This window comes from Mobula hypostoma, chromosome 8 (assembly GCF_963921235.1).
Source record: "Mobula hypostoma chromosome 8, sMobHyp1.1, whole genome shotgun sequence".
Classification (NCBI taxonomy): domain Eukaryota; kingdom Metazoa; phylum Chordata; class Chondrichthyes; order Myliobatiformes; family Myliobatidae; genus Mobula; species Mobula hypostoma.
This window is the reverse complement of record NC_086104.1, coordinates 4787190-4859278: the sequence shown is the minus strand read 5'-3', so window position 1 is coordinate 4859278 and position 72089 is coordinate 4787190. Positions and strand designations below refer to the sequence as shown.

Here is a 72089-nt window from a genome sequence, read left to right as displayed (position 1 = left end):
AAAGTTAGCATCACTCCGTCGTGCAGAGTCACAAAGTAAAAAGAGAAAGAAGAGAGAGAAGGCAAGAACGTCATTCTTTGAGAACTCTTCACAACTTCACAAAGAAATTGTTTGAACAAAGTAAAAGCGGGCAGCTTAGCATCTCTCAACAAGAACTTGAGGATCACCTGGCAAGCACTTACTCTAACAAATAGCGGGAGACTCCTTTGCTCGACATTTCAGTGCTTGTGAAGTTTACCGAGCCAGGAGTGAAGTTCAATCTGTCAGAACCCAAATTGGTAGAAGTCGAACGGTTCATCAGAAAGGCAAAGCCAGGACCTAATGGAGTGCCGTATAAGGTGATCAAGAAGTGTGAAGAGCTGAGGGAATACTTGTAGAGATTGTTAAAGGCAGTGTGGAGACAAGGTTTTGTTCTTTTGTCATGGAGTGAGGCTGAAGGTGTATATATCTGGAAGGAAGAGAATTCTACTACATTGAATCAGTTCCGACCATACTCCATATTTCACTCCTGAAAGTAAAGGGGAAGATTATGTTTGGCATTCTGGCAGAAAGAATATCTTCATTTGTGATAGAGAATAGATTGGTAAATACATCTGTGCAGAAGGCAGGAATACCAGGCTTCCCGGGATGCCTTGAACATTCCAGTATGATATGGCATACCATCCTGGAGTTGGAAAGGTTGAGCAGAAATCTGGCTGTAGTTTGGCTTGATCTTGCAAATGCATATGGTTCTGTTCCCCATGTCCTGATTGAGTTCGCGATGAAATTCCTATGGATTCCTGCTAAGGGAAGGAACTTTGTTATGCAGTACTACAACAATTTCTGGATGAGGTTTTCCATTCAACCGTTTACAACTAGGTGGCAGAGCTTGGATGCTGGAATCCCAATGGGATGTACGATTTCACCCATCCTTTTTGGGGTAGCCATGGAGGTCATTGTGAGGGCTGCAGAATCAGGGGGACCAGGTGTCACACTTGATGGCAGAGAGGAGTTACCACCAATACGAGCGTTCACGCACGATCTCACCTTTTTGGGTCCTAGCACGGAGGCAGTGGAAAATGTACCTTCTAGACTCGAGGAGCTAATGGATTGGGGAAGAATGGAGTTCGAGACTAAGAAGTCAACGAGCCTTGTTCTTAGGAGAGGAAATCTGGTTGACTTTCATTTCACCCTTTGTGGAGAGGAGATTCCATCCATTCTGAACCAACCAGTTAAGAGCCTGATGAGATGGCACACAGAGGAGCTGAGAGACTCCAAGAGGGTTCAAGAGACAGGAGAACAGATCAGCAGAGGTCTGATGTCTGTCGACAAGTGTGGCTTGCCTGGCAAGTTGAAGTTGTGGTGCTTGCAGTACGGACTGATGCCACGGATGATGCGGCTACTAACTGTCTATGAAGTGGCAATGTCCCATGCTGAAGCAATGTAATGGAGGATCAACACATATCTGAAGAAGTGGCTTGGAGTACCGAGCAGCCTCACCAATGTTGCAATCCACAGTAGCCAGACAAAGCTTACCATCCCAGTGGAATCCCTTGTTGAAGAGGTCAAGGTAGCCAAGGTAAGATCATTCTTGATGCTTCGAGACTCAAAAGACCCTGTCATCAAGAACACCCAGCCGGATGTGAGATCAGGCAGTAAGTGGTCAGCCTGTGTAGCAGTTGATGAGGCAAAGTCTAGATTGAAGCACAAGGAGACGGTTGGGGCTATCCAGCTAGGCCGCCAGGGACTTGGATGGACAACCACAAGTGGTGGTCATCTTCTACAGGTAAGGAGTGCCGTGAGCTTGTAACACCAGGAATACGAGAGGTAGAAAAGGAGAAGAGGTTAGCTAAAACAGCTAAAGCTATTACTTTGGAAAACTAAAGGTATTAATTCTTTTTTGGATTTATTTAAAGAAGATAGATTGATGTCTTTTGAACAATTAATTAATGAATTGATTGATAAATATTCTCTTTCATCACACTTTCTGCAATACCTTCAAGTTAAACATTTTTTACAAAAAATATTGAAGTAATTTTCCTTATATATTGGAGGCTGCCCTGTTAGATTCTATTATTAGTATGAATCCTTCGATCAAGGGTTCTGTTGGAAGAATCTATAATTTATTATTACAATGAGATAAGCGTCCTTTATCTAAGATTAAACAAGATTGGGAAAAGGAACTCAATTTGACTTTTATGACGGAGGATTGGATGCGGATTTTGAAGTTGGTTAACTCTTCTTCAATTTGTGCTGGCCATTCATTGATTCAATCTAAAATTGTACATCATTATCATTTGACGAAGGAGAGACTTTCTAAAATATTTTCTAATGTTGATATTTATTGTGATAGATGTAAAACTGAGATAGCGACACTGACACATATGTTTTGGTCTTGTTCTATATTGGAACAGTTCTGGAAGTCAGTTTTTTCAGCAATTTCTAAAGCACTTAAAATTAATCTGCAACCTAATAAATTAACCGTGCTTTTTGGAATAATTCCTCAAAATATTCGTGGTATTTCTGTGTCTGACCAACATTGCATTTGTTACATTGATAGCCAAGAGGGCAATTTTGTTGAAGTGGAAGGATACATCAGCTCCCACTTTGTCACAATGGTTCTCTCAAGTGATGCTATTTCTTAGTTTGGAGAAAATTAGAAGTCGAACCTTTGAACCTTTATTTGATTTCGAGAAAAGATGGGGCTCATTTGCTCATTATTATCATTTGAGCTAATTGACATTTTTTTCCCACGATCTGACTGTAAATTTTTTGCTATATTTTCTTTTCTTCCAGGCGGTTTGATGTTTATCTTTAGAAGCTTTTTGTATGACACATGACTCCGGGGTTGTACACCTAATGGGTTTTTTTTTCTCATTTTTTCTGCTTAGTAGTTTTTTTTTGTTATCACAATTTTTTTTTCAATCTTTAAGATCATGTCTGGGACTGGATCCTCGACTTCCTGGTGGACAGATGGTGACTAGTAATGAGGAGCAGCAACATCTTGGCCACAATTCTTACTACTGGTGCCCAACAAGGTAGCATCCTCACCCTCCTACTCTACGCCCAGTACATTTACAACTTGAGTGTTCGTATTCCACTCTACCCCCACCTACAAGTTTGCAGATCATTCTAATGTAGTGAGTGTTCGTCAAATAACAATAAGTTGGCGTACAGGAGGGAGATAGAGAGCTTAGTGACATGTTGTCATGACAACAACATTTCTCTCAATGTCAGTGAAACAAAGTTTACCAGTCGAAGAACCCAAGCAATCACATTTATGCAGCTAAGGACCCAAAGATCCCTCTGTATATCAGTGCTGTCAATCTTCAGGCCATGCCACACAGGACTTGTGCTGATGTTTTCTGACAGTATGGGCTGGATCACAACACTATGCTTTGTGTAGGGCTGTGTACGGGGTTTCTTCTTTGTATGTTAAATTTAAAATGACTTCTTTGTTATGTTAATCTTTTAAACTGCTGCGTATGTGGATTAAAATGGCTTCTATGTTATGTTAAATGCTGAGAAAGTCTCTAGCTGGAAACTTGCTTGGGTTAATACAGACAGCAGGGTGCTGTTAACCAATGGGTGGTCATGTTATTATTTCTTGGGGTGATAACGCTGTCTCATATGACTGAGAACGAAGGGCTTTTGGCGGGGAGTCGGAGAAGAGACGGGGAGGACGACGGAAGTGCGGGAAGGCACCGGTCAATCACTCCGGGTGGTCCCGAGCCGTGAGTCGACAGGGTCGAGGTGGTCGCGAAGAACTTCATGAGCTCTAACTTGCGCACGAAGAACTTGAACTTCGATAGGTCTGGAGCCTTTTTCCATTCCTTCTTTTTCTGTATCGAATTTATATTAATGTCAGAGACTTAGTAATATCTATAAAGTGTACTTGGTAAAACGTACTATGTGTGCTGGCTGATGATTGATGTTTGGAACTGATTTCGGTGGCAGTGGTACAGCAACCGACACAACCGGAGGCGTCAAGGCGGGCACTGGGCGGGATTTCGCCGAGATATATACGAGCCAATATAGCTGAGCGTTACATCGTGGGGTCTACCGTCCGGGATTTGGATTTTCGGTAAAGCTGTATTAGTCGCCACGTTAAGTAGTGCGAAGATGGATCGAGATAAGATTGTAAGCTGGTGTGAATTGGAGGAAGTACCGATGAATCATGCGTGTGTGCTAAGTGGGGTGGATTTCCGCATTTCGGGAGATGTACTAGAGCGAGGATTGAGTTTGATTAAAGGTGTCGGGCAGGTAGAACTGGTAGCTAGAAGGTGCGGTAAGGAAGTGGAAATCAGCTGGGTGTTGGTTCGGACGAGTGCTGACGTCATGACGTTGGAACTGCCAGCGACAGGTAGCGTCCAGGGGGAGGCGGGGCCATGGGTCTCCACACCCCCGCGGAGGAAGAAAGTGAGGAGACACCGGAGGAGGAGCTAGATGAGACCCCAGGGGAGGTGCCAGCAGCCAGTGGTGGAAGGTTAGAGTGGGACGGCTTGGCCAGGCTTTGGGCCGAAAAAGGGGCTCGGGCCACCGGGGACGGTCTTCGGCGATTCAAGAGGAGGTAGCTGGTTTGAGAACAGTGAAATCCAGGGGTTCCCGGGGGGGGGGGGAGGGACCTGCCGCTTGAGGGGATGGTCAGGGAGAGTAGCCCCTTTAAGGGACTGCCCGCACCGTGGGCTGGGAGTGGGGGGCGTCCCGGGAGGAGAGGGGCGGCGGGTAGCGTGTGCTATAACTGTGGGAAAGAGGGGCATTTCCGGCGGGAATGTGAGTGGCCGGGGGTGTGCTACAGCTGTGGGGAAGCGGGTCACTTTCGGAGGGTTTGTGAGAGACAAGATACCCCGCGGAGGGAGAGCCCCCGGGCCACTAAGAAGGGAGAGGTGTCGGGAAACTTAGCAGAGGCTCAGTGAGGGAACGGACAGGAGTCTCAGGAGGAACACGATTCCAGAAATCAGCTATGGAACCCCGAATGTACAAGCCCTTATTCCGGATGGACTGGTGGGACCCCGTTCCAGCGTGTCCCTGCGGATAGAGGGAATCTTTGCAAGAGCCATCCTTGACACAGGATCCCAGGTTACCTTACTGTACCGGTCGTTCTACAACGAATATCTGAAGCATTTGCCAGTAAGGCCGTTTAATGCAATGGAGATTTGGGGCATGAGTGATGATGATAGGTACTTGTCAGTGAGATTGCAATTCTCGGAGGGCGAAGTGGGAGTGTCGGAAGACCTTGAAACGCTTGTGTTGGTCTGTCCGGACCCGGTGGAAACCGGTGGCGCTGCACTGCTGGTGGGCACTAACTCCCCTCTCGTGCAACGGCTCCTGGAATCCTGTAAGGAGAAGGCGGGGGAGAACTTTCTGGAGACCCTCACGGTACACCCAGTGTTCCGAGCGGTATACGAAGGAGTGGGTGACCCCCAGGGGCTGGATCCTGAGTGCAAACGAAGGACGTTGTGGTGTACTCAGGCGAGGCCTAAGGTGATACGGCCAGGGGAGGTGGCATCAGTGATGGGGACCCCCAGATTCCCCGGAGTACCGGCGGGCGAGGCCCTGCTCGTAGACACCCCAGAAGATCTTGAAGGAGAGTCCCGCTTCCCGGCTGGGCCACTGGTGAGACCTGAATTGCAGAGGCCCTCAGCTGTACAGGCACGCCGGATGGGGGTGATGGTAAGGAACATAACGGAGCGGGAGATCACCTTTAAGCGCGGGATACCCCTCGCGCACTTGTTCCCAGTGACGGTGATGTCCAGCGCCCCCGTGAAGCCCACTGGAGGAAAACTATTGGAGAACGCGGGGCGGCTGACCAAGGAGGCCTTTAATTTTAAAGACTCCCTTGTACCGCCGGAGTATAAGAGAAGGCTGGTGGAGAAGATGCTGAAACTAGGGGATGTCTTTTCTCAGGGCGAGTTTGATGTGGGATGTTCCTAGAGCACTCGGCACACTATTCGGGTGACAAATGACAGCCCGTTTAGAGAAAGGTCGAGGCGGCTGGCCCCAGCCGATGTGGAAGATGTGCGGCAGCATTTGCGGCAGTTGAAGGATGCAGGGATTATCGGGGAGTCCCGGAGCCCCTATGCGTCCCCCATAGTGGTGGCTAGGAAGAAAAATGGGAAGGTACGCATGTGCGTGGACTACAGGACCCTGAACCGCCACACTGTTCCCGACCAATATACGGTCCCGAGGGTGGAAGATGCCTTGGCCTGTCTGAGTGGTGCACAGTGGTTCAGTGTATTGGATTTGCGGAGTGGGTATTACCAGATTCCGATGAATGTGACCGATAAGGAGAAGACGGCCTTTAGCTGCCCCCTGGTATTTTTCCAGTTCGAACGAACGCCCCAAGGCATATCGGGGGCCCCAGCCACATTCCAGCGGCTCCTGGAGAGGACAGTGGGGGACATGAACCTGCTGGAGGTATTGGTGTACCTGGACGACCTGGTAGTGTTTGGATCTACGATGGAGGAACATGAGGAGCGGCTGCTGAAGGTGCTGAGTCGGCTGAAGGAGGAAGGGTTAAAACTTTCCCCGGATAAATGTTAGTTCTGTAAGACGTTGGTCAGGTATGTCGGACACATAATCTAGCCAAATGGAGTGGCCACTGATCCGGCTAAGATAGCCGCAGTGACCACCCGGCTGAGACCCCAGAAGGTGAGCGCCTTACGCTCGTTTTGGGGGTTCTGTGGGTACTACCGGCGATTCGTGAACGGATATGCGAAAATGAGTCATCCATTGAACCAGCTGTTGTGTAGTTATCCACCTGTGGGGAAGAAAAAGCAGGGAGACCGAGGGCTGGAGGTAGGAGGATACTTGAACACGGGGGAGCCTTTTGGACCGAGGTGAGATGCTCAATGTGAGGAGGCGTTCCAATCTCTAATAAGGGCGCTGACATAGGTGTTGGCTTTTGCTGATCCCCGGAAGCCGTACGTGCTACAGACTGATGCCAGTCCCGAGGGTCTGGGGGCTGTTCTGTACCAGGAACAGGGCAATGGATTGAGGCCAGTGGCGTTTGTCAGCCGAAGCTTGTCGCCATCTGATAGAAACTATCCCACTCACAAGCTGGAGTTCTTGGCGTTGAAATGGGCGGTCGTGGACAAGTTGAGCGACAATCTATACGGGGCCAAGTTTGAGGTGAGATCTGACAACAACCCTTTCACTTATATCCTGACCTCGGCAAAGCTGGACGCTACTGGGCATCGGTGGTTAGCGGCCTTGTCTGTCTATGAGTTCAGCCTGAAGTACCGGCCGGGCAATCGGAACTACGATGCAGATGCTCTATCTCGTCGGGCGCATGACGAGTCGGGCACGACTGAGGAGTGGGAGAGTGTCCCTGCCCCGGCAGTGAAGGCCATGTGTCAATTTGCGAGTGACGTGGAAGCGGGAGCCCCGATGGGGCCGGATCGGGCAGTGGATCAATTGGGGGCTGATGATGATGCGCTACCTACTGTTTACTGTAATTTGACTGCTCTGAGGAGCAGGCAGCTGCCGGAGTTAAGCCCCCAGGATGTGGGGGCGGCTCAGTGGGATGACCCGAGCAAGGGCACTATCTGATACGCGGTTAGACAGGGGGATATGGCTCAGGTTCAGAAGGCGAAGCACGCTTCCGTGCCCCTGCTACTGAAAGAGTGGCCTCGGTTGAAGCTGAAGAACCAAGTCTTGTACCGGGTCACGTCGCCCCCGGAACACCCCCGGAGCTGGCAGCTGGTCATGCCTGAGAAACATCGGAACACCATGCTCCAAGCACTACATGATGATTCCGGGCACATGGGGGTAGAAAAGACCTATGGATTACTCAAGGACCGGTTTTACTGGCTCCGGATGAGGGGGGAGGTTGAAGAATATTGTAAGACCTGCAGTCTTTGCATCAGGAGGAAGACCTTGCCTGCGCAGGCGGCTCCTCTGTCCCACTTGCAGAGTGCGGGACCCATGGACCTGGTATGTATGGATTTCCTGTCTATTGAGCCAGACACCAGCAATACCGCCAATGTCTTAGACATCACGGATCACTACACTAGATACGCGCAGGCTTTTCCTACTAAGGACCAGAAAGCGACTGCAGTGGCGAAGGTGTTATGGGAGAAGTACAGTACTTTGTTCATTATGGCCTCCCCCCTATAAGGTGATCAGGGACAAGACTTTGAGAAATCCAGGACGACCCCCTATCGCCCGCAGGGTGATCCTCAGCCCGAGAGGTTTAACCGGACCCTGCTGGATATGCTCGGCACTTTGGAGATCGGACAGAAGAGTAAGTGGAGTCAGCACATCGCCCATTTGGTTCACTGTTACAATTGTACTCGCAATGACGCTCGGGGTACTCGCCCTATTATTTGATGTTCGGTCGGGAAGCGAGGTTGTCCATTGACCTGTGTTTTGGGACTGAAGCGGGGGAAATACCTTCGAAGCTATATCTGAAATATGTGCCCGATATGAGGAGAGAGTTGAAAAGGGCGTACGAGTTGCCTGAGGCGGCGGTAGCCAAGCTGAATCAGCGGAATAAGAAGAGATATGATCAGAAAGTAAAGTTCGTCCAGCTATTGCCGGGAGACCGAGTCCTTATCCGGAATTTAGGACTACCGGGTAAGCACAAGTTGGCGGACTGTTGGGCAGCCACCCCCTATGTGGTGGAGAGTCAGATGCCGAATCTCCCGGTTTACCGGGTGAGACCCGAGGACGGGCAGGGGCCTGTCAAGGTACTCCATCGGAACCACCTGTTGCCTCTGGGTCGAGAGGTGAAGATGGACCCAGAGCCCGAATGGGAGTTTACGCCTAGTACGAGGACTATGAGAGGGCGCGGGGCGCGGGAAGAGCCCGCTGCGAAGGAGACGGGGCCGGTCCCCAACCCGGAAAGGGATACTTCATCGGAAGATGATGATTCGGACGTGTGGTACCTGTTTCCGTTCGCTGATTTCCCGGTGCCAGGAGAAGAGGCTCCTGACCCTTCCCTCACTGAGTTAGGGGAGAGGAGGGAGGGTGTTGCACAGCCGCCTGTAATACAGCCGGCATTGGGGGAAGAGAGGGTGGAACCAGAACCCGAGGCAGAGGGCTCACAGGTGCCGAGGGGTCCCGATGATGGTGATGGGGAGGGTCCGACAGGTAGGCCTGGGGTGTCACCTGCGGTTTCTGAACCGGAAGCGTCAGCAGAGAAAGTACAGAGGTCTCGGAGAAGTAGGCAGCTCCCCCCCCCCCCCCCCCACCGGGGATGACCTATACAGCGCCGGGAGAACAGGGTGTGATCTCTACTGCCCTGGGAAGTTATGTCACTGCTTTATGCACCTGGGTTAGGTTTTGTGTTTTACAAGGAGCAATGGTGAACTCTGTTAATGTCATGAAGGCATGACTTTCATTTGGTGGGGGGAGAGTCTACGGGGTTTCTTCTTTGTATGTTAAATTTTAAATGGCTTCTATGTTATGTTAAATGCTGAGAAATTCTCTAGCTAGGCATTTGCTTGGGTTAATACAGATCGCAGGGTGCTATTAGCCAATGGATGTCCATGTTATTATTTCTTGGGGTGGTTAATGCTGTCTCATATGACTGGGAACGGGGGTTTTTGACGGGGAGTCGGAGGAGAGACGGGGAGGACGGCGGACGTGCGGAAGGACTCAGGTCCATCACTCTGGGTGGTCCCGAGCCGCGCGTCGACGGGGTCCGGGTGGTCCAGAAGAACTTCCTGAGCTCCAACTTATACACAAAGAACTCTGATAAATCTGGCGCCTTTTTCCATTCCTTTTTCTGTATCGAATTCATTTTAATTTCATAGAATTAGTAATATCTATAAAGTGTACTTGCTAAAACGTATTGTGTGTGCTGGCTGATGATTGATGTTTGGAACTGATCTGGGGGGCAGTGGTACGGCAACCGACCCAACTGGAGGCGTCCAGGCGGGCGGTTGGAGGGATTTCCCCGAGATATATGCGAGCCAATATAGCAGAGCTTTACAGCTGTAGTTATTAAGTTTTGTATGTTTTGTTTCTTTGATCTGTGTACTGTACGTGTGTATGGTTTACGACAATAAACTTAAACCCGAACGGGTTGCATACGTTAGAATGCTGTTCTTGGACTACAGTTCAGTATTCAACACCATAATTCCCTCCGGACTTGACAGGAATCTCAAACACCTCGGCCTACACCCCACCTTCGGCCGCTGGATCCTAGACTTCCTATCGGATCGCCAACAGATGGTAAGGATGGATTCCCTCTCCTCTGCCCCTCTGACTGTCAACACAGGTGCCCCCCAGGGTTGAATTCTGAATCCCCTTCTCTACTCCCTTTACAGCCACAGGTGTTTGGGGTTGTGTGGAATCCAAGATCAGCCATGATGGAATAGTGGAGCAGACTCAATGGGCTGAATTGCCTAACTCTGCTCCTATGTCTTATGGTCTTAAGGGACTTATTTGAGCTGGTGTTCTGTAATTACTGGTGTTCTGCAGGGATCGGCGCTGGGGCCTCTTTTGTTTATGATATATACAAATGACCAGGATGATAATATGGATGGGTGGGTAAGTCAATTTACGGATGATACCGAGATTGGTGGCGGTCTGGATTGTGTAGAAGACTGGCAAAGAGTGCAGTACGATATAGATCAGTTGCAGATATGGGTGGAGGAATGGCAGATGGAGTTCAAATGGCAAGGGTAAGATATTAGTGCTGTCACTGAGTTTAACAATCAGTCATGATGTTTCTGAATGATGGTCCAGAAGCAAGAGACTGAGTGTCTTTCTCCAGGTTCTGCAGCCTGTGTCTGGATATTGAATACATCTTGTTATTGCTGGTAGGCAATGCCGCGTTTGCCCAGAAGATGTGAATGGGAATGAGTGTCCGTGGTTAGTTCAACATCCGACCTTCTGAAGGAAGGAAGGACTTTGATGAATCAGTGATGAAGTTTACACTGTGAACGCTGACCCGAGGAACACTGGAGTGTTGTCCCGAGAATATCGTTACTGCAATTGGTCAACCCCAGTTGTGTTGGGAATTCAGAGCTTTTATCTCATTGGTTAAGGACTGTGCCCTTGCTGTTTCATTAATGTGTGGTTCACAGACAATCTCTGTGGCAACTGTTTGAGGTTGGTGCTTCACTGGCCCAGGTTGGTCAAATACCTCGACTGTAATTGAGTGTGATGGACACACTGGGCTGTGATGATCTGGCTCAACTCTAATGATGAATAACTGACACTCCAACCCTGAGTTTATATGTTGTGCAGGGTAATATTTCTGCTGCTGATGGTCCACCGTGTCTTGTGGAGGCTCCAGTTCTGTTTGGATTTCCCTGATACTAGACAGATTTACAGCTACTGGATTGGAGAGGATGAGGTTCATCAATCCTTCAGCAGAATGATTGAATCCTTCCAGAAAATGAGATCCCCCCACCGTGAGTGTCCGTTGTGTGTATTGTGATATCCAGCAGAGTGAGGGACCTCATTACTGATTAAAGGCTCTGTACAATAGCAGTAACGTTCAGAACATCCAGCCCTCACTGAGTCAATGAGTACCAAGTGAGGAGTACAGTTAGGGTAAACGCAAGCCACCTTATTTCCCTGAAGTTGGGTGGAACCCGTACTAGAGGTAATACGGTTAAATGTGGAAGTAATGGATTTAGATTTGCTTTCAACATTTAAGAGTGATTTGGATATGTACATGGATGGGAGAGCATGGTTGGCTATGTTCTCGGTACTGGTCGATGTGGCCAGACAGAATAACGACTTCAGCAAGGACTAGATGTGCCGAAGAGCCTGTTTTTATGCTCTGCTACTCTTTGTATCTATGACTGTATGACTATGTATTGTATTTTGGGTCAGTAATCCTGCCACCAGCTGTTCAGTAAAACCCCTGTGTTGTTTTACCTGCCCTCTCTCCCCGATACACTGAGTCACCTGGTTGCACTGGAGACCGGGATTCGTGAAGGTGAATGGAATTCATCGCTGTTCACAAAGAATGAGCACTGACCGAGAGGCAGTTGCTTGCTTCTGTCAGATCTTTTAATCACAATTCAAAAGTACATTGGAATAGTACAGAAGAAGAAAACAAACATTAAGCTGGACTATGATGAAATGTGTGTGCACACTACTTGTCAGATTTAGCTACTGCATCGATACTTAGACTCAGTAACACGGGAGACTGAGTTTAAATTCCAGCAGGGCTGAGGAAATTAAATTCATTGAGCTGAACGATTCGACATTGAAGCTGGGAACACTGACATGAATCCATACCTTGCTGGACATGGCACTGAATAGGGGGAAGGAGGTAATCATTGCCATCCTGCTGTTGCTGGAACTGGTCATTGGTAGGTGGACCACGAGAACCTTCAGTTCTGATGAAGTGTCACTGTCCGAAACATCAACTGTTTATTCTTTTCCATCGATGTTGCCTGGCCTGTTGAGTTCCTCCAGCATTTTGTGTGTGTTGCTTTGGATTTTCAGCATATGCAGAGTTTCTCGTGTTTGTGACATTAAACATCTACACGAGGATGACTGAATCTAAATTAAATTGTGAGGCATTCTGATGCAAAATGCTGCAGATGCTGGAAATCTGAAATAAACCAGGAAGAGGTGGGTGGTTCACTGGGTCAGGCAGTGAAAATGGAGAAACAACTCCCGGAAATGATGGTAACAGAGATCGCCCTTGTTATAGGGGTAACGGGAAACACTTGGACTCAAGCGGTGCAAGGATTAACAGGAGTCCTCATGGATTGTTTATTCCCCTCCGCTGATGCTGCCTGACCTGCTGAGTTCCTGCTGTGTGTTGCCCATGATTTCAAGGATCTGCAGAATCTCTTGTCCAGATGGGGATGGGGTGCCAGAAAGACATTGATTTCGGGTGATAGATATCAGGATGATTTGGCAATCCCTCCGGGATAGAGTAAGAGGGGCGCGCTGACAACAGCCCTCAGTTACCTATGCCTTCAGAGGAAGCGGCTGCCTTGGTATTTTTCAGGACAATTTTAGCTGTCTCCACCATTGCATCCAGCGAATTGTTCAGCATCATGAGAGTCACGGCAAAGGATGATGTTGCCCCAAAGACAGAGCCCAGAATGGGGACAAAGTGAAGGAAGAGCTCGGCAGTTGTCAGTGTCAGTGCCACGGTGCTTGCCTGGATCAACAGCAGGACCTGCTCACGTGTGATCTCTCCGAACACCCAGTTGTGCTCTGTACCTCTCCGCAGATCCGCGACACTGGTCCCCACCCTTTGGGCCAGTCTGCGGAGGGATGCCTCATCCAGACCAAGGTTCTTCCGCATGAACACGATACCGGAGATAATGAGCGTCAGGTCACAGGCAAGAGACAAACCCGGAATGGGAACTGCACCGATACCCCCCGATACGGCGGACAACATCTGGATGAATGGCCGCAGAGCCTTATGTTTTCGCTCTATAGCAGCTTCACATGTGTTGGGGAGTGCTGTGATGAACAGATTCTTCTGTGTCTCCGAGAGATTGGATACCACAGCCTCCCTTAATTCAGGAAAATCAAACTCATTAAGGTTACGTGCAGAATAGAGAAAAACGGTAGGTTTCTCTATCCCTGCTGCCTGCAGTGAGGAGACGCAATATTCTCTCGTTTTCCGATACATATTCTCCTGGTTGTAACCCCTTTTGTGGCTTTCTGCCCTGATAGTATCGTCGATCTTAGAGCGCACCAGGTAGAAAGGTTTGCCCGCCTTCTTCAGTGCTTCAGCCAGTAACTTGTCATTCTCCGTGAACCGAGAATCAGTGACAATGATGCCCAAATCATACTCGGAAAAGTTGGTTTTCTTCATGAACTTTTTCATCGGAAACTTTGGTGTATGGAACCCGGGGAAGTCATAGTACTGAACATTAGGAAGGGTGGGGTGGGCGTAAGGTGTTATTTCCATGGTGGTCTCTGTGCTGCCAGTTGGGGCAGCCCCTTCCTCATTCTCATCCAAGTCAAGCAGAGCATTGATCAGGGTCGATTTGCCTGAACCACCTTCACCCATCACCGCAATCCGGATCTGTACATTTTTGAACTGCTTGGATTTTCTCTCGATGGCCAATTGAAAACCCTTCTGTCCTTCACGTTTATAGGCAGACACCAGGTCCTTCACATCCTTGGCGTTGTAATACAGGTTGGATAGAACACCGGCCATTTCCCACTGAAAGAAAAAAACATGTTTATTAGGTTGGAGAATGAAGTCGTCAGGAGATCTCAAGGGATCCATTGTGAACGAGCCGAATGAATATAAAATCAGCTTGATGGTATATGTAAGAGGGTGGTTGCTTTTCTAATTAGAGGGCGGCAACCACTGGTGACTAAGAGGTCTCCTGCTTCTTGTAATTATATTAATGATTTGCATGAGAATATAATCAATTTGTGGAAGATAACAATGCTGGTGGTATAGCAGACAGTGGAGAAAGTTGTCTGAGATTACGACAAGATCCACATCACTTGGGAAGTTTGGCCAAAGAGCAGCAGATGGAATTTAACGGACGTGGGCAAAATGAGTAATTTCGGAAACACAAGAAGTGCGGGGAAAATACATTATCAACATTTCCCTGAAAATGGTGCCACAGGTAGACAGGGCAGTGACATCGAAATTTGAAGCAACACAAACAAAATGCTGAAGCAAGTTAGCAGGCCAGGCAGCATCTATATAAAATATAAAACAGTTGATGTTGCCGGCCAAGACTCTTCAAGAGAAGTCAGAGTAAGAAGGTCGGAAGAGAGGAAGAAGAACAAGATGGTAGGTGATAGGTGAAACGGGGAGAGGGGAAGAAGTGCAGTAAAGAGCTTGGAAATTGATTGATGAAAGAGATTAAGGGCCAGGGGGAGGTGATGGGCAGGTAAGTGAGAGAGGGAAATGGAAATGGGGTTAGTGGGGGGGGGGCAATTACCAGAAGTTCAAGAAATTAATGTTTATGCCCTCAGGTTGGAGGCTACCCAGATGGAATATAAAGTGTTGCTCCTTCAACCTGAATGTGGCTCATCACAACATTAGAGGAGGCCATGGACTGATATGTCGGAATGGGAATAGGAAGTAGATTTGAAATGGGTACTTTCAATTCTGTTTTCAATTTCACCCATCTTTGAGGATGTAACAAAACACATAGATGAAGGTAGAGCAGTGGGTGTAGTGTATATAGATTTTAGTAAGGTATTTGGTAAGGCTCCCCATGTGATGCTTATTCAGAAAGTAAGGAGGCATGGGATCCAAGGTCACCTTGCTTTGTGGATCCAGAATTGGCTTGCCCACAGAGGCAAAGGGTGGTTGTAGATTTTTAGTATTCTGCATGGAGGTTGGTGACCAGTGGTGTTTGGCAGGGATCTGTTCTGGGACCCCTCCTCTTTGTGATTTTTATAAGTGACCTGGATGATGAAGTAGAAGGGGGGGTTAGTAAGTTTGCTGGTATCCTGAATGCCAAGTGACTGAATCTTTCTGACCAAACTCCCATGAGAGGTCTTGGTGAAGGTCTTACTAGAGTCCATTTAGACTACATCCTTCATCAACTTTCCTGGTAGCCTCTTTGAAAAAAAATCTATAAGCTTTATTGGATGTGACCTACGACACGATAAGGGATCCAGACCATCTCTAAACAGTCTCTGTCTATCTAATGCCTGTCAGATGGAGGAGAAATGCACAGCCAATGCAGAATATACCTGTGGCCGATCCCCTCAATAATAATTATATAACTTTAGATACTGTTTGAACGGGATAACCTAATGGGCGGAGCAACAGTGACCAGATCTCTGGCACTGAGCTGATGCTGTGGCTCAGAACAGCAGAGAGATGAAGAGGACTACTGTGTTGACAGAGATTCCTTAGTGAGAGGAACAGAAATGAGGTTCTGTGGTCATGATAGAGACACCCGGATAGTAAATTGCCTCCCTGATGCCAGGATTATGGATGTCTTGGATCGTGCCCATGGCATTCTCAAGGGTGAGGGTGAGTAGTCTTGATATATATATATATAGGCACTAAAGAAATAGGTAGACAAAGAGAGAAGGTCCTGAAGAGAGATTTTAAAGAACTAGGTAGAAAGCGGAGAAACAGTAATCTATGGGTTGCAATCTGTGCCATGTGCCAGTGAGGGTAAGAAGAGGATGAGTTAGCTGCTGAAAGCATGGCTGAGGAACTGGTGCAGGAGGCAGGGGTTCAGATTTATGGATTATTGAGATCTCTTCAAGAAAGGTATTACCTGTATAAAAGGGACAGTTTATACCTGAACCTGGAGGTTCCATATCCTTGCAGACAGGTTGGCTGGAATTGTTTGGGTGGGTTTAAATTAGTTTGGCAGGGTGATGCGAATTGTAGTGATGTTGAAGAGGTAATTGGTTTACAAACAGAGGCAATGTGTAGTGAGACTCCTCGCAAGAAGATGCTGATGACAGCAGAAAATTGCAGTTAACAGGATGGGTTGCAACCTAAAAGGCGGACAAAATCGAAAATGGTGACTTCAGGACAAAAGGCGTTATATTGGAATGTGTGCAGTATACGGAATAAGGTCAATGAACTTGCAACACAGTTGTGGATTGGCAAGTATGATGTTGCAGGTATCACTGAATCATTAATGTGGTCGTCCAGTTCTTATTCCTCAGTTGCACCCATATGAGCTCAGCAGATGAGTCCTGTCTGTCCGGTCTGAGGACAGGGGGACATTGTCATCAAGCTGCCAATCAAATTGCTCAAAGGAAATTCTAACCCTCGGTTCTTGTACCGCATTGCTCCACATATTATTTTATTTATCTGACACAGACAGCAGCAGCTCACCCAGAATGAAATCGGTTCCTTTGTCATTGCAGATTGGATAACAGGGAAGTTCATGTAACTGGCAAAAGTGTTCCATGTGCTGCTTCCAGCTCCAGGAACACAAGACCATAAGACCATAAGACAAAGGAGCAGAAGTAGGCCATTCGGCCCATCGAGTCTGCTCCGCCATTTTATCATGAGCTGATCCATTTTCTCCTATTTAGTCCCACTCCCCTGCCTTCTCACCATAACCTTTGATGCCCTGGCTACTCAGATACCTATCAATCTCTGCCTTAAACACACCCAATGACTTGGCCTCCACTGCTGCCTGTGGCAACAAATTCCATAGATTCACCACCCTCTGACTAAAAAAATTTCTTCGCATTTCTGTTCTGAAAGGGCGCCCTTCAGTCCTTAAGTCATGCTCTCTCGTACTAGACTCCCCCATCATGGGAAACAACTTTGCCACATCCACTCTGTACATGCCTTTTAACATTCGAAATGTTTCTATGAGGTCTCCCCTCATTCTTCTAAACTCCAAGGAATACAGTCCAAGAGCGGACAAACGTTCATCATGTGTTAACCCTCTCATTCCCGGAATCATTCTAGTGAATCTTCTCTGTACCCTCTCCAACGTCAGCACATCCTTTCTTAAATAAGGAGACCAAAACTGCCTACAGTACTCCAAGTGAGGTCTCACCAGCACCTTATAGAGCCTCAACATCACATCCCTGCTCCTATACTTTATTCCTCTAGAAATGAATGCTAACATTGCATTCGCCTTCTTCACTACCGACTCAACCTGGAGGTTAACTTTAAGGGTATCCTGTATGAGGACTCCCAAGTCCCGTTGCATCTCAGAACTTTGAATTCTTTCCCCATTTAAATAATGGTCTGCCCGTTTACTTTTTCTGCCAAAGTGCATAACCATACACTTTCCAACATTGTATTTCATTTGCCACTTCTCTGCTCATTCTTCCAATCTATCCAAGACTCTCTGCAGACTCTCCGTTTCCTCAGCACTACCGGCACCTCCACCTATCTTCGTATCGTCAGCAAACTTAGCCACAAAGCCATCTATTCCATAATCCAAATCATTGATGTACAATGTAAAAAGAAGCGGCCACAACACTGATCCCTGCGGAACACCACTGGTAACCGGCAGCCAACCAGAATAGGATCCCTTTATTCCCACTCTCTGTTTCCTGCCAATCAGCCAACGCTCTATCCATGTATGTAACTTTCCCGTAATTCCATGGGCTCTTATCTTGTTAAGTAGCCTCGTGTGGCACCTTGTCAAAGGCCTTCTGAAAATCCAAATATACAACATCCATTGCATCTCCCTTGTCTAGCCTACTGGTAATTTCCTCAAAAAATTGTAATACGTTTGTCAGGCAGGATTTTCCTTTAAGGAATCCATGCTGAGTTCTGCCTATCTTGTCATATGCCTCCAGGTACTCTGTAACCTGATCCTTGACAATTGACTCCAACAACTTCCCAACCACCGACGTAAGCTAACAGGTCTATAATTTCCTTTTTGCTTCCTTACCCCCTTCTTAAATAGCGGAGTGACATTTGCAATCTTCCAGTCCTCTGGAACCATGCCAGAATCTATCGACTTTTGAAAGATCATCGCTAATGCCTCTGCAATCTCCACAGCTACTTCCTTCAGAACAGGAGGGTGCATTCCATCTGGTACAGGAGATTTATCTACCTTTAGCCTATTCAGCTTCCTGAGTACTTTCTCTGTCGTAATTGTGACTGCGCACACTTCTGCTCCGTGCCACCATTGAGTGTCCGGTATACTGCTGTCTTCCTCAGTGAAGACTGATGCAAAATACTTGTTCAGTTCCTCTGCCATCTCCTCATCTCCCATTACAATTTCTCCAGCATCATTTTCTATCGGTCCTGTATCTACTCTCACCTGTCTTACTCTTTATATACTTGAAAAAGTTTTTAGTATCCTCTTCGATATTATTTGCTAGCTTCCTTTCATAGTTAATCTTTTCTCTCTTAATGACCTTCTTGGTTTCCTTTTGTAAGGTTTTAAAAACTTCCCAATCCTCTCTCTTCCCACTAATTTTTGCTTCCTTGTATGCCCTCTCTTTTGCCTTAACTTTGGCTTTGACTTCTCTTGTCAACCCCGGTTGCATCCTTTTTCCACTCGAAAATTTCTTCTTTTTTGGAATATACCTGTCTTGCACCTTCCTCACTTCTCGCATAAACTCCAGCCACTGCTGCTCTGCTGTCTTTCCCGCCAGTGTCTCTTTCCAGTCAACTTTGGCCAGTTCCTCTCTCATGCCACTGTAATTTCCTTTACTCCACTGAAATACCGACACATCAGATTTCGGCTTCTCTTTTTCTAATTTCACAGTGAACTCAATCATGTTATGATTGGTGACACCATTGGTAACACCAGAGTGCTGGCACTGAGCAAAATGAAACTGGTTCAGGGAGACAGATCACAGGGGTCAAGAACAGAACAGGGAAGGGAGAGGTCCACAATGAATGACTCACTGTGAGGGATCGCTTTAGTTTACAGGGTTGATCTCGATGCAGAAGGAGAGACCCACAGCAAAGATCACAGCACAGAGAGAAGAGACCACCGGCAGGTGTGCAGATGCCAGAACTAGGAAGATTATATAGTTTAATATTTGGCCAAGGAGTTGGTGTAGGAGGAGGATAGAAGCAGTATCATAGGAAGGGCGGACAACAGTGCTGCAGATGAAGTAGGTGGTTTACAAGCAGAGGCAATTTGTAGTCAGGAGAGTCTGTTATTAGGGCAAAATTGCAGTCAATGGCATTAGTTGCAACATAAAAGGAGGACAAAAGCAAAAAGGGTGTTGTATTTGAATGCCTGCAGTGTATGGAATAAAGTAGATGAACTTGCAGTACAGATGCAGATTGGCAGGTATGATGTTGTAGGCATTACTGAATCATGACTGAAAGAACATTATAACTGGGAGCTTAATGTCCAAGGATACATATTGTATCGAATGGATAGGCAGGAAGGCAGAGGGAGCAACGGTACTCTGTTGGTAAAAAATTAAATCAATTCATTAAAAGAGGTGACATCGAGTCAGAAGTTGTTGAATCATTGTGAACAGAGCTAAGGAACTGCAAGGATAAAAAGACCATGATGGAAGTTATATACAGACAGCCAGACAGTAGTAAGGATGAGGTCTACAAATTACAATGGGAGATAGAAAATGTATGTCAAAAGGGCAATGTCACAATAATCATGAAGTATTTCAATATGCAGGTGGATTGGGAAATCAGATGGGGCTGGATGACAGGGGAGGGGATTTCTAGAGTGCCTACGAGATAGTTTTTTAGAGGATCAGATCATCTGGATTGGGTGTCATGCAATGAGCCAGAATCGATTACAGACCCAAAGGTAAAATATCCCTTCGGGGCAAGTGATCATAATATGATCAAATTCACCCTGAAATTTCAAAAGGAATAGCTAAAGTCAGATGTATTAGTATTTCAGTGGAATAAAGGAAATTGCAGAGGCATGAGAGAGCTAATGACCAGAATTGATCGGGAAAGAACATTGGCAGGAATGATTGCAGAGCAGCAGTGAATGAAATTTCTGGAAGCAATTCAAAAGGCACAGGACACATACATCTTAAAGAGGAAGAAATAGAGGAAAGATGACACAACCGTGGCAAACAAGGGAAGTCAAACTCAACATAAAAGCCAAAGAGGGGGCATATAATAGAGCAAAAACTGGTGGGAAGTTAGTGGATTGGGAAGCTTTTCAAAACCAACAGAAGGCAACTAAAAAGTCATTTAGAAGATAAAGATGGAATATGAAAGTAAGTTAGCCAAAAAAAAAGAGTATCCCGAAAGTTTCTTCAGATACATAAAGTGTAAAAGGGAGGTGAGAGCGGATATCTGACTGCTGGAAAGTGATAACATAGTAATGGGGTGTGGCAACAAAATGGCAGATGAACTGAATGTGTGTGAAGCTATCATAACTAGAGAGAAAGTTCTTGGGAAACTGAAAGATCTGAAGGTAGATAAGTCCCCTGGACCATATGGTGTACGGTACACAGTTATGAAAGACGTGGCTGGAGATATCATGGCGGCATTAGAAATGAGCTTTCAAGAATCACGAGATTCTGGAATGGTTCCAGAAGTCTGGAAAGTTGTAATGTCACCCCTCTCTTCAAGATGGGAGAGAGGCACAAAAAGGAAACTACGGGCATGTTAGTCTGACCTCAGTGGTTGGGAAGCTGTCGGATTTAATTATTTAGGATGACATCTCAGGGTTCTTGGAGGCACATGATAAAATAGGCCATAGTCAGCATCATTTTGTCAAGGAAATATCTTGCCAGACAAATCTGTTGAAATTCTTTGATGAAATACTGTAACAAGCAGGATCCGCAAAGGAGAATTGGTTGATGTTATGTACCTGGAATTCTCTTTCTTTCTTTATTAATCTTTTTATTGATTTAAAAGGAGCATAATTACAATCAAGAAGAGAATTACCTCAAATATATATATCAGTAACAATATAAAATGAGATTAAGACAAACATTGACAAAATCATAGATATTGTTACACTAGTGTACGGGGTTTCGTCTTTGTTATGTTAAATTTAAAATGGCTTCTTTTTTGTGTTAATCTTCTAAACTGCTGCGTATGTGGATTAAAATGGCTTCTATGTTATGTTAAATGCTGAGAAAGTCTCTAGCTAGAAACTTGCTTGGGTTAATACAGACAGCAGAGGTACTACTAGTCAATGGGTGTCCATGTTATTCTTTCTTGGGGTGATAATGCTGTCTCATATGACTGGGAAACAGGGGCTTTTGGTGGGCAGTCGGAGGAGAGACGGGGAGGACGACGGACGTGCGGGAAGAATCAGGTCCATCAATCTGGACGGTCCCGAGCCACACGTCGACGGGGTCAGGGCGGTCCTGAAGAAATTCTTGAACTCCAACGTGTGCACGAAAACCTTGAACTTTGATAAGTTTGGCACCTTTTTCATTCCCTTTTTCTGTATTGAACTTATATTAATTTCACAGACTTATTAATATATGTAAAGCGTACTTGGTAAAACGTACTGTGTGTGCTGGCTGATGATTGATGTTTGAAACTGATTTGGGTGGTAGTGGTACAGCAACCCATACAACCGGCAGCCGGACGGGATTTCCCCTAGATATATACAAACCAATATGGCTGAGCGTTACACTAAAAAATGAAAATAGCAATTCTCCTTTTATCAGTTTATAAAGAGAAAAGAAAAAAACATTAAGTTTTAAATGAGGAGAGAAAAAACCCCACTACACTGTATATATATATATAAAAAAAGGAACTGGGCAATCCATTTTGAGGATACAACCAAAAAGTAAGAAAGAAAGAAAGACTTTCTGATCCAATATAAAACTTCAAAAAAAATTGAAAGAGTAATAAATCAAATTAAATGAAAATATTGGATAAAAAGTCGCCAGATTTGCTCAAATTTAAAGGATGTATCAAATGTCCGACTTCTCATTTTCTCTAAACTTAAACAGGACATAATGGAGGAGAGCCAATAAAAGACAGTAGGTGGATTAGAATCCTTCCACTTCAATAAAATGGCTCTCCTAGCCAGTAAGGTTGAAGAAGCTGTCATACATTGAGTGGAAACAGGTGTATTTCCTGCTTCTGATGGGATAATCCCAAAAATTTGTGTAAGCAAATTAGGTTGTAAATCCAGATCCAAAACTTTTGACAGTATTTTAAAAACATCTCTCCAAAAGTTATCTAGCTTTATACAAGGCCAATACATATATGTTAAAGTGGCCAGCTTAGTATTACATCTGTCAGAAATAGGATTGATATTGGAGAAAATACGCGTTAGTGCATCGGGCCCATATGTCCATGGATAAACTATCTTGAACTGTATCAATGAATGACGGGCACAAATAGATGAGTTATTAATCAAATGAAAAATTTTACTCCAGTGATTATCTGAAAATGACTCTTGAAATTCCAATTCCCAAGCACGTTTAATTTTATCATTGGATATCATTCGTGAATTCAATAACAGTTTATAGATTATAGCTATCAACCCTTTTTGAAATAGTTTAAACTGAAAGGGAGCATCTGTGTTATTAGGTGGATAAGCAGAAGGGTAAATTGGTAACAAACCACGTAAGAAAATCCTAGATTGTAAGTATCTAAATAATTGTACATTAGATAAATCAAACTTATCCACTAACTGAGAAAAAGACATTAAACAGTCCTCTAAAAACAAATCTGAAAAAGTCATTCTTCCCTTGGTTTTCCAAATTAAAAAGGCCTTATCCAAAATTGATAGTTTAAAAAAACAATTGAGATGGATATTACTAGAAAAAATAAAATTATTTATCTCAAAAAATCTACGAAACTGAAACCAAATTCTTAATGTATGTTTAATAATGGGATTAAAATCTTGTCTACTAATCTTAGAAAACAAAAAGGGAACAGAAGCTCCCAGTAAAGAGGCCAAAGAGAATCCTTTCACCGACTTTACCTCCAAATCCAACCATGAAGGACATTCATGTATATCTGAACAGTGAATCCAAAAAAGTAATATATCGAATATTAATTGCCCAATAGTGCATTCTAAAGTTAGGCAAAGCCATACCACCATCCTTTTTTTTTAATTTCTGCGATAAGGGTTTACTCAATCTAGGATTTTTATTGTTCCAAATACAAGATAAAATTATAGAATCTATTCTGTCAAAGAACTTTTTAGGAACAAAGGAAGGAACTGCCTGAAATATATATAAAAATTTCGGTAAAATTATCATTTGAATAGCATTAATTCGACTTACTAATATAACGTCATCGGTTTGGATTTTAAGAAGGCTTTTGACAAGGTGCCACACACGAGGCTGCTTAACAAGTCATGAGACCATGGTATTACAAGAAAGATTCTAGCATTGATTGGCAGGAGGCAAAGAGTGGGAATAAAGGGTGCCTTTTCTGGCTGGCTGCCAGTGATCAGTGGTGTTCCACAGGCATCTGTGTTGGGATTGATACTTTTCACATTATATGTCAATGATGTAGATGACAGAATTGATTGTTTAGTTGGAAAGTTTGCAGACAATATGAAAATGTGCAGAGTGACAGTAAGTTTTGAGGAAGTAGAGAATCTGCAGAAGGAATAATACGGATTAGGAGAATGGGCAAAAAAGTCACAGATGGGATATAATGTTGGGAAATGTTTGGTCATGCACTTTGGCGGAGGAAAAATGCAGAGAAAATCAAAAAACTGAGTCACAAACAGAGTTGGGAGTCCTTGTGTAGGATTGCCATAAGGTTAATATGCAGGTTGAGTCTGTGGTGAGGAAGGCAATGCAATGTTAGCAATCTTTTCAAGAGGACAGCCTCAGGAAATGTCTTCAGCCGCATGTTCCTTGTATGATAGCCCTTTCATCCCTAGAATCATCAATCCTTGTCAACCACATCTGGACCCACTCCAATGCCAGCATATCTCTTCTAACATGAGTGGCCCAAAACTGTTCACAATACTCAAGGTGAGGCCTCACCAGTACTGATCTACTTCATCCAGTCATCCCCACTCCCCTGCTTTCACCCCATACCCTTTGATGCCCTGGCTAATCAAGAACCTATTTATCTCAGCCTTAAACACATCCAGTGATTTGGCCTCCACAGCCGCTCATGACAACAAATTCCACAGATTTACCACCTTCTGACTAAAGTAATTTCTCTGCATTTCAATTCTAAAAGGACGACCTTCAATTCTGAAGCAGTGCCCTCTTGTCATAGATTCCCATACTATGGGAAATAACTTTGCCATCTCTAATCTGCTTAGGCCTTTCAACATTTGGAAAGTTTCTCTGAGATACTCCCACATTCTCCTGAACTCCAGTGAGTACAGCCCAAGAGCTGCCAGAGGTTCCGCAAATGGTAACCCTCTCATTCCTGAAATCATACTCGTGAATCTTCTATGAACCCTCTGCAATGTCAGAATATCCTTTCTAAAATAAGGAGCCCAAAACTGCACACAATACTCCAAGTGTGCTCTCATGAGTGCCTTATAGTGCCTCAAAATCACATCCCGGCTCTTATATTCTACACCTCTAGAAATGAATGCCAACATTGCATTCGCCGTCTTCACAAGCAACTCACCCTGCAGGATAACCTTTAGTGTATCTTGCACAAGGATTCCCAAGTCTCTTTCCATCTCTGCATTTTGAATTCTCTCCCCATCTAGATAATAGTCTGCCCATTTATTTCTTCCACCAATGTGCAGGAGCATACATTTTCCAACATCTTATTTCATTTGCCACTTCTGTGCCCATTCCCTTGAACTATCTAAGTCTCTACAGCTTCTCTGTTTCCTCAACACTACCCGCTCCTCCACCTATCTTGGCATCATCGGCAAATTTAGCCACAAATCCATTAGTACCGTTGTCCAAATCATTTATATACATCGTAAATAGTAACGGTCCCAACACCGACTCCTGTGGAACTCCACTGGCAACCAGCAGCCAGTCAGAATAGGATCCCTTTATTCCCACTCTCTGTTTTCTGCCAACCAGTCAATGCTCCACCCACGCTAGTAACCCCCCTGTAATTCCATGGGCTCTTATCTTGCTAACCTCATGTGTGGCACCTTGTCAAAGGCTTTCTGAAAATCCAAGTACACCATGTCTACTGCATCTCCTTTGTCTACCCTGCTTGTAGTTTTCTCAAAGAATTGTGGTAGATTTGTCAGGCCGGATCTTCCTTTTAGGAAACCATGCTGGCTTTGGCCTATCGTGTCATATGCCTCTAGGTATGCCATAATCTCATCGCTAACAATCGATTCCCAACCACTGATGTCAGGCTAACAGGTCTATAGTTTCCCTTCTGCTGCTCCCACCTTTCTTAAATAGCGGAGTAACATTTGCAATTTTCCAGACATCCAGTACAATGCCAGAATCTATTGATTCTTGAAGGATCATCATTAACACCTCCGCAATCTCCCCAGCTACTTCCTTCAGAACCCAGGGTGCATTCCATCAGGTCCAGGTGATTTATCCATCCTCAGATCATTAAGCTTCCTGAGCACCTTCTCAGTCATAACTTTCACTGCATAAACCCCACTTCCGTGACACTCTTGAATGTCCATTATACTGTAGACGTCTTCCGCTTTGAAGACTGATGCAAAATACGCATTCAGATCCTCTGCTATGTCGGCACCTTTCATTACAATATCTCCAGCGTCATTTAGTATTGATCCAATATCTACCCTCGACTCTCTTTTACCCTTTATATACTTAAAAAAGCTTTTAGTATCTTCTCTGATATTAGTCGCCAGCTTCCTCTCACAATCCATCTTTTCCTTCCAAATGACTTTCTTAGTTTCCTTCTGCAAGTTCTGAAAAGCTCCCCGATCTTCTATCTTCCCACTAGATCTGGCTTCCTTGTATGCCCTCTCTTTTGCTTTTGAGTGCTAACGTTGAATCACCACTGACTCAACCTGCAAGTTAATCTTTAGGGTGTTCAGCACAAGGAATCCCAAGTCCCTCTGCATCTCAGATTCCTGAATTTTCTTCCCGTTTAGAAAGTAGTTTGCACATTTATTTCTACTACCAATGTGCATGATCATGCATTTTCCAACATTATATTTCATTTGCCACTTTCTTGCCCATTTATGTTTAAATCCTTCTGCATCCTTCTCAGTATCATGTGCAACCTTGGCAACAAATACATCTATTCCATCATCTAAATCATTTATATACAGCATAAAAAGAAGTGGTCCCAACACCGACCCCCTGTGGAACACCACTAGTTACTGGCAGCCAATCAGAAAAGGAAGCTTTTATTCCCACATGCTGCCTCTTACCAATCAGCCAGTGCTCTAACCATGTTCGTAACTTTCCTGTAATATAATGGGCTCTTAACTTGGTAAGCAGCCTCATGTGTGGCACCTTGATAAGGCCTTCTGAAAGTCCAAATATACAACATCAACTGCATTCCTGTTATCTATCCTACTTGTAATCTCCTCAAAGAATTCCAACAGGATCATCAGACAGGATTTTCCCTGAAGGAAACAATGCTGACTTTGTACTTGTCACCACCACGGATTTGGCAGCGCAGTAGATATGGCAATTGCGCTTGTGAATGTGCACGTGTCAGCAAATTATTCTTTCATTGTGATAGTATTTTACTCCATACTTGTCATCCTAGTGCTTGTCGAGATTTGGATGCAGCCTGAGAAATTGGACTATTGAATCAACTGACTCTGAAGACAAGTGATATTCATTTTATTTTCAGTTGTTCTTATCAGCTGCAGTGCAGGCTTCGTTTAGCATTCGAGAGTTTTAGTTAACGGCCCTGTTGGCCTAACCTTTATTGTTTTTTGTTCCCCTTTAACACTGTTCATATTAAAGTCTGTGAACTATCGACCCGCTTCAGTGTCTGTCACTCCTCACTTGGGCCAGATGCGAACCTGGTGACAGCAAGTCTCGAACACTCAACGATGGACCCAGCAGAGAGAGAACAGCTGATCCACTGCTACAAGTTCACCTGGAGACGAGCCAGGGCTTCTCTGCTGTGAGCCCAGAAACAACATTCCCAGCAGGATGATCGGCTCCGTCGACAGGCAAGGCCATTCAAGCCAGAAACGGAGGTCTGGTTGGCATCAAGCGATCTTCCCCTGGAAGTTAAGAGCCAGAAATTGGCAGCGCACTACGTGGGACCGTTTGCAGTGGAAAAGGCTGTCAACTAGGTGTCCAAAAGATTGCATCTACCAGCATCACTGAAGATCCACCCAGTCTTCCACTTTTCCCAGCTCAAGCCGGTTACTAACTCCCCCCTGGTCCCAGTCACCCCACCTCCCCCTCCTCCCCTGCCTGATAGATGGCTCCCTTGTCTATACTGTGCAGCAACATCTGGCATCTTGCCGGGTACATGGTAAGGTCCAGTACCTTGTGGACTGGGAGGGGTATGGCCCAGAAGAACGTACTTGGATCCCGGCAAGTGACATCTTCAACAAGTTGTTGATCTGGGACTTCCAGCGGACACAGGTCTGTGGCACCTCAGGGGCTGTGCCCGAGGAGGGGGGCCCTGTCACAACCACGGATTCGGCAGCGCAGTAGATATGGCAAGTGCGCTTGTGAATATACACATGTCAGCTAATTATTATTTCATTGTGATAGTATTTAACTCCATACTTGTTGTCGTAGTGATTGTTGCGATTTGGACACAGCATAGAAACGCTTGGCTGCCTGTTTGCATTCAACTTGTTGACTGTCGAGTCAACTGACTCTGAAGACTAGTGGGATTTGTTTAATATTTAGTTGTTTGTTTCAGCCCAGGTGTAGGCTTCACTCTTGTAAATCTCCTCTCCACCCTTTCTATGGCTTCCACATCCTTCCTGTAGTGAGGCGACCAGAACTGAGCACAGTACTCCAAGTGTGGTCTGACCAATCTGCAACGTTGCCTCTCGGCTCCTAACTTCAATTCCACAATTGATGAAGGCCAATACACCGTATGCCTTCATAACCACAGAAACAACCTTTTTATCATCACCAAACTTACTAACGCATCCCTCCACTTCCTCATTCAGGTCATTTATAAAAATCACGAAGAGTAAGGCACCTAGAACAGAACCCTGAGGCATTCCACTGGTGATCGACTTCCATGCAGAATCTGACCCAACCATAACCATTCTTTGCCTTGCAAGCCAGTTCTGGATGCACAAAGCAATGCCCCCTTGGATCCCATGCATCCTTACTTTCTCAATTGTTGTTCATCCATCAACGTCGATGAGGACATTGACACCATTATGATGGTGTCGAGACTAGCGCATGATTTGGATTTAAGTGAGGGAGAGTTGCGCAGCGTCAGCCTCACTCTCTCTTCCCAATTCCCATCTGGATCCAGTGGCACGTCAAAAGTCGAGACAGCTGGAGATGGGACTAGGCGCAGTGGATAACCAGGGCAACCTCTGTGTCTTGTCGTCCTCTACATGTTCTATGACACTTGCAGAGACCGCCTTCTTGACCGTTAGACCTTCCATAGGTCTCGTCCGCTCAATCCGCCAGAGTCTGTCCTCACATGCTGGGATAGACAACTCCCTATCTCACTGAGGGTTTGAGACCCATCAGCTACCATCACCTGGTTTTGCCGGCTTGTCGAACCCATTGCCCGGGGTGTGGCCACTGTCACATGCAAATAGTTGCAGGGAGCCACAGGTGAGAGCTGAGTGCCAGGTGGGGACCAAAGGTGGACTAACCGCCTTGAAAAGGACGCGACATGTTCCCCCACCAGATGTGCTACCCCTCCCTGACACCCGACTTTCTCAATAAGCCTTGCATGGGGTACTTTATCAAAGGCCTTGCTAAAATCTGTATACACTACATTTACTGCTCTTCCTTCATCAATGTGTTTAGTCACATCCTCAAAAAATTCAATCAGGCTCATAAGGCATGACCTGCCCTTGACAAAGCCATGCTGTCTACTCCTAATCATATTATACCTCTTCGAATGTTCATAAATCCTACCCCTCAGGATTTTCTCCATCAATTTACCAACCACTGAGCTTAGACTCACTGGTCTATAATTTCCTAGGCTATCTCTACTCCTTTTCTTGAATAAAGGAACAACATCCACAACCCTCCGATACTCCGGAACCTCTCCCGTCCCCATTGATGATTCAAAGATCATCACCAGAGGCTCAGCAATCTCCTCCCTCCCCTCCCACAGTAGCCTGGGGTATATCTCATACGGTCCTGGCGTCTTATCACTATCTTCACAACTTGTGAACCTTTAGGTCTTTCAGCTTTTTGAGCACCTTCTCTCTTGTAATAGTGACTGCGCCCACTTCTCTTCCTTCACACACTACAACATCAGGGAGACTACTGATGTCTTCCACAGTGAAGACTGACGCAAAATACTCATTTAGTTCATCAGCCTTCTCCGTGTCCCTATTATTATTTCTCCTACTTCATTTTCTAGTGGTCTGGTATCCACTCTCGAAAAAAACATTTACTATCCACTTTTATATTATTTGCTAGCTTGCTTTCATATTTCATCTTTTCCCTTTAAATAATTTTAGTTGGTCTCTGCAGATTTTTAAAAACTTCCCAACCTCTATCTTCCCACTATTTTTTGCTTTGTTGTATGCCGTTTTTTTTGCTTATACAATAGCTTTGACTTTGCTTGTCTGCCACGCTGGTACTGTTTTACCATTTGAGTATTTCTTCATTTTTGGAATGCTCATGTCCTGCACCTTCATTTTTTCCGGAATTGCACACCATTGCTGCTCTGCTGAGAACCCTGCCTGTCACAAAGGGGGCGTTGGGAATGGACCCAAATGCAAGACACAGGCACTGAAGTACAGGGAACAGGACTTGACTAGAGTAGGGACGTGACAGGATACAGACAAGGAGCCGGGACAAGAACGCCTACTTGGGCTAGGACATGGACCAAGCACCGGGAACCCGGACAAGGAACTATGAACGAGGATCCTGCGCTTGGACTCCGAGCCAGAGACTGGACAGTGACCCAGGACCTGGGTCTTGCCTCGGGATCAGACTCCAGAACTAGGCAAGAACATGACATGGCTACAGGACAGGAAGCGGCTGGGGTCTTGGCTCTTGAGGCTTGAGCTTGGAGGCAGGCTGGGGTCCCCTGAGTCTTGGAATGTGGAGGCTGGAGCTCGGAGACAGACTGGGAACTATACATCAGCATAGAGCCAGGACTTAGCCTTCCAAAAGCCAGGACTCATCTTTAACACGACACCAACATGGGAGAGGACAGTATATAGACATAGAGCTGGGACTTAGACAAGCCGGGACTCAACTTCTTCTCCACACCAAGGTGGGACAGGACCATCCATTGGGTAAAGGCAGAATATCCAGACATACCCAACAGAGGCAAAGACAAGACAAGACAAGACAGGTCCCCCCGCAGGGCAACGGAAGAATGGCCCGACTTACCTCACGGAGGTGAGGACAAGACAAAACAAATACCAAAGAACGACAGACAGTTCCATCTCTGCATCAGGGTTACTCCAAGCAGCAGTTATGGCCAGCAACCTTGGCTGGCTAGGGAAACAGCCGGATCCCTACCTAGCTTGGAGTGGCTGACGGCCACTCAGCTGGCCCAGTAAACGGCCAAATCCATACCGCAAAGACAGCTCCGACTACGGACAGCAAGGCTCCATGAGGCAATGGTTCACTAACACGGCCTAAAGATGGCAAGTGGCCGTTCTAGCCTTCCACCAGCTGGTTACTCCCAGGGGATCTTGACAAGACAAACCAGCAGCCCACACTCAACCCCAAGGCTACTTATATTCCAAGTCCCAAGATGGGAATCAGGTGCCTATGATTAACTCAACCAAAACAAGGGACAGCTGGAAAACCCGGAGCCCTGGGTCCATGGACTGGACCATGACACTGCCAGCAGCTCCTTCCAATTTACTTTGGCCGGCTCTTCTCTCATACCACTGTAATTTCCCTTACTCAACTGAAATAATGCTACTTTCTCTCTATCAAATTTCAAGTTGACCGCATTATGTGATCACAGACCCTTCAGCTCATCTAGTCTATGACGACATGACCAGCTTAGTCCCACATCCCTGCAAACGGATCATATGCTGCCAAACCCCTCCTATCCGTGTGCCTATTCAAACTTCTGATAAATATTACACACTTGATCCCGGATTCAACTCTTCCATTGGCAGTTCTTCCCACACTCTCACCACTCTGAGTGAAGACGTTTCTCCTCAGATTCCCTTAAAATATTTTGCATTTCATCCAAACCTATGACCTCTAATTCTAGTCTCACCCAGCCCGATAGGACGAATCAAACAAGCATTCACCCTTTCTAATTCTCAAACAACAGGAATTCTGCAGATGCTGGAAATTCAAGCAACACACATCAAAGTTGCTGGTGAACGCAGCAGGCCAGGCAGCATCTGTAGGAAGAGGTGCAGTCGACGTTTCAGGCCGAGACCCTTCGTCAGGACTAACTGAAGGAAGAGTGAGTAAGGGATTTGAAAGTTGGAGGGGGAGGGGGAGATCCAAAATGATAGGAGAAGACAGGAGGGGGAGGGATGGAGCCAAGAGCTGGACAGGTGATAGGCAAAAGGGATACAAGAGGATCGTGGGACAGGAGGTCCGGGAAGAAAGACAAGGAGGGGGGGAAAGAACCCAGAGGATGGGCAAGGGGTATATTCAGAGGAACAGAGGGAGAAAAAGGAGAGTGAGAGAAAGAATGTGTGTATGAAAATAAGTAACAGATGGGGTACGAGGGGGAGGTGGGGCATTAGCGGAAATTAGTGAAGTCAATGTTCATCCCATCAGGTTGGAGGCTACCCAGATGGAATATAAGGTGTTGTTCCTCCAACCTGAGTGTGGCTTCATCTTTACAGTAGAGGAGGCCGTGGATAGACATGTCAGAATAGGAATGGGATTTGGAATTAAAATGTGTGGCCACTGGGAGATCCTGCTTTCTCTGGCGGACAGAGCGTAGGTGTTCAGCAAAGCGATCTCCCAGTCCGTGTTGGGTCTCGCCAATATATAGAAGGCCACATCGGGAGCACCGGACGCAGTATATCACCCCAGCCGACTCCCCTTTCTAGATCTTTCTGTCTCTGTCTCTGGAGACAGCTTATCCACTGATGTCCCCTCCCCTTTCTAGATCTTTCTGTCTCTGTCTCTGGAGACAGCTTATCCACTGATGTCTACTATAAGCCGACTGACTCTCACAGCTATCTGGACTATTCCTCTTCTCACTCTGTCTCTTGCAAAAACGCCATCCCCTTCTCGCAATTCCTCCGTCTCCACCGCATCTGCTCTCAGGATGAGGCTTTTCATTCTAGGACAAGGGAGATGTCTTCCTTTTTTAAAGAAAGGGGCTTCCCTTCCTCCACTATCAACTCTGCTCTTAAACGCATCTCCCCGATTTCATGTACATCTGCTCTCACTCCATCCTCCCGCCACCCCACTAGGAATAGGGTTCCCCTGATCCTCACCTACCACCCCACCAGCCCCCGGGTCCAACATATTATTCTCGTAACTTCCGCCACCTCCAACGGGATCCCACCACTAAGCACATCTTTCCTTCCCCCCCCCCTGCATTCTGCAGGGATCGCTCCCTATGCAACTCCCTTGTCCATTCATTCCCCCCATCCCTCCCCACTGATCTCCCTCCTGGCACTTATCCGTGTAAGCGGAACAAGTGCTACACAAGCCCCTACACTTCCTCCCTTACCACCATTCAGGGCCCCAAACAGTCCTTCCAGGTGAGGCAACACTTCACCTGTGAGTCGACTGGGGTGATATACTGCGTCCAGTGCTCCCGATGTGGCCTTTTATATATTGGCGAGACCTGACGCAGACTGGGAGACCGCTTTGCTGAACACCTACGCTCTATCCGCCAGAGGAAGCAGGATCTCCCAGTGGCCACACATTTTAATTCCACATCCCATTCCCATTCTGACATATCTATCCACGGCCTCCTCTACTGTAAAGATGGAGCCACATTCAGGCTGGAGGAACAACACCTTATATTCCATCTGGGTAGCCTCCAACCTGATGGCATGAACATCGACTTCTCTAACTTCCGCTAATGCCCCACCTCCCCCTCGTACCCCATCTGTTACTTATTTTCATACACACATTCTTTCTCTCACTCTCCTTTTTCTCCCTCTGTCCCTCTGAATATACCCCTTGCCCATCCACTGGGTTCCCCGCCCCCCCCCTTGTCTTTCTTCCCAGACCTCCTGTGCCATGATCCTCTCGTATCCCTTTTGCCTATCACCTGTCCAGCTCTTGGCTCCATCCCTCCCCCTCCTGTCTTCTCCTATCATTTTGGATATTCCCCTCCCCCTCCAACTTTCAAATCCCTTACTCACTCTTCCTTCAGTTAGTCCTGACGAAGGGTCTCGGCCTGAAACGTCGACTGCACCTCTTCCTAGAGATGCTGCCTGGCGTGCTGCGTTCTCCAGCAACTTTTATGTGTGTTACCCTTTCTAATTCTGTTGGATCATCCCTCAATCTTGCTGCGCTCCAGGCAATAAACTCATAACCTTTTCAATTTTGCCTGTGAGCCAGATCGTGAAATCCCGTCAAAATTCTTGTAAAATTTATCTGCACTCTTTTGAACTTATTGATATCCTTCCTGCAGGCAGATGACCAGAACTGGACGAAATACTCTAAATTAGGCTTCGAAACTTCAACGTCAAACCAGCATCCTAGCCTCTGTACTCATAACTTTGATGAATGGAGGCCAATGTGCCAAAAGTTCTCTTTGGGACACTACGTGTGATGCCACTTTCAAGGTATAATGGATGCCATTGGCGTTCTACTCCTACGCTAGTTCGCCCTCCCAGTGTAACACCTCACACATGTTTGGTTCAGCTTCCAACTTCCAACTTCCTGCTCAATTTTACCAGATAGTCGAGATCTCGCTGCAAGCTTTGATATCTTTCCTGCCCGTCCACTACGCTCCCAATCTTGGTGTCATCATCAAATCTGCTAAACTGGTTACCACATTCCCGTCTAGATCACCAAAAAGCAACAACGGGCACAGCAGGATCCCCGGCAGCACACTCTCAGTCACACCGAGGTGATGGGCTGGTAGTGACGCCGACTGGGATTGGCTCTGAGAACATCTACACTCTAATCTGCTGCAATAAACAAGATATAAGATCTCGCGGTGGCATAGCATTTCAATTCCAAATTCCATTCCCACACTGCTATACTCATCCACAGCTTCCTCTACTGCAACGATGAGCCAAACACTGGTTGGTGGAACAACGTCATATTCCCTCTCAGTAGTCCCCAAACTGCTGTCATGGACATCAATTTCTCTAAGTTAACCTCAGTCACTGCGTCCTCCCCCCTTGTCTCCGCTTGATGCCATAGTCCTCTTAATCCTTCTGTTTCCCTTTCCCACCCTCACAACCAGATCATCGCGCTCCTCATGTTTGCCATGTCCCTCCCTTTACTAAATGCTTCAGCGTCCTCTCCTAACAAAATCCTTCCCTCGTCTTATATGATTACGTCCTATCATCTTTCCCTCCCAACCACCTTTCCTTCGCCTGGACTCAACTACCAGCTGCCAACTTGTACTCCTCACCCTCCTCCAACATTTTATGCTGGCTTCTGCCTCACTCCTTGTCACTGCCGATGAAGGGCCTCGTCCCGAAAAGTCAACTCCTCATTTCCCTCTGTAGCCTGACTGAGTCCTTCCAGCATTTTGATTGCATTGCTACTTCGCGGGGGAGGGGGCGCGGTGGGGAATTGTGAGGTCTGCGGGGTTGGTCGAGGTAGTGTCCTGTCAGTTCGAATCCCAGGACCAAATTTGGGAATATTCAGTCAATCGCTGCGAAACTATCGCAAATATAAACAATTTACCTGGGTTGTGTTCAGTTTCCCTGCAGTATCACGGTTTCAACAATCGGGGATATATAGGGCTGGTCGCAGTAAGCTCGTCAGTTTCAAACCGAGACAAAGATTGGAAATACTTGGCAACTTGTCAAAATGTAAACATGTTACCTGTATAGAGTTCAGTTTCCCTGCTGTATCATGCCTGTTTATAGAATGCTTTAGAATGTCGCTTAGCGCTCCTAATCCAGGATGAAATTAATTCTGGGCGCTCGCTGGATAAACGTAGAACATAAAACATTGCAGTCTTTTGGCCCACGTTGCTGCTCCGATCCTTTCGCTGGTGAAGAGACTATGGCTGTAGGAAATGTTTCCAGGGTGACCTCTCTGTGGGAGTGGGGAAGATGTTGGTGGGGCCACTCGGGAGTCTGTGAGTCCGTATGTGTAGCTATTGTAGTGGCTGTGAGACTGGTATTGTGGCGGCGAAAAGTACTCGGGGGAGCCATCATATTCCTCATCATTGCAAATCCCTCTGCAACAGAGTTAGTTCTTCAATGTTAGTCGTCAGCCAGACATACTGTCCGTGAACTCCCTGTCAGTTACCTTGTCACGTACCCCGTGACGGGGATAAAGAACCAGCAGAAACAGAAACCACTTTGGAGTCTCGTATTGCTATAAACTACTAATATTTATTAGTAACTATGCAATACAGTAATATCAATGTAAATAAATCATACAGGTTAGCAATGATTATATGTAAAAGTAAGTGTGGAATATATATGTATGAAAACCAAGCTTCTTTAAGTCCAGGGGTAAAAAGATACAGTCTTACCATGTTGAGTAAAGTTCAGTTCAGTTCAGTTTGTGGTATTTAGTTGAGTAGTGATGGGGAGAGAGAGAGAGAGAGAGAGAGAGAGTCTTCAGGTGAGCTGATGACGTCGATCTTCTCATCGTCCTCCGAAATCCTTTACAAGTCACCGACTGTGACTTTAACCAGGGGGACGGTTTTCCTGTGGTGGAGCTATCACCCAGGCGAGGATGGACACATAGACAACTCCCCACCAGTCAAACCCTTCTCCTACGTTGGAATTACAATTTGGAATCGATCCGCCTGATCGATCCTCCAAAACCCACTTTCTCTGCGGGCACAACAATGCTCATTCAGTGTCCAGATCATGTGTCCTGAGGTCTGTATCATCTGACCTCCCATTTATTTCTCTGTGCTGAGCATCACCTGTCATTCAAAGAGCCCCTCCTTCCTTTGTCTGTGAAGGAGTGCACAAGCAGGCAACCTGTCCTTGGAAGAAATATCAACAACCTGCTGAAAATCATAACATTGAGTGTCCATTAAATAACACCGCCTTCGGTCACCATAGCAGCTTACGAGCTGCTCGGTGCTGTCTCCAACTCCAAACTCAGTAAAAATCCAAAGTTACTTCCAATGCCTTAAAGTGACAGTCCAACCGTTAATCTTCGTCTCTCTCTCTCTCTCTCTTTTCAAAAGCAACATATCGGTGGTAAACAACTGTCTCTCTCTCCTTTCCAAACAAACCATCAATGATAAATGTCTCTCTCCAAACAGTTAATAGGGGTACTCCTGGATCCCCTCACAACCTCCATACGCTCCAGTATTTTTTTTTTCCGTTTTAAGTCCTCTTGCGCAAGGGCCAACATCTGTCCGTCGTTTGGCAATTTCCTTTTATGTTTTTTCAGTCTGTAACTGGACAAACGCGCACCAAGTATACCGTTTCCTCTTCGCTTGTTTTCTGTAGATGTGTCCTGCGCATGCCCAGTAGGAGGAGATTCATCCAAATACCAGTTTTAATGAAGACGGAGGTGTTTTCAAAACCGCCTGGTGTGAACGCCCATCGTTTTTACGCGAAACCGGCGTTTTCAAAATTATCCGGTCTAGTGGGGACGTAGCCAAGTAACACCGATCCTAAGACCAATTTAACCCTTACCGCAACATGGCGCAATATGTTTTCTTCATCCATATCCTGAAATGGAGTCTCTTAAATGTCCCTAAAATATCTGCCTGAGCCAGCATCCCGGCAGTGTGTCTCATGTACCCATCACTCTGTGTAAAAGTCAAATGTACATACCCCTCCCCCAAACCAATACCTTTCTCCAAATACTTCAAAACTATGCCTTCTCCGATTAGCCATTGCCACACCGGGTAAACAATGCCAGCTGTCCGCTATATCCGTGTATTTTTTTCATCTTACGCAACTCTATCAAATCTCCTGTCATCCTCCCTCGCTCCAAAGAAAAACAACCGTATCTTGCTCAAACTTTTTCTCGCAGGACATGCCCAGGGAGCATCCTGGTATTTTTTACCCCGCAGCCTCTCAAAACCTTACACATCCGTCCGATAATGGGGTGACCGAAACTGAACACAATACTGCAAGTGTGGTGTGATAAGAGAGAACTGATCTCATGTCACGCCCCGAATGCTGGGCGCTGTGACGCATGTAGCCCCCTCCTCTCAAACTTATCACCCAGACAAGTCACCTGATCATGTGTCCCAGTAACCCCAACACATTCACTGGGAGAGCAGACCATGCCGGAGGGTGACACGGCGAGACGAACGGGCATAATTTCACCAATCAAAGGGGTGGGGAATATCGGGGGAGAAGGACAGAAGCTACAAAATCTCCCTAACTGGGAAGAATGGGGATTGATGGATCTTCAGCCTTTGACAGGAGGTCTGTAGCGGAGGACATAGGGCAATTAGAGGTCCACGGGATTGGTCACAGATAGCTCGTCGGCTTGAGAATGTCGGACATCATTTTGCACTTCTCAGAATGTTGTTCAAAATCTAGTATAAACGAAAGGTGGTATGTGCTGAATTGTTGCACAGTGAGCTTAATCCAAAACGAAACTAATTCTACACACTCTCCGAATAACAGCTGAGTTACCCCAAAACACACCACTGCGTGATGGGCGCTGTCACACTGCAACTGAAATACCCTCAAATTCATCCACACAGATCGACCACCTTACCGTTAGTCTCAGGTGAACTCCAAGAAAAAGCAACTCCTTCGTTACACAGTATGCTCCCAGACTGAGCAATGATAATTCACGCACTGCCTAGTCTAATTTGAAATAGATCTCAGCTCGGGGCTCCGCCCAACAGAGGGAGGCAGACCGCGGCTACACTTCTCAGAGTAAAATTAACTCAGGTCGGTATCAAGGGGAAAAAGAACAGATTAGACAGGGGAGCTTCCGGCACTGGGGGAGCTCCACAGTGGCGACCCTATACGGGGAAAGAGGTGTTCGTGGGTCCCCTTTCTAAAGTCGGTGAACTCCCTTTGGGAGAACTTTTTTTTCCAAAACCACTACATTAGCTTACATTCGAGAATTTCGTTTTTGATACGGCGACATCCCAGTTTCTAGATGGGGTTCCACTAATTCTCACAGGGAACCACAACATTGGTTTTGGAATTGGTAACGAAGACTGTGCAAGATCCGTTCACTGAACTGTGAACCTAGATAATTACTTCAAAATCGAAAGAAGTCCGGGCCACTGGGGGAGCAGAAGAAGGTGGCGGAGGGGAACAAGTGCGGGACCAACAAGGCAACAGACAATCAATAAGCTATCAGAAAGCTCCAGGTCTTGGCTAAGTAGTCCTTAAGAGAAGATCCATCTAAATGAGACGGTGCACGGGGTCGGTCAGATATATCACGGCAGTTTGAAGGCTTGGATAAATTTTGGGACGACTCGTTAAAGTGTGCCGAAACTGGTGAAGATATAAACAATTTACCTGGGAGGAGATTCCTGCAGTGTCAGTGTGGGACAGAGAATGAAGCCGGAGTGTTGTTCACCGCTCTCAGTCCGGAATGAAACCAACTCTGGACACTCCCCGAAATTTATATGGGTTATTTTAGGACACGCCCAGTAATCTACAAACATTTCGTTGCATATTAGTCCGGTCTAACTTGAAATACATCTCAGATCCTGGCTTTATACTTCAGAATAAAGAAGGGAACGGCTGCACTGTAGCAACATTAGGGGCAAACAAAGGGGAACAACAGAACCGGCAACTGTTTTAATACTTGGAAGAACTAACAGGCAGAATAGGGAAAGGAGACGGCCGATGTTGTTTATTTGGATTTTTAGAAAGCCCTTGACAAACTGCGCACATGAGGCTACTAAACTCTGTAAGAGTCCATGATTTTACAGGAAACACGCAAGCATAGGTAGAAAATCGGCTGACAGACAAGAGCAAAAAGTGTATGTCGGGGAGTAGTTTCCTGCAGTGTCACTGTCGGACAGAGAATGAAGCACAAGCGTTATTCACCGTTCTCAACCCGGAATGAAACTAACTCTGGACATTCTCTGAAATTTATATGGATTATTTTATGACACTCCCAGTAATCCTCAAACATTTCCTTACACATTATGAACAAAGCAGATAAGCTTAGAGCCTGGATCAGTACTTGGAGGCATGATATTGTGACTATTACAGAGACATGGATGGCTCGGGGACTGGAATGGTTACTTCAAGTGCCAGGCTTTAGATGTTTCAGATGTTTTAGATGTTTTAGATGTTTCACTGTTGATCAGAGATAGTGTCACGGCTGCAGAAAAGGAGGAAGGCATAGAGCGATTGTCCACGGAGTCTCTCTGGGTGGACGTTAGGGACTTGAAGGGGTCAATAACTCTACTGGGTGTTTTTATAGACCACCCAGTAGTAACAGGCACATCCAGGAGCAGACAGGGAAACAGATTTTGGAAAGGTGTAGTAATGACAGGGTTGTCGTGGTGGGAGATTGTAATTTCCCAAATATTGATTGGCATGCCCTGAGAGCACGGTGGTTCAGTGGGGTGGAGTTTGTTAGGTGTGTTCAAGAATGTTTCTTGTCACAATATGCCGATAAGCCTACAAGAGGAAAAGCTGTACTGGATCTGGTATTGGGGAATGAACCTGGTCAGGTGTCAGGTCTCTCAGTGGGAGAGCAATTTCGAGATAGTCACCACAAATCTAACTCCTTGGGAGTAGGTACAGAGGAGTTGTCAGGGGTAAGGTTTTTACACAGAGAGTGGAGAGTGCGTGGAATGGGCTGCTGGCGGCAGTGGAGGAGACGGAAACGATAAGGTCTTTTAAGAGATTCCTGGATGGCTACATGGAGCTTAGAAAAACAGAGGGCTATGGATAAAGCCTAGGTAGTTCTAAGGTAGGGATATGTTCGGCACAGCTTTGTGGGCCAAAGGGCCTGTATTATGCTGTAGGTTTTCTATGTTTCCTCTACCATAGCATTGGAGAGGGATAGGAACAGACAAGTTAGGAAAGTGTTTAATTTGAGTAAGGGGAAATATGAGGCTCTCAGGAAGGAACTTGGAAGCATAAATTGGGAACAGCTGTCTCAGGTAAATGTACGGAAGAAATGTTGCAAATATTCAGGAGATATTTGCGTGGAGTTCTGCATAGGTACATTCCAGTGAGACAGGACAAGGATTTTAGGGTACAGGAACCGTGGAGTACAAAGGCTGTTGTAAATCTAGTCAAGAAAAAAGAAGAGGTTACGAAAGGTTCAAAAAACTAGGGAATGATAGAGATCTAGAAAATTATAAGGCTAGCAGGAAGGAGCTTAAGAAAGAAATTAGGAGAGCCAGAAGGGGCCATGAGAATGCCTTGGCGCACAGGACTAAGGAATACCACAAGACATTCTACAAGTATGTGAAGAGCAAGCGGATAAGGCGAGAGAAAAAGGACCAAATAAGAGTGATAATGGAAAAGTGCGTATGGAACCGGAGGAGATAGCAGAGGTACTTAATGAATACTGTGCTTCAGTATTCACTAAGGGAAAGGATCTTGGCGATTGTAGGGATGCCTTACAGCGTACTGAAAAGCTTGAATATGTAGATATTAAGAAAGAGGATATGCTGGAGCTTTTCGAAAGCATCAGGTTGGATAAGTCACAGGGACCAGACGAAATGTACCCCAGGCTACACTAGGAGGCGAGGGAGGAGATTACTGAGCCTCTGGCGATGATCTTTGCATCATCAGTGGGGACGGGAGAGATTTTAGAGGATTGGAGGGTTGCGTATGTGGTTCCATTATTCAAGATAGGGAGTAGAGATAGTCCAGAAAATTATAGACCAGTGAGTCTTATTTCAGTGGTTGGTAAGTTGATGGAGAAGATACTGAGAGGCAGAATTTATGAACCTTTGGAGAATCATAATATGATTAGGAATAGTCAGCAATGCTTTGTGAAAGGCGGGTCGTGCCTTATGAGACTGATTGAATTTTTGAGGATGTGACTAAACATTGATGAAGGTAGAGCCGTAGATGTAGTGTATATGGATTTGACATATACAAGTTTTTAATAAGGTAACTCATGCAAGGCTTATTTAGAAAGTAAGGAGGCATGGGATCCAAAAGGACATTGCTTTGTGGATGCAAAACTGGCTTGCCCACAGAAGGCAAAGTGTTGCTGTGGACGGGTGCTATTCTGCATGGAGGTCGGTCACCAACGGTGTGCCTCAGGGATCTGTTCTGGGACCTCTGCTCTTTGTGATTTTTATAAATGACCTGGATGAAAAAGTGGAAGGATGTTAGTAAATTTGCTGATGAGACAAAGTTTGGGGGTGTTGTGGATAGTGTGGAGGTCTGTCAGAGTTTACAGCGGGACATTGACAGGATGCAAAACTTGCCTGAGAAGTGGCAGATGAAGTTTAACCCAAATATGTGTGAGTGGTTCATTTTGGTAGTCAAATATGATGGCAGAATATAGTATTAATGGCAGTGTGGAGGGTCAGAGGGATCTTGGGGTCCAAGTCCATAGAAGACTCAAAGCTGCTGCACAGTTTGACTCTGTGGTTTTGAAAGCATACGGTGCATTGGCCTTTCATCAATCATGGGATTGAGTTTAGGAGCCGAGAGGTAATGTTGCATCTATATAGGACCCTGGTCAGACCCCACTGAGAGTACTGTGCTCAGGCTGGTCGCCTCACTACAGGAAGGATGTGGAAACTATAGAAAGGGTGCAGAGGAGATTTACAAGGATGTTGCCTGGATTGGGAAGCATACCTTAAGAGAATAGGTTGAGTGAACTCGGCCTTTTTTCCTTGTAAGGTGCGAGGTGACCTGATAGAGATGTATAAGATAATGAGAGGCATTGATCATTTGGATAGTCAGAGGCTTTTTTCCTAGGGCTGGAATGGCTATCACGAGAGGGCACAGTTTTAAAGTGCTTGGATGTAAGTACAAGGGTGATGTCAGGGGTAAGTTTTTTACGCAGAGAGTGGTGGGTGCGTGGAATGGGCTGCCGGTGCTGGTGGTGAAGGTGGATACGATAAGGTCTTTTAAGAGACTCCTGGACAGGTACATACAGCTCAGAAAAATAGAGGGCTGTGGGTGACCCTAGGTAATTTCTAAGGTAAGGACATGTTCGTCACAGCTTTGTGGGCCGAAGGGCCTGTATTGTGCTGTAGGTTTTCTATGTTTCTGTGTTAGGCCGCAACAGACAATTCACCTATTGCCCCGGCTAACTTGAAATACATCTCAGATCATGGCTCTGATCCTCAGAGTAAGGAATGGAACGACTGCACTGAGCAAAAGTGTAGCAACCTTCGGGGCAAACAAAGGGGAGCAACAGAACCGGCAAATGTTTTAATACTTGGAAGAACTAACAGGCAGGATAGGGAAAGGAGACGGCCGATGTTGTTTATTTGGATTTTTAGAAAGCTCTTGACAAAGTGCGCACATGAGGCTACTAAACTCTATAAGAGTCCATGATTTTACAGGAAACACACAAGCATAGGTAGAAAATCGGCTGACAGACAAGAGGAAAAAGTGTATGTCGGGGAGTAGTTTCCTGCAGTGTCACTGTTGGACAGAGAATGAAGCACAAGTGTTATTCATCGCTCTCAACCCGGAATGAAACTAACTCTGGACATTCTCTGAAATTTATATGGATTATTTTATGACACTCCCAGTAATCCTCAAACATTTCCTTACACATTATGAACAAAGCAGATAAGCTTAGAGCCTGGATCAGTACTTGGAGGTATGGTATTGTGACTATTACAGAGACATGGATGGCTCGGAGGCTGGAATGGTTACTTCAAGTGCCAGGCTTTAGATGTTTCAGATGTTTTAGATGTTTTAGATGTTTCACTGTTGATCAGAGATAGTGTCACGGCTGCAGAAAAGGAGGAAGGCATAGAGGGATTGTCCACGGAGTCTCTCTGGGTGGACGTTAGGGACTTGAAGGGGTCAATAACTCTACTGGGTGTTTTTATAGACCACCCAGTAGTAACAGGCACATCCAGGAGCAGATAGGGAAACAGATTTTGGAAAGGTGTAGTAATGACAGGGTTGTCGTGGTGGGAGATCGTAATTTCCCAAATATTGATTGGCATGCCCCGAGAGCACGGTGGTTAGGTGGGGTGGAGTTTGTTAGGTGTGTTCAAGAATGTTTCTTGTCACAATATGCCGATAAGCCTACAAGAGGAAAAGCTGTACTGGATCTGGTATTGGGGAATGAACCTGGTCAGGTGTCAGGTCTCTCAGTGGGAGAGCAATTTCGAGATAGTGACCACAAATCTAACTCCTTGGGAGTAGGTACAGAGCAGATGTCAGGGGTAAGTTTTTTACACAGAGAGTGGAGAGTGCGTGGAATGGGCTGCTGGCGGCAGTGGAGGAGACGGAAAATATGAGGTCTTTTAAGAGATTCCTGGATGGCTACATGGAGCTTAGAAAAACAGAGGGCTATGGATAAAGCCTAGGTAGTTCTAAGGTAGGGATATGTTCGGCACAGCTTTGTGGGCCAAAGGGCCTGTATTATGCTGTAGGTTTTCTATGTTTCCTCTACCATAGCATTGGAGAGGGATAGGAACAGACAAGTTAGGAAAGTGTTTAATTTGAGTAAGGGGAAATATGAGGCTCTCAGGAAGGAACTTGGAAGCATAAATTGGGAACAGCTGTCTCAGGTAAATGTACGGAAGAAATGTTGCAAATGTTCAGGAGATATTTGCGTGGAGTTCTGCATAGGTACATTCCAATGAGACAGAACAAGGATTTTAGGGTACAGGAACCGTGGAGTACAAAGGCTGTTCTAAATCTAGTCAAGAAAAAAGAAGAGGTTACGAAAGGTTCAAAAAACTAGGGAAAGATAGAGATCTAGAAAATTATAAGGCTAGCAGGAAGGAGCTTAAGAAAGAAATTAGGAGAGCCAGAAGGGGCCATGAGAATGCCTTGGCGCACAGGACTAAGGAAAACCACAAGGCATTCTACAAGTATGTGAAGAGCAAGCGGATAAGGCGAGAGAAAAAGGACCAAATAAGAGTGATAATGGAAAAGTGCGTATGGAACCGGAGGAGATAGCAGAGGTACTTAATGAATACTGTGCTTCAGTATTCACTAAGGGAAAGGATCTTGGCGATTGTAGGGATGCCTTACAGCGTACTGAAAAGCTTGAATATGTAGATATTAAGAAAGAGGATATGCTGGAGCTTTTCGAAAGCATCAGGTTGGATAAGTCACAGGGACCAGACGAAATGTACCCCAGGCTACACTAGGAGGCGAGGGAGGAGATTACTGAGCCTCTAGCGATGATCTTTGCATCATCAGTGGGGACGGGAGAGATTTTAGAGGATTGGAGGGTTGCGTATGTGGTTCCATTATTCAAGATAGGGAGTAGAGATAGTCCAGAAAATTATAGACCAGTGAGTCTTATTTCAGTGGTTGGTAAGTTGATGGAGAAGATACTGAGAGGCAGAATTTATGAACCTTTGGAGAATCATAATATGATTAGGAATAGTCAGCAATGCTTTGTGAAAGGCGGGTCGTGCCTTATGAGACTGATTGAATTTTTGAGGATGTGACTAAACATTGATGAAGGTAGAGCCGTAGATGTAGTGTATATGGATTTGACATATACATGTTTTTAATAAGGTAACTCATGCAAGGCTTATTTAGAAAGTAAGGAGGCATGGGATCCAAAAGGACATTGCTTTGTGGATGCAAAACTGGCTTTCCCGCAGAAAGCAAAGGGTTGCTGTGGACAGGTGCTATTCTGCATGGAGGTCGGTCACCAACGGTGTGCCTCAGGCATCTGTTCTAGGACCTCTGCTCTTCATGATTTTTATAAATTACCTGGATGAAAAAGTGGAAGGATGTTAGTAAATTTGCTGATGAGACAAAGTTTGGGGGTGTTGTGGATAGTGTGGAGATCTGTCAGAGTTTACACCGGGACATTGATAGGATGCAAAATTTGCCTGAGAAATGGCAGATGAAGTTTAACCCAAATACGTGTGAGTGGTTCATTTTGGTAGGTCAAATATGATGGCAGAATGTAGTATTAATGGCAGTGTGGAGGGTCAGAGGGATCTTGGGGTCCAAGTCCATAGAAGACTCAAAGCTGCTGCACAGTTTGACTCTGTGGTTTTGAAAGCATACGGTGCATTGGCCTTTCATCAATCATGGGATTGAGTTTAGGAGCCGAGAGGTAATGTTGCATCTATATAGGACCCTGGTCAGACCCCACTGAGAGTACTGTGCTCAGGCTGGTCGCCTCACTACAGGAAGGATGTGGAAACTATAGAAAGGGTGCAGAGGAGATTTACAAGGATGTTGCCTGGATTGGGGAGCATACCTTATGAAAATAGGTTGAGTGAACTCGGCCTTTTTTCCTTGTAGGATGCGAGGTGACCTGATAGAGATGTATAAGATGATGAGAGGCATTGATCGTTTGGATAGTCAGATGCTTTTTTCCTAGGGCTGAAATTGCTATCACGAGAGGGCACAGTTTTAAAGTGCTTGGATGTAAGTACAAGGGTGATGTCAGGGGTAAGTTTTTTACGCAGAGAGTGGTGGGTGCGTGGAATGGGCTGCCGGTGATGGTGTTTGAGGTGGATACGATAAGGTCTTTTAAGAGACTGCTGGATAGGTACATGGAGCTTAGAAAAATAGAGGGCTGTGGGTGACCCTTGGTAATTTCTAAGATAAGGACATGTTCGTCACAGCTTTGTGGGCCGAAGGGCCTGTATTGTGTTGTAGGTTTTCTATGTTTCTGTGTTAGGCCGCAACAGACAAATCACCTATTGCCCCGGCTAACTTGAAATACATCTCAGATCATGGCTCTGATCCTCAGAGTAAGGAATGGAACGGCTGCACTGAGCAAAAGTGTAGTAACCTCAGCGGCAAACAAAGGGGAACAACAGAACCGGCAACTGTTTTAATACTTGGAAGAACTAACAGGCAGAATAGACAAAGGAGACGGCGGGTGTTGTTTGCAGATGTATCTGGATTTTTAGAAAGCCCTTGACAAGGTGGCGCAAATGAGGCTTCTAAACACTATAAGAGTCCATAGTTTTTGAGAAAACACACTAGCATTGATAGAAGATTTTCTGACAGCCAGGAGCAATAAACGGGGAGGGGGGAATGGGCCGTTTTTGGTTGACTGCGCTGTCCCGTGGGGGTTGGTGTGGGGACTGCTTCTTTTCACTTCCTCCATCAAAATGCCATCCCTACATTAGCATGTCACCTCTACATTACAGTGTCACTCCTACATTGCAGTCCTACTCTGACATTACTGTGCTACCCCTACATTACAGTGTCACTCTTTGTCGTGGAAATTGTTTACTCAGGTAAAAAGAATACTCGACTCCTGAGCCTCGTTTCGGGACGTTTATTTTACTTGGTACCAAGGAGAGAGAGGGCTAGTCTCCACCAGCTCCCGACTCCACTCTCCTGTAACAATAGCGTCCTTTTATACAGTTTAACAGTTACAGCAGACTTATTGTAATATATACAATTGTTGTATAACTAATGTTATGTTACTGTTCACTAAAAAAACAGAGTGAAAGAAGCACTTACAAGCTAAACTATCTTGCAGCGCAGAGCGCATCCGCTTCTGTTTCTGTGGTCGCAGCAAGTTTGACTCGTACGTTATCTCGCAAGAGTTAGCACGTCCTGGTCTCTATTTTGTTAGCCTTTTTCCTCCACAAATCCCTCTTTGTCAGTCTTCTAGATCAACATCCATATCGTTTACCCTATTCACATTCATATTTTCTCACTGAGCCTATCTCTGGGAAGGGGACCTCATAACCCTTAGTAATGGGGCACATTTTCAGAGATTCCCCCTCATCATGGCTATCACTGCTGTCCTTTTCCTCCTCCTCTTTCCTAGAAATTCCAGACCTTCCAGCTGATCTTCGTACACACATGGGTCTAGAGTCATCGGGCCCCGTTCTCTGGAGGGTAGTGACACACAGAGGAATCTGGTAGCCTGTATTCAAAATACCACAATTACAAGTATTATCCCATAATGAACTAACATCCCACACCAGTTTCGAGGCGGCCACCATTCTCCGCAGGTGGGTTACAGTTATGAAACTGCCCGCCCATCTCTTATTTTAGTCACTGATTTCTTTATGTGGCCTGCAAGGTTAGTGATGTTTTCTGATTCGGCTGGTATATACGTGCAAAGTTCCTGCCCTGTGATAGCGCAAGTCCGCCCTTTCTCGGTCAACAGGAAATCAAGAGACATCCTGTTCTGAACATCCTCCTTCTCAGGGCCGTAACAGCCTCGAGAGCTTGTCGGTTCCCATCCAGCCCCTCTGCTGTTGCGTTCGCCAGTTTCTCAAGGGCAGCGGCCACATTCATCAATTCCCTGACCACCTTCGTGGCCCCAAAAGAGGGAACTGCTATCAGACAAAATCACTCCTTTTCAGAGATTGCCCTCTTCTTGTTTCTGCTTTCCCCCTTTTCCCAATGTGGGTCTTCTCTTAAAGAGGGGTACTTTCTAACCGGGGGTATTACGAACCCGGGGTGACAACAACCGTACCAATCATTCTTTAGCCATGGATAAACTCGCTCCCCACAGATCTAAAAGATGTCGTTTGGCGGGGGGTGTGGTGGGGAAAGTAGTACTATAGTGGCCGGTCCAATTGTTCTTTTTTTTTCTTGCACTTAATCCATCCCGCCTTTCATAGCCCATTCTTCTTACACCAACAGCTGTCTCCTCTCTGTGTGTATACAATCATCCAGGGGGGTGAGTCCGAAACATCAGGGTAACATGGGAAGTAGGATCCCTTTAGCAGACCCGCTAATCCACTCAGTCCCGTTCCCCATTCCCCTGTGCCCTTGCTGTTTAGCCGGCAATGTGTCCATCCTCCAGGGTCGCTGTAGGTGGTACCGCTGCGGGTAAAATTGTATCCCCATAACATAGGGCCTGGTCCACACATCCAGTTTCTGCAAGTCCCCTTCCTACTCTTCTTTGGCGAAGGGTATAGTCATGAAGGGCATCTTCCCTCCTCCGCCGGTATGTATCGGTATCGTTATACAGGCCCAACTGCTTGTATGGGTCGTCCTGTTAACGTAATCATATGCCAACTGGAGGAAAGTATTTTTGATTCGACTGCTGTTCCTCTGATTACAATGGTTAATAGTGCAGTTATTAACAGTGAGTGGGACCACATGGTGGTGTGGCTCCTGTCACTCTACTCGCAGCTGAACAGCTGCTATTTACCAAAGTCTATTGTTCCTCTCCGTTTTTGTAGTGCAGCATGCACCGAATGGCGTGTATGCAGTACACGGATGACATGGTCACGGAGGCGCCATACCCTCAAAAGAAACAAAACGCCTTCCACAATTGTTTGGTCCAGATGTGTACTATATACTCATCTCTCCCCGGGGGAAGTGCAGATGCTATTAACACACAGCTGAGCCCTCCTGGCCTTCGCTAAAGGAGCCTGGAGACAGGATGACACGGTGCTCGGTAATGAGACAATGACACGCTGGTTGGAGAATGAAGGGAAAATTCTATAATGGGGGTAGCGCGGAAACATAGCGATATAGGGGAGGTGACACCTATGGGGCTGCTCACGTCGGTCTCATCTCCAGCAGCCATCGCGCCTCCAGGAGCCGTCGCAGCCGCATCCTCATAGGGAGGGGACTGATGCTGTGGCAGGTGGTCCTCCTGGCTGTTTCTGCCTCTGGCCTTGCCCAAAGGCGGTGGCCATCTGTATCAATTCTTCTGTGTCACCTTCCGGGAGGAGCACTCGGGGCGCTCGGAGCCGATCTGGGAAACTGTCCCAGGGGCGGTTGGGAGGCCGGGAGTTTATTCTTATGCGGTCCTTTATCTCTCTTCGGGGGCTGGTGTCTCTTGGCCACCTCCTCCCATTTATTGAAACGGGGGATCATATAAAGCTTATCTCACATCGGATCCCCATCTCCCATTTCCACGGTCTCTTTCCAATCCCTTAATTTACGCAAGATAAGTGTTCCGCCATGGGGCCAACCTCCTTGCGGCCACCCGTACAGGTCACTACTAAAAGTTGCCGCATATCGATCATCCCCTATTTCACGCATTACTGCATCGGCCGGCGATACAGGCGGTACCAGGGCGACCCCAATTAATTTTCGATACTCTCTTACCTTCTTGATATTCTCCGACTTTTTACTTACATTCAAGGTTCCTTTATTACCAGGACCAGCATTACCTGATCTACTGCTGCCGTTTCCCATCCTTATTGCCTTTTTCCTCTTCTTCCTGTCAACACAGCAGTTTAATTCACACTTCCCCCAAACCCCAGTTTCCCTTTGAGCGCTCAATGGTTCACGTGACCCCTTCCCGAGCAGTCGCTGCATTCTTTATGTTTTCTTCCAATTTCGTCCCGTTCTTTTCTCAGTCCCCTACGAAATGAGTTTCCGGCGGGAGATAAGTACTCCGGAGCTGGTCGGCTCCTTTGACGTGGTGGACAGCTGGCGGAATCTTCACCCCGACTCTAGCGCCTTCTCGAGAAGACCTAGAAGGGGCGATTCCCGGATCGACCGCCTGTATTTCTCTCGGGCTTACATCTCCCGCGTGTCGGCGTCCTCCATGCGGCCGGTGTCGTGCTCAGATCATCACCTTGTGTGGATGGAATTTACTCCTCAGCACCCCCGGCTGGGATCCGGGTATTGGCATGTTAACAACCAGCTGCTGGAGGACAGCCGATTCCGGGATTCGTTCCGAGAGTTCTGGGTCACCTGGAGAAAGAAACGGAGAGATTTCTGCTCCCTCCAGCTGTGGTGGGATGAGGGCAAAGCCCACATCCGGTTTTTATGTTGGGAGTACACTAGGGGGTCGACTAAGAGGCGGGGCTTTGAAATTGAGCGGTTTGAGAGAGCGTTGCTTGACCTAGAGTCCCGTCTTGGTCAGGCCGTTGGGGGCCAACTTCTATGGCAGGGATACCAGGAGAAGAAGGACTCACTAAGGAATCTACAGCTCCAGCAGTCCCGAGGTGCGTACGTGAGGTCACGGATCCAAATGCTGCAGGATTTGGACCGTGGCTCACCCTTCTACTCGTTGGAGAAGTGGCGGGGAGTTCAAAAGCAGCTAGTAGAGTTACTGCCTACTGATGGCTGCTCCAGTACGGACCGTGACGAAATCAACAAAGAAGTCCGCTCATTCTATAGGTCCTTATTCTCGCCGGATCCGTCAAATGCAGAGGCGAGCAGTGAGGTCTGGAAAGACTTGCCTAAGGTCTGCCCAGAGGAGGCAGTGCGTCTGGACACCCCCCTGACTCGGGAGGAGCTGTCTACCGCCCTTCGGCAACTCCGGAGGGGTAAGTCCCCTGGCTTAGATGGACCGAGTGTAGAGTTTTATCAGGCTTGTTGGGATGCCCTAGGGGTGGATTACAGCCTTATTCTAGGGGAGAGCCTAGCCACCGGGAAAATGCCCCTCTCATGGCGGAGAGCTTCTGTGCTCCTACTGCCCAAGAAAGGAGACCTCCGCCTGCTAAAGAACTGGCGTCCGGTCTCCCTATTTTATGCAGATGACAAGATCTTCGCCCGAGCAATGGCCAACCCTCTTGGTTCGGTATTGAAACAGGTGATCCATCCTGACCAATCTTACACAGTCTCGGGCCGCTCCATCCACAATGTCCACTTAGCACGGGACCTGACCCATCTGCTCCAGGAGACTGTGTCCCCGGCAGTGTTCCTTTCTCTTGACCAGGATAACGCATTTGACTGGGTTTCCTGGTGGGCACTCTGCAGGTTTTTGGGTTCATACAACACCTTGTGGCCCGAGTTCGGCTCCTATACTCTGCCGCAGAGTGCCTTGTTAAGATAAACAGATCACTGACAGCGCCCAATCCCTTCAGAAGAGGAGTACGTCAGGGGTACCCCATGTCGGTCAATTGTATGCAATCTGTGTCGAGCCATTCCTGAGCCTTATTCGGCGAAGGCTGACGGGCCTGGTTCTGCGTGAATCGGACATGGAGGTCGCCCTCTCGGCCTACACCGAAGATGTACTCCTCATGGTGACAGATCCCAGTGACCTGCAGAGGATGCGCGAGTGCCAAGAAGTTTTCTCGGCTGCATCCTCCGCTAGGATCAACTGGGTGAAATGTTACGGACTCTTAGTGGGTCAGTGGCAGGTGGAGTCCCTGCTGGAGGAGACGAGAGCTTTTAAGACCATAAGACCATAAGACAAAGGAGCAGAAGTCGACCATTCGGCCCATCGAGCCTGCTCCGCCATTTTATCATGAGCCGATCCATTCTCCCATTTAGTCCCACTGCCCCGCCTTCTCACCATAACCTTTGATGCCCTGGCTACTCAGATATCTATCAATCTCTGCCTTAAATACACCCAATGACTTGGCCTCCACTGCTGCCCGTGGAAACAAATTCCATAGATTCACCACCCTCTGACTAAAAAAATGCTTCGCATTTCTGTTCTGAAAGGGCGCCCCTCAATCCTTAAGTCATGCTCTCTCATATTAGACTCCCCCATCATGGGAAACAACTTTGCCACATCCACTCTGTCCATGCCTTTCAACATTCGAAATGTTTCTATGAGGTCTCCCCTCATTCTTCTGAACTCCAAGGAATACAGTCCAAGAGCGGACAGACGTTCCTCATATGTTAACCCTCTCATTCCCGGAATCATTCTAGTGAATCTTATCTGTACCCTCTCCAACGTCAGCACATCCTTTCTTAAATAAGGAGACCAAAACTGCCCACAGTACTCCAAGTGATGTCTCACCAGCTCCTTACAGAGCCTCAACATCACATCCCTGCTCCTATACGCTATTCCTCCAGAAATGAATGCCAACATTGCATTCGTCTTCTTCACTACTGACTTAACCTGGAGGTTAACTTTAAGGGAATCCTGTACGAGGACTCCCAAGTCCCGTTGCATCTCAGAACTTTGAATTCTTTCCCCATTTAAATAATAGTCTGCCCGTTTATTTTTTCTGCCAAAGTGCATAACCATACACTTTCCAACATTATACTTCATTTGCCACTTCTCTGTCCATTCTTCCAATCTATCCAAGTCTTTCTGCAGACTCTCCGTTTCCTCAGCACTACCGGCCCCTCCACCTATCTTCGTATTGTCAGCAAACTTAGCCACAAAGCCATCTATTCCATAATCCAAATCATTGATGTACAATGTAAAAAGAAGCGGCCCCAACACGGACCCCTGTGGAACACCACTGGTAACCTGCAGCCAACCAGAATAGGATCCCTTTATTCCCACTCTCTGTTTCCTGCCAATCAGCCAACACTCTATCCACGTATGTAACTTTCCTGTAATTCCATGGGCTCTTATCTTGTTAAGTAGTCTCATGTGTGGCACCTTGTCAAAGGCCTTCTGAAAATCCAAATATACAACATCCACTGCATCTCCCTTGTCTAGCCTACTGGTAATTTCCTCAAAAAATTGCAATAGGTTTGCCAGGCAGGATTTTCCTTTAAGGAATCCATGCTGAGTTCTGCCTATCTTGTCATATGCCTCCAGGTACTCTGTAACCGCATCCTTGACAATCCACTCCAACAACTTCCCAACCACCGATGTCAAGCTAACAGGTCTATAATTTCCTTTTTGCTTCCTTGCCCCCTTCTTAAATAGTGGAGTGACATTTGCAATCTTCCAGTCCTCCAGAACCATGCCAGAATCTATCGACTTTTGAAAGATCATTGCCAATGCCTCCGCAGTCTCCACAGCTACTTCCTTCAGAACATGCAGGTGCATTCCATCTGGTCCGGGAGATTTATCTACCTTTAGACTATTCAGCTTCCTGAGTACTTTCTCTGTCGTAATTGTGACTGTGCACACTTCTCTTCCCTGCCACCCTTGAGTGTCCGGTATACTGCTGATGTCTTCCTCAGTGAAGACTGATGCAAAATATTCGTTCAGTTCCTCTGCCATCTCCTTATCTCCCATTACAATTTCTCCAGCATCATTTTCTATAGGTCCTATATCTACTGTCACCTGTCTTTTACTCTTTATATAGTTGAAAAAGCTTTTAGTATCCTCTTTGATATTACTTGCTAGCTTTTAAGTGGAGCACCAGACGTCTCATCTATCTGGGAGTCTACCTGAGTCCCGGGGAGACTTGGCTGGCGAACTGGCAGGACCTGGAGATGAAAGTCATGCCCCGGCTGGGGCGCTGGTCAGGCCTTCTCAGGGTGGTTTCCCATCGAGGTAGGCTGGTGGCCTCCATGTTGTGGTACCAGATGGTCACCTTGGCCCCTCCTGCCCCCTTTGTAGCGAGAATGCAGAGGAAATTAGTGGACTTCTTCTGGGGTAACAGGAAGCACTGGGTCTCTGCAGTGGCCTTGATCTCCCAGTGGGAGAGGGCGGGCAGTCACTGGTATGCGTATGTACGCGACTGGCGGCTCTCCACCTTAGAGATTCCTGTATGCCGAGCACCCTCCCAAGTGGAACGTGTTGGCGACATTCTTCCTCCGGAGGGGCAGCTGTCTTCACGCAGAGATGCGGCTACCACCGGCGGGCGTCAGTCGTGCTGCTTTGCGGAGTCTGCTGGGCTTCTATCAGGGCCTACTGACAGTCTGGAACATGGTTGCCTCAGGCTGGGAATCCCCTCCTCTGGCAGAGGGCGGAGTCCTGGCCGACCCTTGCCCTACCTCAACGGATGTTGGTGCAGCTCAGGTATGTGGAATGACTCAGGCTCAGCTGCTTGTGACAACCAGGCCCCGCAACCTTATCCGAGAGCCGAGTCCACACAACTTGAGCCGCCTCTCCTCGACACCCACAGTCCCATTCAGGGATGCAAGTAGTAGATACCTGTTTGGGCTGCTGCTCCACACCCTCCACTTGCTAGCCCTTGTCACCGTCCCGACACGCCATGGCGATCAGTCTTTCCACCTGGAGGTGAGGGAAGGTCGCCAATGGAAGTCCCTTTACGAGGGAATTTTTCCCATTCACCTTGAGGATCTGGGGTGGAGGCTGCTGCATAGAGGGGTGCCTTGTAATTTTTATTTTAGAATGTACACGGATCTCCCAGCCGCATGCTACTTCTGCGGGCTGGAGGAGGCCGTGTACCACGTGTACATGGAGTGTGCGAGGCTGCAGTCCCTTTTTGTGTATCTGTGTGGGCTGCTTCTCGCATTCTGGTTGCATTTTAGCCCCAACCTATTTATATATGATAATCCAGTAAGGAGGGGTGTATGGAGGGATAAGGATGCCCTTGTCAACTTGCTCCTGGGGCTGGCAAAAACAGCCATCCGTGGGTCTTGGAAACGGGTGGTGGGTGGATCTGCCTCGGTAGACTGCCTGGCAATGTTTATGGAGTATGTTCATGCCTGGGTTATTATTGAGAAGGAGCACGTACTGTCTGGGACTGTTGGGCTCCGCGGAAGTAATTGCTATAATTGATAGAGATGGAAACAATTTGGTTGAATGTGTATTGTTTATTTGTAGTGAAGTAATTGTATTAGTCACTGCTTCGCATATATACCACCGAATTTGTAATAAAGATATTTTGTATAGAAATATATATATATTACAGTGTCACTCCTACAGTACAATGTCATTCCTACATTACAATGTCACCCCTACATTACAGTTGTGATGGTGTCCTAAATTACCCCTATGAACTGTGCTCGATTACCCCTATGAACTGTGCTTTTCAAAGAGAGAGAGAGAGGTATTTGACACTGACAACTTGTAAAAGAGAGAGAGAGAAAGAAAGAGAGAGAGAGACAAATACTAACTTTTGGACTGTCACTTTAAGGCATGAGGAGGAACTGAGACTAACTTTTCTGCTGAGTTGGACAGAGAGAGCACCAAGCAGCTCGTAAGGTGCTACGGTGACTGAGTGCGGCGTTATTTGATGGACAATCATTTTTATAGTTTCTCTGGAGCATGTTTATACTTCCCATGGTCATTGCCTGCGTGTACATTTCTTACACCGACAGAGAAAGGAGGAGTTATTTGAATGACAGTTGGTACTCAGTACGGTGAGATGAATAGGAGGTCAGATGATAGACCTCAGGCACATGTTTCAGGACACTGAATGAGCTTTGTTGTGCCCACAGAAAAAGTGGGTTTTTGGAGGATCGATCAGGCAGATCGATCAATGGTTCTTGCAGTAAGAAAAGGGATTGACAAGTGGGGAGTTGTCCATGTGCCCAACCCTTGTCTGGGTTGATAACTCCACCACAGAAAAACGGTCCCCTTTGTTGTGGTCACAGTCGGTGACTTTTGAAGGATTTTGGAGGACAACGAGAAGATCGATGGCGTCAGCTCATCTGAAGACTCAAATCTCTCCCTCTCTCTCTCTCTCTCCATCACTACTCAACTCAACACCACGAACTGAACTGAACTTTACTCAGTGTCGTAAGACTATTTATTTACCCCTAGACTTGAAGAGGCTTGGTCTTTCATATATATTTGCACTGATTTACTTAATTAGATATAATCATTGCTAACCTGTTTGATTTATCTACATGTATACATTTATATTACTGTATTGTGTAGTTACTAATAAATATTATTCATTAATAGCAATACTGGACTCCAAAGTGTTTTCCATTTCTGCTGGTTCTTTAACCCGTCAAGGGGTACGTGACACAGTAAACACCTTTTTTTATTACTAACGACCTGGATGTTGGGGTAGAAGGTTGGGTTGGCAAGTTTGCAGACAACACAAAGGTTGGTGGTGTTGTAGATAGTGTAGAGGATTGTCAAAAATTGCAGACATTGATAGCAGAAGTGGGCTGAGAAGTGGCAGATGGAGTTCAACCCGGAGAAGTGTGAGGTGGTACACTTTGGAAGGACAAACTCCAAGGCAGAGTACAAAGTAAATGGCAGGATACTTGGTAGTGTGGAGGAGCAGAGGGATCTGGGGGTACATGTCCACAGATCCCTGAAAGTTGCCTCACAGGTGGATAGGATAGTTAAGAAAGCTTATGGGGTGTTAGCTTTCATAAGTCGAGGGATAGAGTTTAAGAGTCGTGATGTAATGATGCAGCTTTATAAAACTCTGGTTAGGCCACACTTGGAGTACTGTGTCCAGTCCTGGTCGCCTCACTATAGGAAGGATGTGGAAGCATGGGAAAGGGTACAGAGGAGATTTATCGGGATGCTGCCTGGTTTACAGAGTATGCATTATGATCAGAGATTAAGGGAGCTAGGGCTTTACTCTTTGGGGAGAAGGAGGATGAGAGGAGACATGATAGACGTGTACAAGATAATAAGAGGAATAGATAGAGTGGATAGCCAGCGCCTCTTCCCAGGTCACCAGTGCTCAATACAAGAGGACATGGCTTTAAGGTAAGGGGTGGGAAGTTCAAGGGGGATATTAGAGGAAGGTTTTTCACTCAGAGAGAGGTTGGAGTGTGGAATACACTGTCTGAGTCAGTGGTGGAGGCAGATACACTAGTGAAGTTTAAGAGACTACTAGACAGGTATATGGAGGAATTTAAGGTGGGGGCTTATATGGGAGGCAGGGTTTGAGGGTCGGCACAACATTGTGGGCCAAAGGGCCTGTACTGTGCTGTACTATTCTATGTTCTATGTTCTTAAATTAAAACAGAAGAAAGAAAGTGCTTGCCCAAAGCGCAATGTTACAATAGTCATGGTGACTTCAATATACAGGTAGATTGAGAAAACCAGGTTGGTGCTGGATTACAGGATGGGGATTTGCTAGAGTGCCTACGAGATGCCTTTTCATGGTTGAGCCCACGAGAAGATTAGCTATTCTGGACTGGGTGTTGTGCAATGAACCAGAATTGATTAGAGAGCTTAAGGTAAAAGAACCTTTTGGGGAAACTAAAGATCTGAAAGAGAGGAACAAGTATAGTGTATCTAAGTTTGCTGATGATACTAAATTGAGTGGAAAAGCAAATTGTGCAGAAGATACAGACAGTCTGCGGAGAACTATAGATAGGTTAAGTGAGTGGGCAAGGGTATGGCAGATGGAGTACAATGTTGGTAAATGGGAGGTCATCCACTTTTGAAGGAAAAATGGAAGAGCAGATTACTATTTAAATGGTAAAAAAAAATTGCAGCATCCTGCTGTGCAGAAGGGCTTGGCTGTGATTGTGTATGAATCACAGAAGGTTGGTTTGCAGGTGCAACAGGCTATCAAGAAGGCAAATGGAATGTTGCCCTTCATTTGTAGAAGGATTGAATTTAAGAGCAGGGGGGTTATTACGCAACTGTACAAGGTACTGTTGAGGCCACACCTGGATTACTGCATGTAGTTCAGGTCTCCTTACTTGAAGAAAGATATTTTGGCTTTGGAGGCAGTGCAGAGGAGGTTCACCAGGTTGATTACAGAGATGAGGGGGTTAGACAATTAGGAGAGATTGAGTTGCCTGGGGCTGTATTGGCTGGAATTCAGAAGAATGAGAGGCGATCTGAATGAAACATATAAAATTATGAAAAGGATAGATAATGTGTGGCGTGTGGCCAAGTGGTTAAGGTGTTGGGCTCATGATCTGAAGGCCATGGGTTCGAGCCCCAGCTGAGGCAGTGTGTTGTATCTCTGAGCACTTAACCACACACTGCTCCAGTCCATCCAGCTGCAGGTTAACCTCGCGATAGTCTGGTGTCCTATCCGGGGGCGGGTGTTAGTCTCGTACTCTCAGTCACTTCACGCCACAGAAACCAGCAAAAGCACCGGCCTGATGGGCCAAAAGGCTCAGGACAGACTTTAAGAATGGATAGATAATACAGAGGCAGGAAAGTTGTTTTCACTGGTAGATGAGACTAGAACTAGTGGACGTAGCTTCAAGATTCAGGGGAGTAGATTCAGGATAAACATAAGGAGGAACTGCTTTTCCTAGACAGTGATGAACCTACCTCAGTAAATATATTTAGGACAAGATTGGATAGATTTTTGCATTGTAGGGGAATTAAGGGTTATGGAAAAAGGCGTAGATTGAGATCAGCCATGGTCTTATTGAATGATAGGGCAGGCTTGATGGGCCATATGGCCAGCTCCTCCTCCTATTTATTATATTCTTATGTTCTTAAAGTGATCACAATATGATCGAATTCACCCTGAAATTTGAGAAAGAGAAGCTAAAGTCAGATGTATCAGATTTACAGTGGAGTAAATAGAATTACAGGGGCATGACAGAAGAATTGGCCACAATTTATTAGAAAGGAACACTGGCAGAGATGATTGCAGAACAGCAATTTTTAGAATTTCTGGAAGCAATTCAGAATGCACATGATATATACATCCCAAAGAAATACTCTAAAGGAAAGGTGACACAACCACGGCCAACAAGAGAAGTCAAAGCCAACATAAAAGCCAAAGAGAGGGTATATGAGAGAGCAGAAATTAGTGGGAAGTTAGAGAATTGCATAGCATTCAAGTACCAACAGAAGGCAACTAAAAAAGTCATTACGAAGGTAAAGATGGAATACAACAGCATGCTAGCCAACAATATAAAAGAGGATACCAAACGTTTCTTCAGATACATAAAGTGCAAAAGAGAGGCAAGCATGGATAATGGACCACTGGGAAATTACACTGGGGAGGTAATAATGGGGGACAATGAAATAGTGGAGGAAATAAATAAGTATTTAGCGTCAATCTTAACTATGGAAGACACAAGCAGTATGGTGGAATTTCCTGATGTCAGGGGGCATGAAGTGTCTGAAGTTACCATTACTAGAGAGAAGGTACTTGGGAAACTGAGAGGTTTGAAGGTAGATAAATCACCTTGACCAGATGGTGTATGTACCAATATTCTGAAAGAGGTGGTTGAAGAGATCGTGGAGGCATTAGTTATGATCTTTCAAAAATCACTAGATCCTGAATGGTTCCGGAAGACTGGAAAATTGCAAATGATACTCCACTCTTCAAGAAGGGAGAGAGGCAGAAGAAAGGAAACTAGGCCAGTTAGTCTGACCTCAGTAGTTGGGAAGGATGAAGTCCCAGGGTACTTTGAGGCACATGGTAAAATAGGCAGTAATTTGCATGGTTTCCTAAAGGGAATATTTTGCCTGATAAATCTGTTGGAATTCTTTGAAGAAATATCAAGCAGCATAGACAAAGGAGGTGATTGGTGTCCTGAGGCAAATCAAGATGGATAAATCCCAAGAGTGTGACAAGGTGGTCCACCGGACCCTATGGGAGGCATGCTCACAAAGAAAGACTCAAAATATAAACCAGGAAATTATAGGCCAATGAGTCTAACATCAGTTGTAGGGAAGTTATTGGGAGGAATTCTAAGAGATTGGATATTTAAGTATTTTGACAGATATGGTCTGATTAAGGATAGTCAGCATGCCTTCATGTGTGGTAAGTAATGTGTAAACAATCTTATAGTTTTTTAAGGGAAGTTACCAGGAACGTGGATAAAGGCAAGACAGTGGATGTTGTATACATGGATTTTGGCAAGGCATCTGAGGAGGTCCCACATGAGCATCTAGTCAAGAAGCTTCAGTCGCTCCATATTCAGGATGGTAAATTGGTTTAGATGTTGGCTTTATGGGACAAGCCAGAGAATGGAAAGATATTGTTGCCTCTCTGACTAGAGGCCTGTGACTAATGGAGTGTTGCAGAGACCGGTGCTGGGTCCATTGTTGCTTGTCATCTACAACAAAGATCTTGATGATGTGGTTAACTGGATCAGCAAATTTGTGGATGACATCAAGATTGGGGGTGTAGTGGAAGGCTATCATGGCTTGCAGATTTATCTGGATCAGCTGGAAAAATTACCTGAAAATGGCAGATGAAATTTAATGCAAGCTGTTGCATTTCAGCAGGACCAGCCAGGGTAGGTCTAACCCAGTGAACGGTAGGGCACTGAGGACTATGGTAGAACAAAAGAATCTGGTGATACAGATCCATAATTCACTGAAAGTGGCATCACAGTTAGACAGGGTTGTAAAGAAGGTTTTTAGCACATTGGCCTTTATTGATCAATGTATTGAGTGCAGGAAATGGGATGTTACGCAGAAATTGTATAAGAGTTTGGTGAGGCCTAATTTGGAGGATTTTGTGCTGTTTCGGTCATCTACCTACAGGAAAGATCTAAGTTTGAAAGCGTACAGACAAAATTTACAATGATGTTGCCGTGTCTGGAGGACCGCAGTTATAATGAAAGATTGAATAGGTTTGGACTTTATTCCATAGAACATAGAAGATTGAGAGGAGATTTGAAAGAGGTATACAAAATTATGAGGGTTTTAGATAGGGTAAATGCAAGGAGGGTTTTTCTATTGAAATTGGGCGGGACTACAAACAGAAGTCATGGGTGAAGTGAGAAAGGTGAAAAGCTTAAGGGGAACCTGAGGGAAAACTTCTTCCCTCAGATGATTGTGAGAGTGTGGAATGATCTGCCAGCACAAGTGGTGCATGAGAGTTCCATTTCAGCTGTTGATCAGAAAGAACTACAGTCTACAAATCATTGGATTCAGATTAATCAAGGACAGAGGGAGCAGACAATCCAATTGCTTTTGTTCCTCCCCATTTTAGGAACTCTGGATTCTTGCTCTGGGATAATCGAATCAGAGGAATTGAATGTGGACACAAGGAGCTTCAGCTGATGACCTGCCAAACCTGAGAACATTCTCAGATGAGTAGGTATTTATTATATAAGGTGGAAGACCTACCAGAGAAGTGAACTCGTTAGACTCAGTGTCTGGGTCATCTAGTTTGACCTGTTTGAAGCAGTCAGAGTTGAATGGAACAAATACACAAGGCTGGGGGGCAGAAATCATAGAACAACGCTGGTTGTAGCCCTGGACTAGAGACAGTAAGAAGGTGACCCAGGTGTATTAGGTGAGCATGAGCCAATGGGATGGAGATCCATCAGTTCAAATGATGAGGAACACTACAAGAGTCTGGAGTTCCAAATGCGTAATGGTGATGATTCTTCAGCAACCAGAAAACAACCATCATGAAATTGGAGGTCTGCACAGTAATGTGGAGATCAGGACCATGTGGAACGCCTAGACTACTCCTTTCCTGGGTAATAGCTTATCTCTTCACTGACTTTTCATGGAGGGTCAAGGAAATCAAGTTGGTCTGCACACATATGTTAGTTTGTGAACCTATGTGCCTTTTAGTTTTGACAACAAAAGTTACTTGTCAGTAAATACAGATTCTCTCTGTACCTCCTTGACCATTGTTATTAAGCTGTAACTTCCTATTAACACAATGTTTTGGTGAAGTTTGCATAAGGACAAGGATGGTTGTAGTATGGCGGGCAGGTCAATGGGAGTAGGCAGGTAAAATGGCTTCAGCATGGATTAGGTGGGCCGAAGGGCCTGTTTCTGTGCTATACCTTTCTAGTACTCTGTAACTTTAATGTCTGCAGGTCTTCTTCTTGTGAATTTATTCCCTGTCTCCAGCAATATCTTAAACACAAGAGATTCTGGAGATTCCAGAGATTAAGAGTAACACACAAAATTCTCGAAGAACTCAATAGGTCAGGCACGTATGAAAGGGAATAAGTAGTCAACTTTCAGTGCCGGGATCCTTTGGCAGCCCTGATGAAGTGTCTCGGCCTGACAGCTTGACTGTCTATTCCTCTCCGTAGATGTTGCCTGACTAGCTGAGTTCCTTCAGCATTTTGCGTGTATTACTCCAACGATGTGTTACTCTGCTTACACAGTAATGTTACACAACACCGAAAATATTCATCTAACACACTCTGTCCGTGCCCAGAACACACCACTGCTCTCACTGCCCTCTTTTATTGGATGGTGTGTTCAATGTCTTCTCCAACACTGACCTTTTGAACACTGTTTGATGCCCACAGCACTGAATATGTCTGTATGGTTCAACTCCATAACAGCATAACCATTTAAGACATAGAAGCAGGATTAGGCTATTCAGCCCATCGAGTGTGCTTCACAATTCTAACTTGGCTGGTGTATTATCCCTCTCAAACTCATGCTACTGCCTTCTTCCCATAACCTTTGACACACTTACTAATGAAGAACCTTTCAAACTCTGCTTTCCATATACCCAGTCATTTAATGTCCGCAGCCATCTGTGGCAATGAATTTCAGTGGCAAAAGAAAATCCTCTCCATCTCTGCTCAGATGGGAGATCCTTGTATTCTGAGGCTGTGCCCTCGTCTTAGACGCCTTCAGGACAAGAAACATCCTCTCCATGTTCACTCCATCTAGACTTTCAATATTCAATAGGTTTCAATGAGATCTCTCCCTCATTTTTTAAATTCCGGCATGTACAGACCCAATGCCATCAAACTCTCCTCATACATTAACCCTTGTATCATTCTCATGAAGCTCTTCTGAACCATCTCCATCTCAACACATATTTTCTTAGATGAGGGGCCCAAAGCTGCTCACAATTCTCCATGTGGGATCTGACCAAAGTCTCAGCGCCAACAACACCCCCCGCGCAATATTCCAACCCTCACTCAGACACTAGGAGGCAAGTTACAGCGGCTACTTAACCCAATGATCTACATGTCTTTGGGGTTTTAGAGGAAACTGGAGCACCCGAGAGAATCACATACAGTCACAGGGAAAATGTGCACACTCTGCTCAGAAGACATTGGAAGCTGGGATTAAACCAGGATCGCTGAAGCTGGGGGGCAGTGACTCTACCCGTTGTGCTATATTTTTCATCCATCAGATTGACACCATAACTTCTGGTGCTCCTTTCCCCTGTAAGCTGTTCACTGACAGACAGCAAACTCAGTTATCTCCTTAGCCTATTTTCTTCTCTATATGTTTTGTACTTTCCTTACAGAGGAGAAGCAGGACATTCAGCCCAGGAAATCTCAGCAGCCTCAGCACAATTCCATCAGTCCATCATTCCACTTGCAGTATATCTCCATAAGCTGTTCTCTCCCACATGCACATCAGTTCCTTACCCTCCAACCCGTCCATTCTCCCCTTCCCTCCATCTCCTCACCAATCCCCCATTTGCTCCCCATCATTCAAATCTCCCCAACTCTCCCCCACCCTTCGGGTCTTCCCATCCTTCATTCTTCTCCACACTCCCCCATTTGTCCCCTATAATCCACATCTCCCCCTACTCTCCCCATTCTCCTGCCACTCTCCAAATCCTCCCACAGTCCCTCATTCTCCTCCCACCATCCAGCTCCCCATACTGTCGCTTTCTCTACTTGCTAGCTCATCCCGCACTCCTCCGTTCTCAACCACCCTCCAAGTCCTCACACCCTCCCATTCTCCCCCATCATCCTTTCCCTCAGTACTACCCTTTCTCTTGCCAATGGCTCTCCCTACACTCTCTAATTCATCCCCCACCATTGTTACCTCCACTGCTCCTTTCTCTCTTCATTGTCGCTCCCTACACTCCTGCAATCTCCCCAACATACAAGAACACCTTGCCCTCTCCCATTCTCCCCCTTCCACCCTCCAACTCTCCTCTCACTCCCACATTTGACCCCTTCTACCTCTATCTGCCTTGATGTCAGGCATCACCCGATATTATCATTGATGAAGGAGGGGGTGGTGAGCAAGCACAATGATCCATACGGTTCTCCAAAATATTGCTGGAGTGTGGGTATCAGGCACTGCCCCACACTCTTTCTGAAGCTCCATCGATTGAAGGGGTATACAGCGAAACATATGGTTCTCCGAAATGTGGCTTGGGTATGGGAGGATGGATGCTCAGAACTAATGAATTATTTCCCAGGCACAGATAATCCCTCCCTGGAAAACTTAGACTTTACGTCTCACATATTGACAGCACTTGAAGAAAACCTTGAAGCACCGTTGGTCTCCCAAAACGAACGAGATCTAACTTCAGTTTCATACTTCCTCAATACACCTTTCCATATCTCTGTCTGCCTCACCATTCGTATACACTACGCCAGTTCCTGTCCCAAGCTCTAGTCCTCTGCTCTGCACAGTGATCAGGGAGGAGGGTGACATGGTTTGTGGTTTCTTCGGAAAGCATATTTCAAACGATAGCTGAGAACTGCACTGCCAGTGTCAGCAGATTATGCTGCTGTGCTCAAAGTCAAAGTCAAAGTCGAGTTCACTGTCAAATGTGCATGGGGTGACAAAAACCTTACTTACAACATCATTACAGACACACAGCATTCTCAAATCAAACATCAATTTAAAAAAAAATTAGAACACAAATACCATTGCAATGCAAAGTGTTCAAAATGAAAATAGATTTTCTTGTTCAAACCACACAGTGCACACTTACAGAAGTTTGCGAAGCTTTTTGATGATGTGCAGAATCTCCGCAGACTCCTGGGGAAGTACAGGAGCCATTGTGCTCTCTTTGCAATTATACTCATGGGTCCGGGAAGGTCATCTGAGATAGTGACACTCAGGATTTAAAGTTACTGACCCTCTTCACCTCTGATCATTCGATGATTCCTTGCTCATGGACCTAGAACATAGAACATAGAAAAACTAGTGCAAAATACAGGTCCTTCAGCCCACAACACTGTGCCAAACATGTACTTACCTTAGAAATTAGCTAGGGTTACACATAGCCCTCTAATTTTCTAAACTCCATGTACCTGTCCAGGAGTCTCTTAAAAGACCCTGTCATATCCGCCTCCACCACAGTTGCTGACAGCCCATTCCACGCACTCACCACTCTCTGTGTGAAAAACTTACCCCTGACATCTCCTCTGTACCTACTTCCAAGCACCTTAAAACTATGCCCTCTCGTGCTAGCCGTTTCAGCCCTGGGAAAAAGCCTCAGACTACCCACAAGATCAATGCCTCTCATCATCTTATACATCTCTATCAGGTCACCTCTCATCCTCCGTCGCTCCAAGGAGAAAAGGTCGAGTTCACTCAACCTATTCTCATAAGGCATGCTCCCCAATCCAGGCAACATCCTTGTAAATCTCCTCTGCATATTTTCTATGGTTTCCACATCTTTCCTGTGGTGAGGTGACCAGAATTGAGCACAATACTCCATGTGGGTTCTGACCAGGGTCTTGTATAGCTATAACATTACCTCTCGGCTCTTGAACTAGATTTGCAGGGGGAGGGGAACCAGAGTGTTAGAGCAGATAGTGAAGTGGAAGAGGATAAAGGTCATGAGAGAACTGCAAGTATAAAGCCAGATCTAACAGTAAGGACGAAGAGTCTCGGCCTGAAACGTCGACTGTACCTCTTCCTAGAGATGCTGCCTGGCCTGCTGCATTCACCAGCAACTTTAATGCGTATTGCTTGAATTTCCAGCATCTGCAGAATTCCTGTTGTCTAACTGTAAGGGGTTTCTTCTTTTTTGTTACTGCGTATGTTAATCAAAATGGCTTCTTTGTTATGTTAAATGCTGGGAAAGTCTCTAGCTAGCACATTGCTTGGGTTATAACAGGTAACAGGATAAATGAACCAATGGGTCTCCATGTTATTCTTTCTGGGGGTGATATGCTGTCTCATATGGCTGGGAACCAGGGGGTTTTGGCGGGGAGTCGGAGGAGAGACAGGGAGGACGACGGATGTGCGGGAAGGCTCAGATCGATCACTCCGGGCGGTCCCGAGCCATGAGTCGAAGGAGTCAGAATGGTTCTGAAGAGGTCCCGAGCTCCAACGTGTGCATGAAGAAATTGAACTTTGATAAGTCTGGCGCCTTTTCCATTCCTCTTTTTTTTGTATTGAACTTCTATTAATCTCATAGACTTAGTTATATCTATAAAGTGTAATTGGTAAAACGTACATTGTGTGCTGGCTGATGATTGATGTTTGAAGCCGAATTGGATGGCATTTGGCATTTGTACAACAACCGACGTAACCAGGAGACAAGGTGGGCAGGGACTTCCCCTAGATAAATACGAGCCAATATAGCTGAGCATTACATGTAAAAGAAATAGACTGGCCATTAAATTCAAAGTAAGTAAGAGAACACAATTAATGGCAGAAGGAACATTATTAGAGTCATCAAGTCATAGAAAAGTACAGTAGGCCCTTCAGCCCATCTAGTCTGTGCTGACCCATTTAAACTGTTTACTCCCATTGACCTGCACCGAGTCCACCATACCCCGATCATCCATGTACCTAGCCAAACTTCTCGTAAAAGTTGAAATCAAGCCTGCATGCACCACCTGTGCTGGCAGCTCGTTCCACACTTCCACGACCCTCTGAATGCAGATTCCCCTCATGTTCCCTTGAAACATTTCACCTTTCACCCTCTATCCCTTCATCCAGTGGTAGTTCCACTCAGCCTCAGTGGAAAAAGCCTGTTTGCATTGACTCTATCTGTACTCCCTACAATTTTAGACCATAAAACCATAAGATATAAGAGCAGAAGTAAGCCAGTTGGCCTATTAAGTCTGCCCTCCACTCAATCATGGGCTGATCTAATTCTTCCAGTCATCCCCACTCCCCTGCCTTCTCTCCATACCCTTTGATGTCCTGGCTAATCAAGAGATGTAATCTCTGAGTTACATGCACCCAATGACTTGGCCTCCACAGCCACTCGTGGCAACAAACTCCACAGATTTAACACACTCTGACTAATTTCTCTACACCTCTAATGGTAGTGGCTATTACAGAGACTTGGCTGGCACCAGGGCAGGAATGGATTCTTAATATTCCTGGATTGCAGTGCTTTAAAAGGGATAGAGAGGGCAGTAAAAGGGGAGGAGGGGTGGCATTACTGGTCAAGGATACTATTACAGCCACAGAAAGGGTGGGTAATGCAGCAGGATCCTCTTTTGAGTCAATATGGGTGGAAGTCAGGAACAGGAAGGGAGCAGTTACTCTACTGGGGGTATTCTATAGGCCCCCTGGTAGCAGCAGAGATACCGAGGAGCAGATTGGGAGGCAGATTTTAGAAAGGTGCAAAAATAACATGGTTATTATCATGGATGTCTTTAACTACCCTGATATTGATTGGCACCTGATTAGTTCCAAGGGTTTAGATGGGGCAGAGTTTGTTAAGTGTGTCCAGGATGGATTCCTGTCACAGTATGTTGACAGGCCGACTAGGCGGAATGCCATACTAGATCTAGTCTTAGGGGTATATGGGGTGTCAGGGAGGGTTAGCACCTCTGTTGGGGGAACATGTCGCGTCCTTTTCAGGGCGGTTAGTCCACCTTTGGTCCCCACCTGGCACTCAGCTCTCACCTGTGGCTCCCCGTAGCTGTTTGCATGCGACAGTGGCCACACCCCGGGCAACGGCTTTGACAAGCCGGCTAAACCAGGTGAGGGTAGCCGACGGGTCTCAAACCCTCGGTGAGATAGGGAGTTGTCTATCCCAGCATGTGAAGACAGACTCCGGCGGATTGAGCAGACGAGACCAACGGAAGGTCCAACAGTCAGGAAGGCGGTCTCTGCAAGCGTCGTGGAACATGTAGAGCAGGACAAGACACAGAAGACGTCCTGGTCATCCACTGCGCCTAGTCCCATCTCCAGCCGACTAGACTCTGTCTTGCCACTGGATCCAGATGGGAATTGGGAAGAGAGAGTGAGGCTGACACTGCGCAACTCTCCCTCACTTAAATCCAAATCACGCGCTAGTCTCGATACCATCATTATGGTGTCGAGGTCCTCTTCGACATCAACGATAGATGAACAACAACAACAGTCTTAGGTAATGAACCGGGTCAGATCACAGATCTCTCAGTGGGTGAGCATGTGGGGAACAGTGACCACTGCTCCCTGGCCTTTAACATTATCATGGAAAAGGATAGAATCAGAGAGGACAGGAAAATTTTTAATTGGGGAATGGCAAATTATGAGGCTATGAGGCTAGAACTTGCGGGTGTGAATTGAGATGATGTTTTTGCAGGGAAATGTACTATGGACATGTGGTCGATGTCCAGAGATCTCTTGCGGGATGTAAGGGATAAATTTGTCCCAGTGAGGAAGATAAGGAATGGTAGGGTGAAGGAACCATGGGTGACAAGTGAGGTGGAAAATCTAGTCAGGTGGAAGAAGGCAGCATTCATGAGGTTTAGGAAGCAAGGATCAGATGGGTCTATTGAGGAATATAGGGAAGCAAGAAAGGAGCTTAAGAAGGGGCTGAGGAGAGCAAGAAGGAGGCACGAGAAGGCCTTGGTGAGTAGAGTAAAGGAAAATGGTACCGGAGGATTGGAGGGAGGCGAATGTTGTCCCCTTGTTCAAAAAAGGTAGTAGGGATAGTCCAGGTAATTATAGACCAGTGAGCCTTACGACTGTAGTGGGAAAGCTGTTGGAAAAGATTCTTAGAGGTAGGATCTATGGGCATTTAGAGAATCATGGTCTGATCAGGGACAGTCAGCATGGCTTTATGAAGTGCAGATCGTGCCTGACAAGCCTGATAGAGTTCTTTGAGGAGGTGACCTGGCATATAGATGAAGGTAGTGCAGTGGATGTGATCTACATGGATTTTAGTAAGGCATTTGACAAGGTTCCACATGGTAGGTTTATTTAGAAAGTCAGGAGGCATGGGATCCAGGGACGTTTGGCCAGGTGGATTCAGAATTAGCTTGCCTAGAGAGAAAGCAGAGGTTCGTGGTGGAGGGAGTACATTCAGATTGGAGGATTGTGACTAGTGGTGTCCCACAAGTATCAGTTCTGGGACCTCTACTTTTCGTGATTTTTATTAACGACCTGGATGTGGGGGTAGAAGGGTGGGTTGGCAAGTTTGCAGACAACACAAAGTTTGGTGGTGTTGTGCATAGTGTAGAAGATGATCGAAGATTGCAGAGAGACATTGATAGGAGGCAGGAGTGGGCTGAGAAGTGGCAGATGGAGTTCAACCCGGAGAAGTGTGAGGTGGTACACTTTGGAAGGACAAACTCCAAGGCAGAGTACAAAGTAAATGGCAGGATACTTGGTAGTGTGGAGGAGCAGAGGGATCTGAGGATACATGTCCCCAGATCCCTGAAAGATGCCTCACAGACAGATAGGGTAGTTAAGAAAGCTTATGGGGTGTTAGCTTTCATAAGTCGACGGATAGAATTTAAGAGTCACGATGTAATGATGCAGCTCTGTAAAACTCTGGTTAGGCCACACTTGGAGTATTGTGTCCAGTTCTGGTCACCTCACTATAGGAAGGATGTGGAAGCATTGGAAAGGGTACAGAGGAGATTTATCAGGATGCTGCCTGGTTTAGAAAGTATGCATTATGATCGGAGATTAAGTGAGCTAGGGCTTTACTCTTTGGAGAGAAGGAGGATGAGAGGAGACATGATAGAGATGTACAAGATAATAAGAGGAATAGATAGAGTGGATAGCTAGCGCCTCTTCCCCAGGGCACCACTGCTCAATACAAGAGGACATGGTTTTAAGGTAAGGGGTGGGAAGTTCAAGGGGGTTATTAGCGGAAGGTTTTTTACTCAGAGAGTGGTTGGTGCATGGAATGCACTGCCTGAGTCAGTGGTGGAGGCAGATACACTAGTGAAGTTCAAGAGACTACTAGACAGGTATATGGAGGAATCTAAGGTGGGGGCTTATACAGGAGGCAGGGTTTGAGGGTCGGCACAACATTGTGGACCGAAGGGCCTGTACTGTGCTGTACTATTCTATGTTCTATGGATCGCTATTAGTGATTTGTCGGGATAGAGCTCAGCATGGCAAAGTGTTAAGATTAAGTAAAATAGACGGCAAAGAAGTACAATGCTCAATACCCAACAATAGAAAGTGGACTAGAGGAGTTATTTCGGGGATACCAACAAAAGTTACTATGGATGAGATTAAATAGAACAGAAGGAGCAAAAATTATTGAGGCCAAACCTTTGAAAGTTACAAGAAACGGGAAAAAGTGTGATAGTTTATCAGTATAGATTAACTTTGAAGAGAGATTGCCGACTAACGTTTACTTAGGGTATATGTGTTATGTGATTAGAATATATATACCACCGCCTTTAAGATGCTATAAATGTCAGAAATTCAGGCACATTGCGGCGGTCTGCAGAGGAAAACAGATGTGGGAGATGTGCTGGAGAACATGAATATGGGAAATGTGAGGCGAGAACTAGGCTGAAATGCAGCTTATCGAGGGTGCATTTATAGCAAGAAGGCAGCTGAGATACAATATGTAAAAGTAACTCAAGAAATCAGTTATGCAGAGGCAGTGAAAGAATTTGCTGAAAAAAAGGCTGTCAAGCAAACAAATACAGGGAATAATAAACTGGTGAATTGTGAGGACTGTAATATGAAAAATAAGGATACACTATTAATGAGTAGAAAGGATTTTGTACTTTTTATGGTGGATACAATTAATTGTTCAGCGCAAACAAGCAAAAGAACTGAGAAAATTAAAATTATCGTCAAGTCTGCAGAAAAGTATCTTGGTATTAAAGGGATTAGGTGGGAAGAAATCAAAGAAACGCTGAATGGAGGATCCAACAGTTCACAGGCAGAGGGGATGGAATCTTAATGGCAGTATATTTATCGCAAATAGTCAAGAATTTAAGAAATATGTTTCAGAACTTAAGGAAAATCCTCAGATTTTATGCTTGTGGCCCAGGGTAAATCTGCAGAACTCCAACAACAAATAGAAGTATCCGACAAGAACAACTAAGTTGGAAAGAGATTGGAAAATGGAGGACATTATTACAAGGATACAAAAGGAAAAGGAATTTGTTGCAAAGTGAGTTATCTACATTCAGATTATAAAATTAAAACATGGAAGCAAATGAAGAAGAACTGAGGTCTCAGTAAACAACTGCAGGCTACAATCCAAGAAAAGGAAAACCTGAAAAAGCAGATAGACTTGGAAAAACAGCAATTTTAAAAGTATAATGTGCGATAATTATTCTTTAACAAGACGATTTTAATCTTACAAGTGATGTAGATGAAATCAATGTAATTGAAGTAATGCAACTACATAAAAACGTGACAAAATTAGGGAAGAATAGCAGTTTGTGGCATTATCTAATGAGTGCATTAAGCATTCACGAGGAATTGCAACTACAGAGTGATGCTAATAGAGAACTGCAGGCTGAACTAGATTGTCTGAAGTAGAGAACTCCAGGACATACTTGGTTGGAACACCACAAGTCTAGCAGGTGGTGGTAATGGAAGAAGAAGAAGAAGAAGAAGAAGAAGAAGAAGAAGAAGAAGAAGAAGAAGAAGAAGACATGAAGTAAACCAGGAGTAGAGATTGTAGGTGGAGGCTCTGAGTTCTTAAAGCACCAAAGCAAAGGAAGTGCTGAAGGGGCTGGCGTGTGTTTCTGGCGGCGGCTGACGTTGGCTGGTTGCTGCTCATGGTTGCTGGGAGACACTGAGGCGCTGGAACTGCTGGGGTGTTGTGGGGGACATTCTGTGGGAATATTGACCGACGGCCTGTATAGGTCCGGAACGATATTCGTAGACGGTTCCTTGCAAACTCTGATAGAATAGCAGGAGGGAGACTGATGGTGACAGTAACAGCATGGAGTTTGAGTGGGAAGAGGTGGGGAGAGGGACTAAGAACAGGAAGGTGAAGGGTCGGAAGCGAAAGAAAGGAGGCGGGTCTAGCGAAGGTGGATCAGAAAGTGAGGGAAGAGAAGTTGAGGAGAAAGGCCCGAGGGTAAAATTGCTAAATGTAGTGGTAAGATTTGAGGGGGAAGGGGGAGTAAAGAAAATCAAACCATTTGAGCTGACAAAAAATCATCAGAGGGCAAGTAGGGGAAGTGAACCATGCGAGAATTTTAGGAGATGAAAACCTGCTGATAGGATGTAAAACTGAAGAGCAGATGGAGAAGGCAATAAAGGTGACTAATGTTGGGAAAGTCAAGGTGTTCAGGGTTGTAAGAGTTGGAGCACAAATGGTCAATGGTTGCAAGGGGGTGATATCTGGGGTTCCCCTCAGTGTTAATATGAAGGAGCTAGTGGAGAACTTGAGGGTGAGGAATAGTTCAGTGAAGAGTGTGAAAAGAATGACAAGGGGAGCAGAGAAAAGGGAGACTGAAACCGTTCTGGTAGAATTTGAGGATAAGGTGCCTCCAAAGGAGTTATATTTTGGATTTCTAAGATATAGTGTAAGCGAATAT

General features: G+C 45.9%; 1 protein-coding gene across 2 annotated transcripts; it reads right to left on the bottom strand.

The window, feature by feature from the left end:
• Window positions 1-11939: 11939 nt before the first annotated feature.
• Window positions 11940-38832, bottom strand: LOC134350041 (interferon-inducible GTPase 5-like). 2 transcript variants are annotated; one of them, XM_063054952.1, is made up of 2 exons: window positions 38766-38832; window positions 11940-14083 (listed from the first exon to the last, which is right to left on the bottom strand). In XM_063054952.1, the coding sequence occupies exon 2, from the start codon at window positions 14075-14077 to the stop codon at window positions 12860-12862; it is 1218 nt and encodes a 405-aa protein (XP_062911022.1). In that variant the 5' UTR covers window positions 14078-14083; window positions 38766-38832; the 3' UTR covers window positions 11940-12859. The 2 variants fall into 2 exon arrangements, with proteins under 2 accessions (XP_062911022.1, XP_062911023.1); XM_063054953.1 differs by lacking the exon at window positions 38766-38832 and adding an exon at window positions 38005-38176.
• Window positions 38833-72089: the final 33257 nt, after the last annotated feature.

Excerpts from the sequence above, each read along its gene's own strand:
- LOC134350041 (XM_063054952.1), bottom strand. The coding sequence starts at position 14,077 with ATGGCCGGTGTTCTATCCAACCTGTATTACAACGCCAAGGATGTGAAG.